The sequence below is a fragment of the Mya arenaria genome, chromosome 1 (genome assembly GCF_026914265.1).
Source record: "Mya arenaria isolate MELC-2E11 chromosome 1, ASM2691426v1".
In the NCBI taxonomy this organism is placed as follows: Eukaryota; Metazoa; Mollusca; class Bivalvia; order Myida; family Myidae; genus Mya; species Mya arenaria.
The window spans coordinates 48,447,504-48,512,974 of NC_069122.1; the positions used below are offsets into that span (position 1 = coordinate 48,447,504).

General features: G+C 34.4%; 2 protein-coding genes and 1 long non-coding RNA gene across 9 annotated transcripts; 2 read left to right on the plus strand and 1 right to left on the minus strand.

Annotated features, from left to right (window-relative positions):
* Positions 1–8,569: 8,569 nt before the first annotated feature.
* On the minus strand, positions 8,570–31,519 carry LOC128231691 (uncharacterized). 7 transcript variants are annotated; one of them, XR_008260424.1, is made up of 7 exons: positions 24,677–25,204; positions 16,658–16,752; positions 15,770–15,905; positions 15,420–15,522; positions 14,307–14,384; positions 13,303–13,409; positions 8,570–11,982 (listed from the first exon to the last, which is right to left on the minus strand). XR_008260424.1 is itself a non-coding variant. In XM_052944774.1 (6 exons), the coding sequence occupies exon 1, from the start codon at positions 31,319–31,321 to the stop codon at positions 29,915–29,917; it is 1,407 nt and encodes a 468-aa protein (XP_052800734.1). In that variant the 5' UTR covers positions 31,322–31,519; the 3' UTR covers positions 8,570–11,982; positions 13,303–13,409; positions 14,307–14,384; positions 15,420–15,522; positions 15,770–15,905; positions 29,495–29,914. The 7 variants fall into 7 exon arrangements, 1 of the variants encoding a protein (XP_052800734.1); XR_008260425.1 differs by lacking the exon at positions 24,677–25,204 and adding an exon at positions 24,438–24,622; XR_008260426.1 differs by lacking the exon at positions 24,677–25,204 and adding an exon at positions 24,438–24,622 and having other exon boundaries at positions 16,658–16,764.
* Positions 31,520–49,059: 17,540 nt separating this feature from the next.
* Positions 49,060–50,990, plus strand: LOC128216576 (uncharacterized). The gene is made up of 3 exons (XR_008258149.1): positions 49,060–49,104; positions 50,144–50,291; positions 50,831–50,990. It is a non-coding gene; the product is annotated as an uncharacterized LOC128216576 (long non-coding RNA).
* A 6,907-nt stretch (positions 50,991–57,897) lies between these two features.
* On the plus strand, positions 57,898–60,455 carry LOC128243331 (uncharacterized). The gene is made up of 4 exons (XM_052961078.1): positions 57,898–57,956; positions 58,611–58,703; positions 59,714–59,861; positions 60,293–60,455. The coding sequence occupies exons 2-4, from the start codon at positions 58,619–58,621 to the stop codon at positions 60,393–60,395; spliced, it is 336 nt and encodes a 111-aa protein (XP_052817038.1). The 5' UTR covers positions 57,898–57,956; positions 58,611–58,618; the 3' UTR covers positions 60,396–60,455.
* The last annotated feature ends 5,016 nt before the right edge of the window (positions 60,456–65,471 follow it).

Below are 65,471 nucleotides of genomic sequence, written 5' to 3' on the forward strand. Positions count from 1 at the left end.
ATCGAATGATTTCCCAAATCAGTACATAACCCGATACTTGTAATTTCCTCGAGGAAAATGTAAAACTTATATAAACTACAGTACCCTACAAAATCTACCTCACAACCGAATTTTACATTATCAATTCCGATAATAAATACATGTATACGCTTGTATAGTGAGTCTGTACATGTAAACGCTTGTATAGTGAGTCTGTACATGTAAACGCTTGTATAGTGCGTCTGTACATGTATACTATTGTATAGTAAGCCTGTACGTGTATACGCTTGTATAGAGAGTTTGTGCATGTGTACGCTTGTACAATGAGCCTGTACGTGTATTTGCTTATATAGGGAGCCTGTACGTTGATACGCTTGTATAGAGAGATTCTACGTGTATACGTTTGTATAGAGAGCTTGTACATGTGTACGCTTGAACTGTGAGCCTGTACGTGTATACTCTTCTATTGTGAGCCTGTACGTGTATAAGCTTGTATAGTGGTCATGTACATGAATACGCTTGTATAATGAGCCTGTACGTGTATATGATTGTATAATGAGCCTGTACGTGTATACGCTTGTACAGTGAGCCTGTACGTGTATATGATTGTATATTGAGCCTCTACGTGTATACGCTTGTATAGTGGGCATGTACGTGTATATGCTTGTATAGTGGGCATTTACGTGTACATGCTTTTAGGTGGACATATACGTGTTCACGCTTGTATAGTAAGCCTGTATGTGTATACTCTTCTATAGCGAGCCTTAACGTGTATACGCGTGTATAGTGGGAATGTACGTGTACACGCTTCTATAGTGAGTCTGCACGTTTTTAGCGCTTTTAAACTTAGCCTGTACTTGTATACGCATCTATAATGAGCCTTTACGTGTATACGCTTGTATAGTGAGTCTGTACGTTTATAGGCCCGTAGAGAAAGCTTGTCCGTATTTACGCTTGTTTAATGAGCCTGTACATGTGTACGCTTCTATAGCGAGCCTTTACGTGTATACGCTTGTATGGTGGGCATGTACGTGTACACGCTTCTATAGTAAGTCTGTACGTTTATTGGCCCGTATAGTAAGCTTGTCCGTATCAACGCTTGTTTAGTGAGCCTGTACATGTGTACGCTTGTAAATTGAGTATGTATATGTTTAGTCTTGTATAGTTAGCCTGTACGTGTTGACGCTTGTATAGCGAACATACTCGTGCATACGCTTGTTTAGTGAGCCTGTACATGTGTTCGCTTGTAAAGTAAGTATGTACTTGTACACTTGTTTAGTCTTGTATATTGAGCCTGTACGTGTTAACGCTTGTATAGCGAAAATGCTCGTGCATACGTTTGTGTAGTGAGCCTGTTCATATATACGATTTTTTTGCGATTCTGTACGTGTACACTATTTTTAAATTAATAACTTCCTTTTATGGCTACACTAATATCGAACCGGGAAATGACCTTTTTTGGTATTTTCTATCTTTTAAATCATGGTTATGCTATTCTTAATCATTTGAACATGTTCTGTTCTTTTACTAAAAAGTTGTTGTTTTATACTAAGAGGGATACAGCTTTACTCGTGAGGTCAGTCTATGTTCTTCCTTTCAGCTCAAAATCGTCGTGGAGACTATCAAATGTGCTTCAATTAAGGGTAATTTAAGCAAAAGGAGAAATATCTAGAGTAAACATCAGTTCACATAATTAACTTAAGTGCATATTATAAACAGACCGACAGAAAAGGCTTGTTCATAGAAGATCATCAATATAATATATAATTTACAAACAACAAATCATACCTTCACATTATATTACTTGCATAAATATTTGTATATGTGTTTGTTGCCATATTCATTCATGTACTAAGACATTTATGTGTAAGGTCAAAAGAAAGCAATTCGAACATGAGATGTATTATTTTAATTTTATAACGAAACCTTTGTTGGACAAATAGTCGTCAGTTATTTGAAATTGTTTTATTTAGGAGATTTGTTATTCAAGTTTCAAGTTTCAAGTTTTATTTTCAAACAAATCAGTTCATGTAACATGACCGCATGAGCATGTGAAAAAGAAATACATAATAACAACGAGGCTGTTGTTAAAATAAAACATTCATCATACAAAGGTACAAAGCAAATAAAACGGGAGAGACATATGTTATACAATGCTTTATATGAATATGTCGAGAGTTATAGAGTATCGGATACATGTGTTATTGTACAATTATATTAACATTTTAGAACAGTTTTACTATTTCCTTTACAAATTGACACAACTTTTTATATTTCGACATTTGAGTGTTACACATACACATTAGGGATTTAAATTTGATGACATTTGGATTGACATAGTATTTTTATCAATAAATCGCTTACTGCTTTTGTTTAAAGCTATACATTCAAGTAAATAGTGATATTCGTCTCCAATGCTACTGTTTCCTTGACACAAAGGACACTTCCTTGATGACATATCAAGTCCAATCCAGCTTCCTGTCTGTTATTCAAAATAGATGTTCATAATTGATTTTATATCAATATTTGTTCTGCCACTAAAGTAAGGAAATATACGACTATTACATATCTACTAAATGGATGCTAGAATCATTCAAATGTTCATATTCTTGCAATAATTAACTGAATTTGTTAAAATGTATTTAATATTTAAAATAAGTATACAAACCTTTTTTCAATTGTTTTCGAGTCCTGAGTGAAGATTTATGTGGGACTGCACGGAAGCGGAAAACATAAACGAAAACTGATAAGACTATACTGCTTTTTCACGGCGTTCATGGAATGCTATTTAGATAATGCGGTTACTTTGTTAAGTCATTATCTGATTAATATTTATGCGAAAAGCTACAGAAACAAGCTCAGTAGCAAAAAGTTTAAACATAAACCCGGTTTAATGGCACTGGGTAAACGCCAAAGACATAGAACATAAAATCACAAACAAGAAACATGGAAGAACAGCACTAAACTACACAAGCAGCACATTGCATACATACTATATATAAAAAAACTAGGTATGTTTATTAAGAATTGTTAGGTTCCGCCTTGGAACGGTCAGTAAAATGTAAATTATAAACCAAATAATGGAATGTTTAAATGGGATACAATATCCATCAACAATGCATTTCTTTTTTAACGAGAAGTATCTTTAAAATGGATACTCCGCCGTGGTAAACCTGCGGGATGACTAATGTCCAAATGGTTTTAATGTTCGACATGCAATAGAGTTTGTTTTTGGTTTAATTGTGATTAAACTGATTAGACATGATAAGACTAATTTATTTATTTTGAAATACCAAGAGCCTAACTTTAACATAGACGTGTTTAAACTTATTGACATGTATGAAAGCTTATTTATAATCGCACTCGGGCCTTGCCCATTCAGCGAGTGCTCCGTTAAGATTGTTCGTCATTTTAGTGTTGTTGTTTTTTAGCATAGTGCACAGACAGAATGTAACCCTGGTTATAGCTACCCTGGTTCTTTAACGTGCACCAGTGTATACAGGACAGTCACACAGGACCCCGTTTAACGCCCCTCCAGGAAGACGATTAGTTTTTTTTAGTGATGCGACGGGGAATCTAACCTGCGACCCCTGGATTGATAGTCAAGGGTGTTATCACTAGACCACGGATCCGCCACACTAATTGCCACCAGTGATTGGTCTGTTTTATAGCCGGGCTTTATATATATATCTACTTAGGGCATTAAGGTGACCGTATATTTTTTACGGCATTAAGGAGACAATTTGTATATTTTTTGTTTTATACTTTATTTTGCTTTTTTGTTGATAATTTAGTATTGAAATGATCATTTATTATGAGTACAAAATTTAGGTTTCTTAAATTAATTAACAAAAAATATACGTAATTTGCGGTCTCCTTAATAATTTGTAAGTATGTTGCAGGTTTTAAGGGGACAGGTATATATGTAGAAGGGTTTATGGAGACCAGTGTATATATAATATTATTTTTGAGGCATTAAGGGGACCATCCATATTTTATGGCATTAGGGGGACAAATTATATATATTTAACTTTTGACAGTATAGGCTCCCGTAACCTTAAGAGACAACTTGGTAATAGTATTTTTTATAATTGTGTATAATAAATCCACAAACAATGACCAGTCGAAACGGGAGGACTGCAAATTTCATAGGATATTCATCAGAACTCTTTTACAGACCATCTCATTCATTAAATGCAAGTCAGATTCAGTCACTTGGTCTCTGTACCGTTTGATAAACAAAATATATAATGACCAGGGGCGGATCCAGGAATTCTCGTTAGAAGGGGGCGTTACTTAGGGGCGTTTGCAGGAGGATTGAGGGTTACTCAATCAAGTAATTTTTAACAATTTGTAGTCGGAAATGATGCATTATGTGTATATTTTATTATTTTCTTCTCATATATTGACACAAAAAGTAAACTTGGATGATTTTAGAGGGAGCGCACGCCAACTGCACCCCTTCTCAATCCGCTAGTGAATGGTGACTTAATATTTGATATATTATGGTTAAATAGAACTTTCAGTTGAATTATATAGAAACTGTAAATGCTAAATACAAGTTCTGTGCTTGTAAAAACAATAAAAGTTTCGTCTGCACACGAATGTGTCTGTTAACGCTTGAACAGTTATATAGCTCATGATTAAAGAACATTGTTCATTGGGTTCATTGTGACCCATGGAAGTTTTTTTTATTAAATTCCAACTTCCCCTTAAATTTTACTTGCCTAAAAGTTTAACCTAAGTCAATCAGGGGCCATAACTTGTATTAAGGATATGGAGTTATGTAACCTCATTGGCTTATGGTCCTGAACAATTGTGTGAAGTATTAAGTCAATTTAATGAAGGGTATAGAACGCCTTAACCAATAGGCTACGGAGACGGTTTTAATGCATGTACTCAATTGCAGATTCAGGGGGCGGGTTGGGGGTGGGGGGAATCGGTCCCAGCGCGCGCGCCGTCCCCCACCCCTTTGAATCGTCCGTTTATAATATGTTCTCAGTCAATATCGGGAAAAATACAATATTAAGATAAAAATGCACTATTTCGGACTATAAATTGGGGGAGTCTAACCCCCACCCCGGTCCAACATTTCAAGCCATTCAATTTCTGTTCTGAGGGAGGGACGGATGTGGAAAGATTAAGCCCATGAGTTTCACGTACCCCTTCTTAAGTCAATTCCAGAATCTGCCACTGATATCTGTAATCAGATTTGTTGTTTCATAATGTTATTGTTCCTTTAAACAGTTTAAACCTTTTATGTCATCAACATAAACAGACGCATGTTCAGTAAAAAAATACTCTGTATACAACGTTCTCGTACTCCAGAGCGATGATGCTATGCATTATATTTATCACCATCTGACTGACTGAGTAACTGCCAAAACTTTTCCGTTAAAGAGACTCTCTCATGTTTTGGCACCAAACATATTTTTTCTCGTAATGCATCTGAAAACACTTATATGTATATTTATTTTACTCCTTGGTACTGAAATTGCAGAAATAATAGTAACCAGGTTGATTTTCTTACTTCAATTGCATTTTAAAAAAACGATTGAAGTATTAAAAATTAATCTTGTTCAAGTTGGGAGCAAGCACATAGGGGTGCAGATAACACATAGAATAAAAAACGGATCGCTTATCCACTCGCCCACAGGGACTCATACTAAGGTGTTGAATATTTTAACCTTAATGGAAGTTATTGGTTTATCACGTGATTATGTCAATCAACTGATTGTGCAACAGCCTTTTGTTGAATCGGGTTAGTAACGCATTTCCAAATATTGGACTTCAAAGACTATATGTTAGCACATATCAACATTTATTGAAGGGTTTCAGCCATCAATAGCTTAGCTTTAACACTTCGTTTGATACGCCATACTTTATTTCGTAATAACAATCTATAAAATCCAAGTAAAAGATGCATTTTTAAAACCCTTAACGCTTCATAATCATATCCTCTTTAGCGGCTGAGGAAGCCGGTCCAAACCATTCACATACTTTCTTAAGTTTCTTAATACGAGGGTATAGCCAGAAGTTCGTGGAATTCCTTAATACAATCAACACATTTTAATATTTTTCAACGCTCGCTATAAAATCTATTTCAGCTGTAAATGACATAGAAAACTTCAAACTGATACATAAAATATAAAGGAAACTACAGCTTTTTCATTAACATGAGATCAGTATAGCCCGCGCAGTTCAAACGTCAGAATCTGACGTCAACGTCATAACTTATCAAAGTAAGAGCCGTTCGCCGCAATACAACGTCGAAGTCTCGCTACCCACTGCCGCTAAATGTCACTGAACCACTCTGACTTGTAAAAATACAGGCGTGTCTGAGCTTCACTCTGTAGTGCCTGAAAGTCATTGAAGCGTTTACCTTTAGTTCACATTTAAGTTTCGGAAATAAGGCAAAATCGCATGGTGGTAGGTCTGGCGAATAAAGGGGGTGGGGAAGGATCTCCGCTTCAAGCTGGATTGTCGCGGTAGTCGGTGCCTCCTCCGATCTATGTGCTGATGCATTTTCCTGGTGAAGAATCCACCCATCATGCAACGCCAGTGGTCTCTTAAATGCCATCGCCCTCTACAAGTCACGCCTCAAAACCTTAAATGGAGAACATAACTGAGGCTTATAACATTTGTCGCGTTTTGCGTACTTCATCAAATATAATTAAAACTAACACTTATTCAATCCCATATTTTTAATCATACACTTTTTAAAACATTGTTTTATGCAGATTTTATCAAGTCCTAAATATTGATAAAAATGAATTTTGTTATATATCACTTTACCTTTTAGTAGGAAGCACCCGTCACAGATTGGCTCTGCGGAACTGCATGGAGTAGGATAACACCGTGCACATCAAAGAAGAAAATGAACATATACTTTCCTATCGAGCAGGATGGTCGTGCCTTCTTCGGAGGCGGGGAACTGGTAGTCTTCCATTGACTGCTTTGCTGTTTTGTCTCAGGGTCGAAATAAAACAGTCAGGTTTCATCGCAAGTGACTATCTTCTCAAGAAAACGGTTTCCTTCCTTTTAGTACCGAGCTAAGGATCGGCGTGATTCCCGTACTCTTTTGCTCATCTCATCTTCTGTCAGCAGCCGTGGAACCCAACGCGCACTCACTCGACTCATTTTCAAACTGTCTTTCATTATCCTCCGTACCGACCCATAACTCATGTCCAACATCTTGCATATTTCATAAAGAGTGACTCGACGATCAGCGTCAACGATGTTTTTTACGGCCTCGACGTCACACACTGTAGTTTGTGAAACCGGTCGCCCAGACCTCACGTCGTCACAAATGCTTTCCCGCCCCTCACTGAACCGCTTGTGCCACTTGTAAACGAGCATTCGCTTCACTTGAGTTTCACTCGATGCTTCATTCATCAGTTTAAGTGTTTGCGATGGAGTTTTCCCTAGGTTTACACAGAACTGTATCACTGCCCGTTTTATCAATCTGTCTTCTGGCGTCATTTTAAACAAAATTTAACTATTCCGTTCAAGCTAAAATGTTTCCTTTGAAATAAACAAACAAACGCACTGACTTAAAACTTCACTTCATCACACGTTATTAACGTCACGTCAAATGTGCAAACCTTCGCGCCGTTTTATTGGTTTCAATGTGAGTGGTCAACAAAACAAGATATTGTCATGGGTTATTTTAGCAACTGCGGAGGAATGCGCGACCACCTGTTTCCATAGTGATCACTACGTTGTCGTTATAACATGCTTTACGATGAATCTCGCATTCTTAATTTCAAATTACCTGATTATTATTGTATGAAAGTTTAAAAGATATGCTGCATATTGTTTTCATTTTATCAAGCTTTTCCACGAACTTCTGGCTATGCCCTTGTATATAAATCTCTTATAAATTTGCCAAATAAAATTCAACATGGGTAAACAATTATAAAAAAATAACGTATTTTATGTATTGTAACATATTTATAAAAAATAGTCACTTGAATCAAATGAACATTTTCAATGTACTTTCTTTCTCGCGGAAAGTGGACATTTCATCTTACTCCAACAAGTGTGGGGTATGGTTGATTCTCTTCGTGACTGAAATCAACTTTTTTAAACACTTGGTGCATTTCAAATGTAGTCCATATGAACATCCCCTTCAGATTCTTTGACGATTGCATTTCCATGGGAGATCACTGCGTAGGATAAACATACAAGTGTTGTTTAGCCACACTGTGGTTTCAATTATGTCAGGGGCGTAGCTACCCCTCTATTCATGAGGATTCATAAATGTGCTGGGGGTTCGGGGCAAACTTGAAAATTTTGAAAACCATGGTGCAATCTAGTGCATTCTGGGCGTTCCGATGTGCATTATTTAGTACTGGAAAATAACCAGTTTTAGATTCATCTAGTTAAGTTCGCATACTGCAACTTTGGTTAATTTTTTTGTCAGAATCATGTGGATTCAGCCGCGTATTCACGTATAGGCGGCTACACGCCTGTATGTTGTGCATATGGATGTATAATTTGGTTTAAATGATGCATCCTTAATATAACACCTCCTTGCTGCTACACCAATAGAAACTTCATGGGATGTTAATAGTAAAAGAACTAGCACTGACGTTCCCATTTTTGTCTGGGTCATTTAAATAATAGAAAACAATTTACAAGATAAACAAATTTGTTTTGACTTCTTTAATGAATTATATAAAAAACATTGTACAAAGATATCATGACACTTTTAAACAATAAGTATGGTTGTTAATTAAACAGTATGCTAGCTTTAAAGATTTAGGCAAACCATTGGAATTTTACAGCGGTCTTAAAAGGTGTATTTAAAGCTGCAATCTCACCGATTGATCGTTTTGACTACCGGTACTATTTTATTGTTTGTCTATAAATGGACAATTTTTTTGCATAAATGTCTAGACCCAATTTTAAGTGATATAAGAATGCTGAAAAAAGATCAGATAGCAGTTTATCATATTTATGTTAAAACAAGAGGCACATCAGTGCCTGTGCTCCACTGGCCAAAAGGTTCAAGCAAAGACCACCTAACGAACATTTTCGTCAAGTTTCATAGAAATACAATCATCAATTTTTGAGGAGAAGTTATTTAAAAAAATTTTTTACTTTAATAGCTCTGGCTGCCATGTTGTGCAGTGGACCGAAATGATTTGGGCAATTTGAGTAAAGGAGCACCAAACAAACATTTCTGTCAAGTTTTATCGAAAAAAGGTCATCGGTTTCGACGACAAGTCGTATAAAGTTTTTTTTATTTTTTAGCTCTGGCAGCCATGGTGTGCAGTGGACTGGAACCATTTAACAAATTTTGGTTAATGACCATCCAAGGAACATTTCTGTCAAGTTTCATCAAAATCTGATCATCGGTTTCTGAGAAGATGTAGTTTAACGTTTTTTTTCTATTCTTAGCTCTGGTGCCCATGTTGTGCAGCAGACCAGAACTGTTTGGGCTATTTTGGTTAAGGACTACCCAAGTAACATTTCTGTCAAGTTTCATTGCAATACGATCATCGGTTTCTGAGGAGAAGTCGTTTAAAGGTTTTTCTATTTTTACCTCTGGGGGCCATCTTGTGCAGTGGACCGAAACCATTGAAGCAAATTTGATAAAGGACCATCCAAGGAACATTTCTGTTAAGTTTCATCAAAATCTGATCATCAGTTTCTGAGAAGATGTTCTTTAAAGGTTTTTTTTGCCCTGGCAGCCATGTTGTGCAGCGGACCGGAACCATTTGAGCGATTTTGGTTAAGGACCACCCAAGGAACAATTCTGTCAAGTTTCATCAAAATCTGCCTATCCGTTTCAGAGGAGATGTCGTTTAAAGATTTTGCTATTTTTAGCTGTGGCGGCCATATTGTGCAATGGACCAGAACCATTTGAGCAATTTTAATAAAGGACCACCCAAGGAACATTACTGTCAAGTTTCATCAAAATCTGCCGAACCGTTTCAGAGGAGATGTCGTTTAAAGATTTTGCTATTTTTAGCTCTGGCGGCCATATTGTGCAATGGACCGGAACCATTTGAGCAATTTTGGTAAAGGACCACCAAAGGAACATTCCTGTGAAGTTTTGTCAAAATCCGCTTATCAGTTTCAGAGGAGATGTCGTTTATAGTAAAAGTTTACGCACGCACGCACGCACGCAAGCACGAACTCACGACGGACAATCTGTGACGACATAAGCTCCATGGCCTTCGGCCAGTGGAGCTAAAAATGATGTTTTATGGCTAAAAGCATTACGAACAATTTAATGTAAATGAAATTTTCGGCACTTTTACATTTCTGATGGGTTCTATTGTGAATTATCTAATATGACTGAATTAAAGGAATGATAACCAAATCAGCAGATTTTGAGACAATTTTGTGTCTTAACTGACAATCTGTAAGAGTGAAGCTTTAAGTGTTGATCTAAAGCTTCATATACACATTGTTATATTGTCAATAACTGTTTAAAAGGTCTCATGTACTAAATAAGATAATAATTTTCATACAATATCTAAAATTGATCAAAATAAATAAAGTACCATTATACCTATTTCTTAAAAGTGCCTTTTCTCATCTGACAATACCATTCAAAGCCATCATTTCAACTATGAATTTATTTTTAACTTTCAACTTTTCTATAGCATATGCAACAAAATATACCAAAAATACAAGCCATGAACAATATGATTGTTCAACTTGCATTATCTTTGGCCTTTTGAAACGACCATTTTCCAGTTTTGTCTATTTGTAAGTTATGCCCTGAGGAATAAAGTATGACTGTATGAATCATAAAAAGCAATAAAAACACTAAAAATATGCCCCAACCCCTGTAATTTCTAATACAGTAGTAAAATCAAGAAATTAAACATTTAGAGCTGCACTCCCACAGATATACCGTTTTCACAACTTTTTTTGTTTTTGAATGAGCAATTTTTTGCGTAATTATCTGCAAACCAATGATAAAAGATTGCTGACAAAAGATCAGATCACAGATTTCATATTTCCGTTCAAAAATTAATGTTACTAACGGTTTAAGAAAAGTGCATAAAACATCAATGTTTTAACTTAAAAAGAAAAATCTGCCATTTAATTTTTCGCAAAAATTGGATGGTTCCAATCCAAGACCTAAAATGAGAAAAGTTGTCAAAACGTCCAAAATGTGAGAGTGCAGCTTTAACGTTTGAAAGTAACTCTGTTTGCCTCGTGCCCCTGAACAGGGTTTAATTATATTATATGCCCAGTGGGTTTGTCCCTGTATATTTGATTGTATGATTGCAGTAATGGATAATGGTCTAATTATCTTCTGACAATTTTTCACCAATTTTAAAGAAACAGAAAACACATATTAAGCTCATATAACGCTGTACAATTTAATCTCATTCATTAGGATGAGAAAAATTCCCTAAAAATATTAATTGTGGAAACATATCTCATTTAAATACATACAGGAAATGGCGACATCATTTACACATTAGTATGAAAAATGCAGTTTCCTGATATTTGAATAGCGGTTCTTTATTTAAGCATCTCAATTCATTCAACATACACATAGTATGTATCAAGTTTCAAAGGAAACCAAATCATCGTAAAGATGGTTTTCAAAGCAAATATTCACACTCTTGACAAACTTCTTTTCCTAGTTTCAACTTTTGAGACTTTTTGATGAGCCTGCACCTTCCCCCTCTTATGCTGTGGCTTCAAGCAATAAAGCTACCAGCTCAAGTTGCACAACTGGTGAACAAGACTGCTGATAGTCGACAAACTGCACACCTGATGCCATGATAAATCATGTCCATCGACTTCCAGAATGAAGAAATGACGCAGCACAGAATTGATTTCAATTGGACCTCTCTGTACTTTCATCCCCTTGTTGTAGTCAAAGACTATATCTAAGTGTGCAGTGCGGGATCTTGAGAAGCTTTCTGCTCCTCTGATGAAGTATGTTTGGCAGAGTGTGAAACTCCTGTCTACTCATATGCCTGGACACATGTGATCTATGTCTTCTTGTGTGTGCCCAACCATCACCTGAAATTGTTTTAGAGGAAGTTAGTGCTTGATTACAAGTCAATGTGACAAAACAAGGTCTTTCATTTATGCCACCAAGAACAAGTATTCCAAGTTTCATAACTCGTATGTTAACTCAAAGCAATTGAGCAGAAACTGTTTGGTAATTAATTTTAAGTCACTGCTTCCACTTATACTATCAGTAATATTGAACGTGAACCGACTGACCCAAATGCTATTCTAAATAATTTTTATGTGCAGAAACCTTAATCCTATTGACACAAAAGTAATCCAATAGTATGTCTTCACAAACCATTCTACAACAATATTTTGTCAATTTAACTCAAAGATTGATTATTGTTTTTTTGTCAGACAAACACAGAGATGGCCCTATATCGCTCACCTGATTTGAGAAAGGATTCTAACTTAGTTATTGTTTGGACACTAACTGGACACTTTTGGTCTGACTTTATAATGCTGCTGGTGAAAATATTAAAAGTCCCTAAATAATGGGCTTACAAAAACATGAAATAAAATGTATTTGTTTAAAAATTACAAAGGGCCATAACTCTTACAATATTTAAGTTTGTATTGAGCAGAATAAAAGGCTTTGCCTAAAATACAAACTTAAAACTATATTTACAAGTAAAACAAAACAAGAGCACCGCGAAATGGAGCATTATACGCCCGAAGAAGATTCGGCTCGAGGTCCTTTTAATGTAGTGATGATTTGTATAAAGTTATTTGAAAATCGCTTTATTAGTTACCAAGTTATGGCCCGGACACGGAATTGCTAACGGACGAGTAACAAAGATGTGGCCCGGACACAGAATTGCTAACACCCCCCCATGGTGATTCTAGTCTTTCAGGTATGGACCTGGAAATTGCGCGCGACACATCCTTTTAATGTAGTGATGATTTGTATAAAGTTATTTGAAAATTGCTTTATTAGTTACCATGTTATGGCCCGGACACGGAATTGCTAACGGACGGACAGACGGACGGACAGACAGACAGACGGACAGACGATGGAGGCCATAACATAATACGACCCTTCGGGAGTATAAAAATCTACAAATATGTTTTTTGTATCTGGTTTTTGAGAGAGAATGATCGGAAGAAAACATCACACATTTACAATCATATTAAAAAATAATTCAGTTTTTTTTTTAAATTATATTCTATTTCAAAAACACTGCAAAAGTCAAGACACTTACGTTTCAATTTCTTGATTTCAATTTCTTGATTTAATACATTGATGATTATCAATTCTTATGAAGCGAGATGGATCTTACACTCTGACCAGTGCAACGTGCATGTTCTTAGTTGCTCAGTTATTACCTTTCTTAAAATTCTCCTCTTGATCTGAGCCACGCCAAAATGATGGGAGATGCTTTTGTTGTATTTTCCATCGGAATGTATAGCACCTCTGTGTTTCTGTTTGTCTCCTGAAATAGTAAAAGTTTATTAATAATAATCACAATAATAATAATCAGTGACTTTTACTGAAATTATTTTCACCGATTGTGCCTTGCACATTGGGGAACAAAGTTGACTTCTGAGGAGAAGATTTTTCCATATAGACATATAACAAAAAGTAGCTCCGCACCCTGGAGCAATGATTTTTATGAATCAATATCCGGTGAAGAAAATTCATACAGGGTATTGAAACATTTTTTTGCTTCAAATGAAGACTTTTAAAAAAGATAACTTAACTAGCTCTTCATCATATTAAATAAAAATTAGCAGTCTATGCCGCACACGGAGCCCCGCATTTGATCTTTTACCATAGTTTGATTGAGAGTTAAGTTTCACATCGACAAGTCTTTACAGGTCTATTAAAGCTGCACTCTCACAGATTGAATGTTTTGAAAAAGGTTATAATTTTTATCTTGGAATGAACCAATGTATGCAAAATGCATGGAAACCTGTGATATAAGACGGCTGACAAAAAATGTCTTTGAATTCCCATCAAACATGTCCGAACCAAATTCAAACTTTGGATAATCACTGTGATTCACGATGAAATTCAGCACTTCTTGCCCAGTATATATACGTTTACTTTAAGCGGAAGGCAAATTTAAACAAACACATTTGTCCGAAAATTAATCAAGCTTTAAATGGTAGTAGAATTGTCATTTGTTCATGTAATTTTCAAGAATCAGGAAAGGAAATAAATGTTCTCATGTTGCCAATTTAGTCTCGATCATCTAGACGCTTGTATCCAGATCTATATCGTTCATAGACTCTAATTAGAGCGGCTTCATGATTGAGACTAGCCGGTTCTTTGATAATTGTTACGATCGAACAGTGGTTGAAAATGTAAAGTGAGACCAGTTTTTTACCTGTTATTGAACAAACTGTTATGTTGGCAGGACTGTCCTCCTCAGCAATGCAAAGAACAGCAATGACTGGCTGGCACTCTGTAAAATGGCGATTAAAACATTATGTCCAATTAAAACTGTCCCATTCTAAACAATCCATCAGCAATATATATAAATGAGCTGCGCCATGTGGAAATGTGTCTTGGGAAGTTGACATCATTCCATGTAATGATGTCATAAAGATGAGCAGAAGACATTACTTACTATGCAGTAAAAGTTCTTACTTTAACAGTAAAGATATCTTTTTTTGAGGAAATTAATCAAAGTGAGCTCTTTTATGTCATGTTTCTACAGTACCGTAGGTCTTGTACACATCTATGTTACATATATAAATAATAAACAGGAATAAAATGAGGAGTTGTGTACACACTAATTCCTCCTTATGTACTGTGTAACTCAAGAAAAACAATTCATAATTCTAGTAAAAACAATCCATAATTCTAGTAAATCTCTAGAATTCCCTTACTTTTCTCGCTGTACAAAAATGAATGAGGAGTTGCAAACAAGCAGGGCCATAAAACTTTTGCCATTTAAACTGTACCACAACAGCAATTTAAAGACAGTGATACTCATTGATGGAATAGGCACTTAGACAGCTACATTTTCTGAGAAATGGAGATCAGACTAAATTCTCCAGAGATAATTTATAGCTTTATTTGAAATAAAGAACATGTTACAGTGTTTATGTTAAACTTGTTACTTATCCCTGATAACACAATCATTACCTTCAAAATGGTGATAAAATAAAAACAAATATACCTTATTAAACACTGTTTACTATCACATCTGTACCCCCCCCCTCCCCCCTTCTTACATACCTAAGCGGCTCTTACCAAAGTAAAGAATGAAAGGTCCACAAGGCCAATTATAAACCATGAACCATGAGAATCCTGTTTACTAATTTGATTTTAAATCACCCAAAAGGCTTTCTACACATAATGGTTCCTTAATTTAAATCTAGCCTCCAAAGTTGTGATTTCATTGAAAGACTTGAGATACCTTATTTAAAAAAAAGCTTAAACGCAGAAGTCTGGACCGGTATACGAGCCTGGAAATAAATACACAAAAGCTCACCATGCTGCTAAGGATTCTTATATAATTCCCGGCCCAAGTTCAGCTGGAGATGTTGATTCCACACGGCTGGATAACCGCCCAGTGCACCCAAGCTTGGCAGTATCTGCAAGAGGAGGGTGTATATCTGGGAAAACGCATTTATAATCAATTTGCGAAAGTTCTTATCCTGCCATAAGTAGTGAACATGTATGTGGCTTATAGATTATCTGAAATGAAGTTTAATAAAGGAGACAAGGTTCGGTCTGGGATCTAAACCTGGATTTTGATGCTGAAATTGTAAGTTTTGTTCAAATGAAGTATAAACTTAAAGTGAGTACAGAGATATCTTGAAGCCCAGATTTATCACTTACCTGAAGTTTGTAGGGCTACAATTTGCTGTAAACTGCAGGAACTGTCCCCATGAGCCTTTTGTCTGTTAGGGGAATGGTGGCTTAGGTAATTGGTGGTACCACTCTGCATTTCTTATCCACACACAACACAGTGTATCTGAAAATGACAGAGAATGGCCATGCACTTATGAAAGCTATGCTAGAAATACGCCGTTATGAGTGTATCAGATGACATTTCCACACAGAAATTGTGAGGCCACCAATACAGCAGTACTGACATCAATGACGAAAACATATATATCTGTCATGGAGCTGTGCTGGTTCTGTGGCGTCAAAACCACTGCAACTTGGCAATTCACTAGAAACATCTTTTCAGAAAAAAGAAACAACCAATACTGGGTAGCCTTTGTCACCCAGTGAACACCCTAGAGCATCTTGTTACTTTGAGCATCTATTTACTTAGAAGTACAATGTAGCGTCATTAAGATCTCAAATTAACAAAAAAGTGTATCCGAAAGCTTTAAATACTGAACGAAGTGTAACTTTGAGGCGGGCTGCGAGCAAATACTTTCAAGGGCAGAAATCTCCCAGAAGTTTGAAAAAGATTATGCAAAGCTCTAGCTTGATGATTTTGGCCCAATTTCAAATTGTTACTCAGTAACACGACGGCGTAAATTTAATCAAACATCAATATAGTTACACAGGAAAATAAGAAATAGCTTTAAACTCTCTCACATTCATGGCAGAGTGTCTGGTGACGGTTAAACATTCAGCCTGGTGGCTGGGGTAACATATCTAAATCCCTAAATGGATGATCTGATCCCAGCCAACAGATCAGCGAAACACAAATTGTATTGCGTGTCCAGGAAGGGGGGGGGGGGGTCCCAAGGATATCTTGACACAACTTACCATAGCCGCCTTGCGTTTTTGTTCACAAAGCCGGCACACACAGTTCATTCTCAGTTTGCATGTTGTGTACTGAAAAGTTCCAGCTTTCCATGACACTCGCAATAAACCTATCCATGAATTAAAACAAATTAACAAATAACTACCAGGTAATTATGGAAATATAAATGTCATTTTTTACTTAAATTATTGATAAATACAACTTATATTGCAGTCAAACTGGATAAAATATCAGGAAAATGTGTCCTGTTCCAAAAAGTGTGTTTTGAAGTTGCAGACAATAGACCAAAGACCAAGAATTTAAGTGTTCAGACAGGGGCAGGCAAATCTTAAAAAAAATATCAAAATTTTAAAACTTAAATAAAACTAAAATTATACAAACCTTATATAAATCATGTGTTAACTTGAAAATACATACAAGAATACAATGTACACATAATCAAATGCTACCTCAGAGAATCATTTTTTTCAAGAACTACTTAAAGGGGTACTGCAACCCGCAAGCCTTTCGTTGTGGGCCGACACCTTTAAACCTCTTTCCCGCACATTAATTAAACACGTCTTATGTTTTGTCAGTGCCGGTTTTGATGACCAGTATAAATCCAAAAGCAGTTTTTCTGCCAAAATTTACCCAAATGATTTGGATGAATGCTTAACAAGAAAGTGCAGTGTACACAATCAAATAAAGTATTTAGTGTTCCAGCAATAATGAGCAATCTGAAATCTGACCCCTTACAATCCTTAAATATTCACAAAGTGTTAAGTTCATGTGTTTGTTATCTTTTTATGATTCAAATGGTAAAAAAATGGTGCAAATGTAAGAAGCCCTGAAGAGGAAAACTGATATTTTAATAGAAATAGTGATGAAATCACTGACATTATGTTTACTTAGCAACTAAAGCAACAGACCAACCAGACCTACCAGTATGCTAATCTATATTTAACTGCTAAATTTTAAAAACCCAAAACATACAGATAAGATCTGTGGCGCAGTTGTTTACATTGTGTGATTTAAATGCATATATTTTTGTTGGTGATTAGTTTAAATCCAACTGAAGCAATCTCTTATCAATATAAACCTTAGTTCATCCAACAAATTAAATATTTGAATGTTAGAGGATTTGTTTTCAGAAGATCAGCAATAATGTTTTTTCTTTAATTGTCTCAATGACAAATGTAATGTTCAAGTTTATAGGCGCTGTTTTATCTGAGAATTTCCCTGGGTGTGAACCGCTTACTGTGTCCAAGTTATCCAAGCTGGATCTAAGACATTACTACAATATGGGCAATTTGCTCTGCCATTTTTATAGATAATACCCGGTAGTGTATTCCAAAGGTATTCTTTTGGTACATTGAACTCACAACAATATTTGAACTCCTGACGTCCAGCACCGCTGTCAGATTATCTAATCCAACCACTATGCCATTGCATGCTCTTTACTGAACGAAAGATAAATGAATACTCACAATTTTGAACAGTATTTTTTTGGTCACAGATAGCAACCTTTTAATCCCACTTAATCCTGTCTTCCCTATTTGGCAAACGGAGAATTTTTAGAAAATTTGTTATCTGATGATCCTGTAAATTTTGTGTGGATTGACTAAATACTGTTCGAATTTAGCAAATCAAAACTAACATTTTGGGTTTATTCAGTGTAGACCCTAAAATATCAATTTTGATCTATAAGTATGTAGGTTTGTTTAAAAGCTCAGTACAGTTTACTTTACTTGTTAAGTTATCCAATTTCTGTAAAAAAATATTACTAAACTTAACTATAAAATGCTGTAGGGGGGCATGTCGTAAAGTTAAGAAAAAATCCAAATAATGCAACAGTCAATTGCAGCATGGGCCCCCAAGGTCCTGCTAATAGCGGGGACTTTGACTTTCGGTCCAGCCAATCCCAGGTAAAATTCCCGCTCTGCACAGACAAACAGCTGGTAAAAGCCCTGTCAAATGAATTATGATCATTTCGTAACCGCTCATTGTTGGTCATTTCGTAACCATTGTGTTAGTCAATTCGTAACCGTTAAGAAATCGAATGGTCATATCTTAACCGTTGACTCCTATAATTATGAGGAATTAATTTAATACCATTTGAATTTACAAAATAAGTTTACTGTAAGTATAAAACATAAAAATAACAACATAAACAAAGTTAAATCTAGTAGTTGTATTCCTTCTTTATTCCTAATAGTGTAGTGTGATTTGCCAATAAACTCTGAAACTATGACAAATAGAAACATTCACACTAGCTATTTTTTTATGTTGCGAAGGAAATATTATAAGCAGGCTGAATATTAAATGTAATAATTTTTTAATTCATAGATGTTCTACCATTGAGAGGAATTGTGACCTTAAGCCAATATTTTTTAAATATATAGACCATATTACTTTAGAATTTCTTTTTTATTAAATTGCATAGAAGTATTGTAAAATGTAGTGAGTTTGACGAATGAGATTATGCGCTTTTTATATGCTTATTGTATTAAAAATGTGCCGATATGTTTAATTTTGTATCTTGTTATTGGAAATTAATACCATAAGGCCAAATAAAAAATAGGTGTGTTTCAGGTAACACTGCTAAAAAAAATAGGGTAGGTAGGTCTGAATATTTTTTTTATTTTTTTATTTTTTTTTTTATTTTTTTTGATATATTGATTTCAGTAACTGTTGACTCAGAAAGTAACAAAAATAAAAGTCATCAATTTTCAGGTTTATCAGTAGTTTTTAAACATGTTACATGCTTCAAAGGAAACATTCTTTATTTGTCTGGTTAAATACTTTTGACAATGATGGTTGGATTTCAACTAAGTTATGGTACACCACTCTGCTATTATTTGAGACTTTCCAGGAACGGTTTTACTTTTCTTTATGCACCCGTTTGCTTTCAATCACCCTCTGTAGAATACTAACCTCCCTGAAACATAATTACATAAAGAGTGGGACGGCAAATTTACCATATAAGCCATTAGCCAAGGAAACCTCAATGCTGTCAAGAGGACCTGGGGGTTCAGGTTTGAAGAACTTGAGTAACATGCAGGTTTTATTGCCAAAATTGCACACTTAAGTCTGACATATCAATCCGAAAGTCAGTATCTGACACATTTGTATCTGACAAGAAAATATAGTTCAAGAATTGAAACATACCTGCCACACAAGCACAAACTTAATTCACCTTAAGAGCTCGGACATTCTATAAATTCGGACATCCATTATTATTTTCAAAAATAATTTATTTTAGGTACCTAATTTTCGGACACCCAAAGGACATCGACTGAACTTTTACAGTTACTAAGTCTCACAGACAAAAATTATTGATCTTTATCGTTACAATGCCTGGCTAGATTACCTAACCGTATACATCACTGTGATAAGTTAGTTGGTTACTACCCATCCTAAACGATTTATTGCCTGGTGAAAAGGATGTGTGATATATTCAATGGAGGATTAAAGAAACAACAAGGGCAATGCAGAGATTAAGAAAACACAGACATGACATGTTTGTAAAACGATCCGCCAATTAACTTTGAAACTTGTATCACACTTTTAATATAGACTTTATGAAGCAATAATCGTACAGTAATACTCATTGAAACATCAATCATGCCAAGAAATACCAGCCAATTTTTCCACTTTTCATTTCTACACAAGAGCCAATTTCAGCTACACATTAACCCCTAATTGACCGAGAATCTGACCATGTGTTTAATCATGTTTTCATATCTAGGGAGTTGCTGTAGTTTGGGTCAAGATTTGGAAGAATGTATTTAATTTTGCCCAGAAAGACGTGAAGAAGTATCAAGTGTTAACTACAATTCATTAAAATTACAGAGTACTTAATTTAGTAAAACTTATTATTTACTTATTCTTAAACAAAAATATGATGTTTTTAATGAGTAACATTATCGTTTTAGACATACATGTGTATGACAGATGTTAATGAAAATGGTATGCTTAACCAACCGTTTTATTTGGAATGAAAATGTAACCTATATTACATTATATATGAATCTGGCCGTCTCGTAGGTCGAATTATATTTAAGGGTATGCTTTACTAAGCGTATGGATATTGATTTTAAAATGTCAGATTTATTGGGTTCACATTTTTTAACAAAAACAACACACACTCTTATTGTTCATTTTTAAAGCTTTGTTGTTTTTATTTCACTGTAAAAAATATTGAGTTCGTAAGTATACGTATACACCATGGAAAATGGGAAATACAAACGAAACTTGAAAAAATATATCACATTGGCTAAACTGAATCTCCGAATGTTAAATTTACTTCAATTTTGTTCATATTATCATGAACACATGAGGCGGTTAAAATGCATTTTCGTATAACTGATTGGGATTTGTTTTTGCAATGTTTAAATCTAAAAAATTGCTTAGTTTTGTGTTCATCTGGCATTGTCTTCATACCGTGACCTGTGAAAGAACATGTTTTGACCGACATAAACTCACAACAATGGTCCCTGTCCTTGAGTGACTCCTTTTCTGTAAAATACTGACCCACCCCCACCCCAAATAATAACATGACTCAGAACGTTACTGTAAATAGGTATTTAACCCCACCGAACAGAACCGACTATGTTGGTCATTTAATATGTGTGCTCTTAAGTCTTAGTAATACAGGTGGTAATGCTGCAGCTATTGTTGTTGATACTGCCACTACTACTTCTGCTATTGCCAATGTCAACACCACCGCCACAACACCACCGTCAGCACCACCGCAACCACCACCACCACCACCACCACCACCACCGATGATGATGATGATGATGATGATGATAATGATGATGATAATGATGATGATGATACCCCTAAACTACTGCCGCTCCTGCTGAATTGTTGTTGTTGTTGTTGCCACTTCTACAACAACAGCTACTACTATTCCTTCTACTAACTATCATATAACTTCTACTGATGCTGCTAATCTTGCGTTAATCAATTATATGTTGCTGTGAATGAAGGAACTAAGCTTTTTGTATCAATGAGAAGACCCTTCATTTATCTATTTATAATGAGCGCAAAGTACAATGAACCCTTAAAGGGACTGTACACCAGATTCGCACCAAAAAAGTTTTCTTCTGTAACGAATCTCAGGACAATTATCTAATGGACTGTGTTACCCTTTATCATAATTGTAAAAAAAAGTACCAAAATGTAAAAAAAAAACTGTGTCGGAGACCGGGTTCTTCAGTTAGTAAGTTTCAATGCATTGTACACATCGATGCCAAGTTTATGTCAGTTTTCGAAAATTTTCTGTTTTTTTCCGCTATTTTATCATACGGAGTATAGCCCCTTTAAGCAGATTTTCGACATCCACAGATAAACAACTCCCCGGTATCATTTTATTAAATATACATGAGTCATAACATTTTGAGCCGGAAGTTGATAAGTTTGACTGAAAGTGAAAGTTTGTGATTCTATTTGTTTCAAAAAACTTCCTCACGCCGGCCAAATCCTAAGAGCCTCTTATAGAACAATATCGTACTCAAGTTGTTAAATTAAACGACTTGATTACGGTATTGTTCTATAAGAGGCTATTAGGATTTGGCCGGCGTGAGGAAAATATTTAGCTGTCGGGGAACTAAGAAATATAATAAGTTAGTACATTTGTACTTGATGTTTACAATCTTTAAACATAATTAAACATAATAACAAGAGTGTGGTTTAGATAGTTAAATATTGTTATCAAGGAGATTGTTCATAAACAATATCAAAGATGTAATGCTTAGCTTAGTTAATTAATAATTATACTTTTTATAGTTAAGAAAATCATGTCAATACTTAATAATAAACTATTATTGAATTTTTATTTTTATTTTTGACAAGTGTCATAATCAACAAAATAAGATGAAGCGTTAAATCTAAGAACCATGCACTATAGAAAGATTTTTCCGAAAAATGACCAAAATTATTGCTCCCCTGAATTTCATGCTGGTCGTAATGGCCATTAAATGAAATGAATTAGCTGTACAGCAGATAACTGATAAAAAATTCATGGAGAACCAAGTCAGTCCTTTAACCCTTAGCACAAAACCACTGAATGGAACATAATGCATATGCTGCTAAAATCCAGGTATATGCTGGCATACAGGGGTTTCCTTCTTAATTGAAAATTGGATAGGATTTTCTGCATGAAAACAATAAAGTCAACACATTCAATGATACAGGTAACTATTAAATGTGATGAATTAAAGTTATAAATGCAATACTCAAGTTACAATAAAAAAACACCAGACACATTAATCCTGCATAACAATATCCATGCTCTCCATGAGATCCTCGTGGGTATAACTGAGTTATGTGACGTCACACAATGGGACTGTTTGATCTGAAGCCGATAAAAGGTGTTTATTCATTTCAATGCATGTATAAAATGGTGTTGAATGGGATTTTAACCATCTTGATGAAGGAGCTACAGTGACTTATAGGCGTAATAACCATTGATAACTACGGATAAATTAATAAGTGGTAAAATGCAGACATGAAGAAAAAAGGCAGGTTTACCATACATGTAAATAAAATGTAAAAATGGTTATTTTCTATGAATTCGTAGAGCGAAAAATTAATTATTTTAAGGTGTCGGAACTCTAAGGTGAAGTACGGTAAATACATTAAAAAAATCCAACTCTAATATTGTCAACTTTACGTACATACATTTCGTAACAAATGCTTTTCGTACCCAAATCACATTTTTTTCAGGGAAAAATAGGTTAGGGTCGGCGGGAAAAAATAGGGTCGATCGGGTAACCTGAAACAGACCTATTTTTTATTTGGCCTAACAAATAATTTAAGGTTGTTTTTTGTCGGTTTCGGATATAAAGTATGCAGAATATGAATCAATTGAGTAAAAAACAGAACAAAATTTTGTTCGTTTTAAACAATTCAAACAAATATAGTCAATGAAATAGGTCAAGAATGATCATTTATGTAAACGTAATTTTACTCAAAAATACATCGCGATCAGTCTTTAATTATTGTTTATAAGTAAGCAAAATGTAAGAAAATAATTAACATATTTTGGTAGTATAACAAATCATTTCTACTTTAGCATGATATATATATATCTAATAACTATTGAGTAACATAAATTATTGGCTTGTTACTAGTGAGAATTCGAGTAATGTCTCCCAATTGGTGTCTTGGTTGCTGTGCCATATACATCCAGGTTCAAACAATACACTTAACAAGGTGCTAAGTGTACTATTTATCACCTTGTTAAATGGTGGTTATTATATGAGCAATTGATTACTTGACGGTTACGAATTGACTAACAGAATGGTTACGAAATAACCAAGATCAGCAGTTACGAAATGGTAAGGTTACAAAATGACCAGATCCCCATCAAATGCCCCTGGGGACATCCTAGGTTAGGCCCAATCCCTGTTATCAGCGCAAAAACAATAACACCACATTCACTCAGCACTGCCGGTCCACCTGGAAGGTAAAAACATGGCCCATTTCCCCTGCTATCCCCGGTATAAACAAGACCTGGGCGCCATTGTTACAATTGACTGGTGCAGAACTGTGGCAGAATAAGGGAAATATTTTATTGTTGCATTTATTATCAAATATGAGAATTTAAGACACATGCAAAAAGCCACAATACGAATTGGTGATAGTGTTCGTTCTGTTCTGCTATTCAAAGGTGATGAGAATGACTAATGACATGACATTGACAAACAAAATGTAAGGCATTTGTATCCCTTCGTCTTTTATTTATTAAAATCTGAGATGTTATGGGAGCAAATCACTTTTTAGATTGGAACATACCAAATAATAATAAGCGACGATGTACAGTAGTGGTAAACCAAGTTTGCTAGAAATCAATCGAGTTTCTCCAAAATACAAGCAAAAATTACACCGGATGTTGATACTAGTGATTTAGTTTCGGATGAACAAAATCCGGATAAATCATTTGCTTTTCATCCAAAGGGTGGACGATTTATACAACTGTACAAAAGTCATAAAAATAAACGAAAAAACGTTGAATATGTTTTTTAAACACTTACCAAGTTACCATTCTCTTTCTGTAAGAGATGAACGCCATACTGCATAATTGCACGGAGATGGTACCACGGAGATACCCGAAAATTTCCGTTATATTCCGGAAAGTTAAATTTCTGTATACTGGGCAGTTGCCTAATTCCGGATCAATTTTGAAGTTCTTGAAAATTTGGATGCTGATGGTACACGAAATATCGAATTTCCTCATTTCTGTTTTTTATGGAATGAAACTTCGGGATAATATACAATAAGCTTTAAATAAAGTAAAACAAATAAAAAATGCTTAGTATATAGCTATTTTTGACCAAAATTATGATTTTTTCCCTGGTCGCCTTAATAGCTATTTTTATGGATACACAAATATACTAACACAAAAGTTTAAGAATATTTTTTTTAATATTAAAAGAGAATAATATTTAAAACAATGAAATGATCTCGTAAATAAACATTCAAGCTTATCAACTTACTGTCAATGGACATTTTTATTGACATTTGATACATCAAATCTGGACTGAAAATATTAAGGAGACCAATTTTTGTCGCCTTAATCCAGCGGTCCCCATAATGCCTAGATTAATATATATATGGTCACCTTAATATCTGTAGTATATATATATATATATATATATATATATATATATATATATATATATATATATATATATATATATATATATATATATATATATTTCTTCTAAAATGTTTATTAGTCATCGGAAACTTACAAGCGGTCATATATATAGGTCAAGGTCAATGGTCAAATACGTAGTTTTTTTCAGTGATACAATTTAATATTTTCCAATAAATAACGAGAGGATTTCAGTGTATTTTCGTAAAAAATGACTAGTAAATGTATTTCTGGGGAGGATCGAGGTGTTTTGGAATACAGTGAGGAAGAGGGTGACGAGGAATTGGTTTTTGATTACATTGTATCTACCGAGAACAGGTATGAGCAAAGGCAAGATGGCGGACGCGGGGGGTTTGAAAAGGTAAACAGAAAAAGGAAGAAGAAAAGTAGTGGATCTGTAGATGCATTTGTTAGTATGACACTGGCTGACAAGCTGGTGTGTATTTATGAACAAATTAACCGGAAATATGACAAAATAAGCGGTATTGAAGCCAAACAGGCAGCTTGCAGTGCCGACATGCAAATGGTAAACAAAAGTTACCTGGCTGGATTTGCGAATAAAACGTATGGAGGAACTTTGTAAAACACAGATCTGGAGTTCAAAGGTATTGGCATACAAATCAATTGACGCGGAAGCACGAAGTATGAGGAATAACTTAGTGGTGTATGGGTTGACAGAAAGGCTCCGTGGTGACTGTAAACATCTGGCGCGTCATTTCATGGAAAATAAACTAGAAATCGACATGGATGACATGTACATAGAGCGAGCACACAGGATGGGTATAGGAATGCGGACAGGGGCGAACACGCACAGAAGGGACCCGAAAAGACCCGTGGTGGTGAGATTCAGAGACTATGTAGACACAGAAATAGTTATGGCGAAAGTCTACAAACTGAAAGGAACGCCCTTTGGGATAGACAGGCAGTACCCTAGAAAAATTTCGAAGGCCAGGTCAGAATTATAGTGTATATACATGACAGATTGTCAACGCATGTAGAATTAGTGAAAAGTACAGATGACTGTTGAATCTGGCTGAAATTAAACGGAGCTTTATTTAATTTTGAAAGTGACATTTTACTGTGTTTGTTGTATAATGTACCACAAGGGAGTAGTAGAGAGATGTATTTAGAGCAAAATATTTTCAATTTATTAATGAATGATATGCTTTATTTACAAAATATTTATGGTGAGGAATGTGAGTATCTATTATGTGGAGATTTTATTGCACGTGTAGGGGAGAGGCCAGACTATGTAGAAAATGAATCTAAACATTTGTATGACATTTTACCCGATGATTATATTCCTGATGAATGCATACCCAGGAAAAGTTATGATAAAATTGTAAATGAATATGGTAAACATTTGTTGGAATTTTGTAAATCTACAGGTTTGCGGATTGTTAATTGTAGATGTGGAAAAGATAATGCTGTGGGTAAATTTACATGTGTTAATAGTCAGGGCTGTAGTGTAGTTGATTATGTTTTATGTAAAAACAGTTTTATTAAAAACATTTCATCTTTTGAGGTCATGGAACCTAATATTATATCTGATCACTGTGTTGTTAACTTTAGGTTACACCAAACTATACAAGGTGCTGAAAATATTGATAATGATACTGACTCATTTTCAATTCCCTTTATGTATAGATGGAACAATGATAAGAAAGATTTATTTATTGAAGCATTGCTATGTGAAGAAACTGTTGAGGAATTAGATAGATTATGTAATAATATAAACATGTCAACTTGTCAGGCAGATTTAGATGAAAATTTATAACATTTTTCAAATGTAGTGGATGGTGTTTGTAAACCATTGTTTAAAAAGAATATCCCAAACAGATACAATAAGCTGGATTTTAAAGATAATAAAGATAGTGAATATTTTGATGATGAATGTTATAGGTATAAACAACAGTATTATAGATGTTTAAATGTATACAGAAACTATCCATGTGACCAAACAAAAATTGATATAGTACATGCGAGAAGGGATTATGAAAATACTATCAGGAACTAAGAAAGCAATACCTGAAAACATATTATTATACTGCACCGAATATACCTAAATTTATTAAATTATTTTAATCGCAAAATGTAACTGTAAACAGAAACCTTGCCATTTATGTGTATGAGGCAATGGAACTAAGAGAAAGATATTTATTGTATTACGGGTAATTTTATTTGTTAACATTAACTACTTCACGCTTAAAATAATGTAAGTTTATTGATGATATATCATTTGGTCGCATGATTTGATGTATTTATAATGTTGATCAGTTGCTTATATGAATGTATTGGACCTTGACTATGTTTAGAAATATGTTTCGTAATTATATTATGTATACGCATGGGCATTTTTGTCTAGATGTATTTGGAAATAAACTGTATATACAGTGAATGTGAGGTTTTGTGTTCGAGTGCCACGTTTATTGTAATTTTTCGGGATGTTTTAGTCTCCATGCATCGCTTATGTTAGAGGAGCTTTACATTTCAAATATTGTTTTCTCTGCACTTTTCTATGAGTTCCAGGTTGCCATTTTGCTTGTCTAGGTTTTCATTTGAAACTTATTAAAGTCTCCCCCGCTGATAAATGTTTTGTTATTGTTGTTTAGTATAAAATTTTCAAGTTGTAAGAACAAAGGTGGTTCATCTTTGTTTGGCCCATATATGTTAATCAATGAAAGTTCTTAACCATTTATTGTTATGTCAACAATGCAAACTCAACCTACAATCAATTCTGTTTCCTGTTTTATTACATGCTTGTGTTTCGGTTGAATAGAAATGCAACATCCTCACTACTTAATTTGTTTCCGCAGAATATACAATCAGCCCTCATTCTGTTTTCCATTTTTAAATCAATTCATTTTTAGTGTACCACGTGAAGCATACACAATCATAATTATTTAATATAAGCCATTCAAGCATCTGATTTCGTTGCTGAAAATTGCCTAGACCGCGAACATTAAGTGTTGCTTTTTTTCCATTAGCGAACGAATATTAAGTTCAAAATCATTGCCCTAAGAAACCATAACGCATTATAAAACATGTAGTTTGTATGCATCAGTGTTTTTTTTAAGACCATTAGATCATTTAATAGTGTTTGTAAGTTGCTGTAAAAATTGATGTGTTAGCGATGTTAGCTGTTTATATTAGAGCTAAAGGTGTGATTAATTGATTTCTATTTAGAGTTTACATTTGCATGAAGAAGAAGAAAGTTTATTTAAAGAAATATAACACACATTATATATTTGAAAACGCCAACATGAACCGTGATCAAATTCATCAAATATAATGACTTACGTGTACAAATACTAACAGCGAACAAGTAAACTATAAACAAGTATAATTGTATCAGGTTAATAGCAATTGTACCTAAAGAGTTTGATATACATATCATAAATAAATTAACTAAACTATAAAATAGTACATTTGTATCATAGTATTACAGTGTCACAGTGGTTATATTCATTTAAAAAGAAGTATGATAGGGGTTTTCAGAAAAGGTAAATTAACTTGCACGATGTTATGTTTTAAAATAGTTTGAACAATAGTATCAAATTGATATCGGATTGATACATTTGATATCTTCCTTTTAAATTTGTAAACGTATATAATATGTATTTGATTTTGTATTTGTATATATCTATATGATCTTTCTTTTATTATATTGTTGTAATAGATATCACAAAATCGATTGAATTATGTTATTAGCATTGCACAGAATACTATTAAAATTAAATGCGTTAGCAGTATTAAGTCAGCTTATTTCTAGATGGAAATGCTATGTTTACCTTTTCAATTAGTAGGAACATGTATTTATATTCAACAATTATATATGATCCATGATGTCGGCCATTCACTTGCCGCACGCAAAAACAGCAAAATTGAACTCTCAATCCAAAGGACTAATCAATACGTTTGTTTTACTGCTACACATACAAGAGTATGACTTCTAATGCTCTACTCAGTATTTCTGATGTTTTTTGCCGATCTAAAACATACTTGATGCATTGTGTATAATAACTTAATCATATTAGGCATTTAAATAAACAAAATGGCACAAAACATAAACACACACAGTTATTATAAGTAATAATGCGAGGTAGGTTTTGGGTATACCCCTTGTAAAAATAAGCGAATTTAAATTGTTTTACAAATACATGACTATACTCTCAAAGCGTAGCAGGCCACAAACCTTTCAACGCTTAAAGCGCTTTAAGTTACTGCGCAGATATAAAAGGGAGCCTGTTGACCATGACCTTTGACCTGTTTTTATTAATATTTTCAAAGACACGTCAGCTGAAACCCTATCCTTTACTCAACCAATATACGGCATGTATAGGTAAAGTTAAACCCACCAGTAGTGTTTCCTCGGTCAAACTGTTCTCGAGTTCATTAACCGACAAACATGTTCTACCGATGGACCGACCGACCGGCTGACAGATCGAACTCACAAACTAATGTTGTCCCTCTTCAGACGGCGCATACAAAGCGGTGACTAGCGCTGCTTGTGGGTAATTATTTCTGCATTGGAGCAAATATCAACCGTAGGCTCTGGTCACCAGTTTATTATTCAATGAATTACACAGGGTTTATCTCCATTTATTTTTGTATTTTATTTATTTATCTTACATATAATTTCTTTTATTTTCTCACAATAAGACACAATTACATCGCCTGGTATCTTTGTATAATAATTTGGAAACTCGTTACTTTTATCAAAGTTCTGCCAGCCGAAGTATGTCAAATTTCTCCAGTGTGAGAACGTTTCAAAATAATTTAGCGTTGCCATCGTTCCATAATATTCAGGAAATAACTCCAAAACCACAGCGTGTGGGGGCAAAAATAGCACATGGGTCAGACCCGCCCCATGCATTCCAATGAGTATGTCAGTATTTGACATATTTTCTAACTGTGCTTTCATAGACATTTGTTCTAAAATCACACCCGTTAAATTAGCGTTTGGGAACTGTTTCTGCACTGTTGCGAAAATTTCTTCTTCATTTTGAAACTTTCTATGGATTTTTCCATTCATTTGAATCCTTTCAGGATGGGTCATATAGTCTCTACGACATATTATTGTAATAGAAAGGCTGTCACAATTTGGAGCTAAATTCTTTAACTGAACATTGAACGCATCTAAGAAGAATATCCGAAATTCGTCTACATACTTAAACTCACGCTGTAAATATTTTGGGTCTATGCCGGCTGGGCTATGATACCCGATCGTGGTCCAAATCAGTGTGTCAAACACAACGTTCCCCTCAAATATCTTATACCGTATTACATTGTTAAATAAAGTATCCCATGATTCATCAAGTACATTGCTTGGTCGATCATCGGTTAATAAAACATCAACATTTCGGGGATCAAAACCAAACAGTCTTGATAAAATGTATATATTAATCCATTCACATGCCGTATGGTACAAATTATGGGCTTCAATTCTCTTGAATACAAAAGCTGGCGTTCTCCATACATTCACACCAGACTGTTTGAGCTCAGCATTTTGTAAGTTCCTGATCCACATTGGATGTGGTGCTTCGTTTTTCATATTGAAACTGTAGGCTGGCATAGAAGAATTATTACATGGAATCGAAAATTGGTCTCTGTTAATGAACATAGCAGACCTTAAGACAGCAAACTCATTCCTGAAACCAAGGAAGTGACCGTTACAAGCGTTGTAAGGCTTTTCTATCCATTCGTTATAAGGTAAATTCTTTGATGAAGTAGTTGGAATGATTATCCCACCTTTGCCTCTTCTCTCGTCATGAGTGCCTTCGGACGATTTCCATTGAACCTTGAATTCACTAATTTCACTTTCCAATGCTTTTCTGGTAGACTCTCTAATCGCTTTATTCCCTATCGCCCTTCCTTGTACATCTAACGTTTTTTCTGCAGTAGCTTCCAGATGTGAAAAGTTTAAGTTCGAATGCAATGGATTATACAGGACAGCCATCAACACAATAAGCAAAGATAATGCACTTAACAGCAGTAGTAATACAATAAGTTTCTTGTTCATTTTCAAACCTGTCCTATTACTACAAAATATGCCGTTCAATATCAATAGAGTGTTAAAGATGCTTAATAAACTGCGCTGATTTCTATATTCCTATAATATCAATTTCCCCCTGCACGTAACGCAAAACACCAAGAAATGTATAACATCCATAAATATAAATAATAATTGAAGTGAAACGAGCAAACCCGGATCCAGATATATTACCATGAATTGACATGTTAATGCAGTTCGGAAAAACAGTTTCAACCTCAAGTAGATCTCTACTGAGATATCTACAATGTGTACAAGTTATTAGTACGTTATTCCGGTTTTAAAGTGAACGCACTTAAAGTTGAAATACTTGCTTCTTACTGTGAAATATATGATGATTATGTTAAATATGTAGCGACAAAATTCGTCCGTTTACATTTTTCGAGTTTATTGTGAAATAATTTCATAACACTGCCGGATAAAATGTACAATACAACTAAATTCGCCGAATTGTTTTATCTAGCAACAACAATTGTGACAAAAACAAGGGTAGGTCGGATAAAACGGAAACCAGAATTAGTACTGATTATGGGTTTCGTTATTATTCAATACCTAATAAATAACACCACTTTTAACGTTTCGTGTTGATGTCAAGATATTGTATATAAAATCATATCGTTGAACATGTGGTATCGACACACTGGTTTATTGCTTTTATCAAAGTAATGTTAACTTATAGGGCGAGCCGTGTAGCTAAAACAAAATGAAATCAATATAATGTATTATATTATTTTAAAATAATAAAGCAATTAATGTCTTACTATTGAATCTTAGGTATTATCTGTTAAAACTTGAAGTCGTCCAGCACACTTGTGTTGTAGTTCCTCAATTGAGTCAGTAATTAATTGATACTCACCAACATTATTAATATGTTAACAAAGTGCTTCACCAATATGCAATGTACACGAGTTTCCACTCTCTTGCGTACTGAATAATACCACGGGGGGGGGGGCATCCCCATGCGTTAGTATAATATATGGCTTAAAACATACATTTTATACATATGCACATCGTCTAAACACATAAATTTGTTTTGTCTTTTTTATGTCGAGTGTATGTACATCGTAAGTGCGAAAATAAATAAGCAACCATATTGAATTACATTTAAAAGGTATGAAGTACAGTATTGTTGTTAAAGGTATTAATATATGGGTGTTTAAAACACAATAATGTCGCCTTATTGGAAACCGTATGGAAATATCAATATTAAGAAGAATTATTAAGAATAGCATTAGTTTACAAGTTTACAAGTTTATTGGTACACTAACCAGGCTGTGAGTTGTTACTATCAGAAGGAAGAAATAATGTGGAAAAGTGGTTACACATTTATCAAAAGGAAAACATGCTTCTATGATTATCTAACGTTTTGTGTGTTTGGAATGCCGGGTGGGTTTTTAAAATGATTTAATATATTAGCCACCAATTTGCCTAATTGACGAAGTGTTTGTTCATTGTTTTCATTCATAAGAGATTCGAAACTAAGACAATTTGTGTTTCTTTGGAATCGCTCTAGAATTTTTTTTTTCGTAATTGATTAAAAAAACTACATTTGAATAAGTAATGAAATTCGTCTCCGACCTCTCCAGAATTACAAACATTGCAAATTCTATCGTTACGTTGGACATTAGCCCATCTTATTTTTTTAATAGGAAGACGATTGTTACACATTCTAAATTAACTAATTGTTGTACAATGTATGGTTACAATTTATCAAAATACTGTTCATATTTATGTTAGTGTTTGTACATACGGTAATTAAGGCATTTACTGGAATCAAAGACATTGCTATGCCATATTTGTGAGTACAGATTTTGAAGACTTAATTCTATTTTCTTTAACAACATTTCTCTAGAACCATCAAACATTTGGTTTATCCATACATAGCTTAAACCACATTCATCTAGAACAGACTTCACAAATGTTAACCAGTTATACATTTTAGAATTATGAATATATTCTGAGTACATCAATTTATAAAACAACGAAGAAAGTTTATCAGTATTTGGTATCATATTATACCAAAAGCCAATAATTCGTTTCTTGATAACAAAAGAAATGGGATATCACCCAAGGGTTCAATATAGCATAATATGAGGAGTAATACGTTTAACATGTAATATATTTTTCATAAAGTCTGTATGCACTTTTTTTAACAGATTAACGTCTGAGTACCCCAAACTTCGCATCCATAAGTAAGAATTGGAAGAAAAGTTGAATCGAACAATTTAAGTTGGCACTCAATAGATAAATCTAGATTTCTTATTTTTCTGTATAGACTAAATAAGCCTTTCCTTACCTGTTCAGCTATATGCTTTTTAGCAGATGTAAACAGTTTTTAGAGAAATGAATTCCAAGATATTTAAATGTATCTACCACCTCGATTTGGTGGTTATTTATGATAAAGCTTCTTTTTCTACGGAAACGATCTCCAAATACCATTATCTTATTTTTTCAAAATTTATATCTAATTTCCGTTGTGTCAAATATTCGTTAAAAGTATTAAGCACTGACGTGAGATCCTCCTTTGTGTTTGCAAAAACTACAATGTCATCAGAATATAATATAACAATCAGTTTTTATATATATGTCGAAATTGTCGGCAGCTAAGACTAAACTTATGTCATTTTTTGTCAATAAGTAATTCTCTAGATCATTTAAAAACAGAGAAAAATTACTGGTGAAAGATTTTCACCTTGGCGTACACCTCTAGCACAGGGAAAATGGTTTGATATCTTATTATTAACGGAAATACAAGATTGATACCACTATACATATTTTTATAATAGTTAACATTATTCCATTTATGTTATAACACATTAATTTATTCCAAAGACCGGTTCTTCATACAGAGTCAAAAGCTTTCTGGAAATCAAAAAAAGAACAGAACAACTTTTTATTTTTACGTTTACAAATTTCCGCTAATGTATGTAGTACAAAAATGTGGTCTACTGAAGAGTGATTTTTTTCTAAAGCCCGCTTGATTTTCATTTAGAAGATAATAGCATTCTAAGTATTTAGTTAGTCTATTGTTTAACACAGCAGTAAATACTTTCCAACACAGCTTAAAATTGTGATAGAGAGGTCTATAGTTTTGGGGATCATCTTTATCTCCTTTATTTTTATAAATTTGTCTAATGGAGCCAATTAGCCAAGATTCAGGTATACAACCTGTGTTAAAGACTATGTTAAATAACTTATAATACAGAGTCATTAAAAGATCATAATATGCTTTAATATATTCATTTGATTCCCTATCAAGACCAGTAGCCTTGCCAGACTTAAATGTATTTATACAAACACTAATTTCATCAATTGTTATTTCATTGTTAAGATTATGGTCTATGCTCACATTTGGAAATTCAGCTTCATCATGCTCATTTGCATCAACGTAATTATGCTTCCCTTCGAAGAAGAGGGGTATATTGCTTTGCACATGTCGGTCGGTCGGTCGGTCTGTCGGTCGGTCCGTTTGTATACCAAAGCTTGTCTGGGTGATAACTCAACAATTCCTGGACGTATGGTCATCAAACTTGACATGAAGATTGGGCCTGACCAGTAGATGACCCCTATTGATTTAAATGCTCATCGGGTCAAAGGTCAAGGTCACAGTGACCTTAAATGGTAAAATAATTTTAAAGCTTGTCCGAGTGATAACTCAACAATGCCTAGACCTATGGTCATCAAACTTGATATGGAAGTTGGGCCTGACCAGTAGATGACCCCTTGTTTTGGGGGGTCATAGGGCCAAAGGTCATGGTCACAGTGACCTTGAATTGTAAAAAGTTGTCCGTGTGATAACTAGACAATGCCTGCACCCATGGCCCTCAAACTAGACTTGGAGGTTTGACCTGACAAGTAGCTGACCCCTATTGTTTTTGGGGCTCATCGGGTCAAAGATCAAGGTCACAGTGACCTTGAATGGTAAAAGGTTGTTCGAGTGATAACTCGACAATGCCTGCACCCATGACCCTCAAACTTGATTTGGAGGTTTGGCCTGACCAGTATATGACCCCTAATGATTTAATGACCCCGCATGTCTCTTTAATGTGCTACTACAGATTTTCTAATGATAGCCTTGTATGTTTTCGATGACTGGACTAGATCATGTTTTGTATTAGTGTCCATTCTATGACTATATCTACTTTTACATGCATGGAACTTATTTCTAGATGATCTACATTCATTATAATACCATACTTTATTATTTTTACTAGTATTCTTACTTTTATGAGGGTAAGTTTTATTCACCCCGAATGTGGTTCTGGCAGACTCTACTAAGGCACTTACAACAGAATTTATTAGTTCACCTAGTTTAGTTTTATGTAGATTGCCATCATTTTAAGATAGATTCTCCGTAGCATCGTCTATAGTATGCATATTGATATTAATAATAAATTCTTGCTTTTGTCACCATCCCATTTACGATTTTCTTCTCCATTTGCATCGTTATCAGATGAGTTTAATGTTTCTGTGACTAGTTTAAAAATGAGACAACAGTGAACATCAGAGAGAAGGGGGCAATATTCACTTACACTAAAATCTTGAAAAAACAAAAGCGAATCGCACAATGCGATTACATAGTCAATAACCGATATATCTTTGCATGTATAATGACCACTTTTGTCATTGAAAGCTCTGCCATGGATAATAACAAGGTCGTTAGTTCGACAAAAGTCAATTAGCTGTCTTACCTAGACGATTTACAGTGTCATCTTTAGAACAACGTTCAAAAATTCATATTGTTGGTTCAAAGCTTTTCTCTCAAATTACTATCAAAAAAGTCCGACGTGTCAATATTACATTATTAAAAATGTGCTGATCTACATCTGCAATATCCATTAAATTAGAAGTTCTACCATTAAAATCGCCCAACATTATCACACAAATTATATGTTATTACAATTAAACTGTTCTAATTCAGTATAACAATATAATTATATTGTTTGTGAAAATATTTTGAACTATCCTGTGGTACATACACTGCACAAAATTTAACATCTTCATCAGATGTGAAAACTGATTTCGAAAGCTAAACCATTGTATATACTCACAAGCTGTTTTAATGAGAAACGATTCGAAATATCTTTTTTTAATAAAGGTAGCTATTCCACCAGACTTTTTCAGTGTTTTTTGGGAACGATTCTTAAAAAAAAATCATAGTCCTCAATGTTGATTAAATCAAACTCGTCACAATGGGTTTCGAAACAAGAAAATATATCGACGGACTTAATATGATTAATAAATTCAGGGATATTTAGTTTTGAAGTTAAACCACAAACATTTAGACAAGAAAATGAAAGTCCACCACGGCACCCCTACAGATGCGTGGATTCTGTGTCATATCCGGCGCCGATCGGTCGTCCGCGTGCGGGATTGTTAGCTTGTCCTCTTAGGGGCTGTGTATAATTCCTACGTTGGTGTTCGTAACGTGCGCCTCCACGGCCACGGATGCCACTTCCGGTCGGCGGTCCGTGGTTTCCGCTTCGGTCCTGCGATGTTTCGATTTCCCCGGCTCTAACTTCCCTACCGTCGACAAACAGTATGTCACGCACAAGTACAGTATGCTTTTTCTGGGCCCTGAAGTGCCTCACAAGGAGATATAGTTAGCGGCGCTTCATCTCAATCCCCTTGGGAATTGTTCACTTATACCAAAGTTAGGAATGCTAATGATTTTTAACATAATTGCAGAGCTTAATCAGCTTTCGCTGATTAACAATACTATATGGTCAGTGGTATTTAAAAACAGGGGCATACATAATAACCTGATATAAATTTCTGCCTTATGACTATATAACATGAACATATATACACAAAATGGAACTCATCTTCAATATCAATTTGTTAACAACAATTACAATAACGTTCATCACGTGGTATATTATTTCTAGTATATTGGTCATTTTGAATTATTAATGGATGTATCTACATCTGTACAAGCGGTATTTCCTTGGTAAAAAAATCAAATATCTTCATACTGCAATGCATTTTCAAAACTCGTATACATATCAATAACGTAGCTTTTACTTAATGATCCATGTAAATCATGTTTGAATGTATCTATATGTTTGAATGTATACACTAAAATTCTTGAGCAAAATCATTTACATTATATATTGAGTATCATCAAATACGTATGCCAAAACATAGTAATTTAGGAGTTTTCTAACTATAGAATATCCCTTGTTTCTATCGGGTAGTTTTTGTAAATATATAGGATAAGGCTGACTGTGTGTATTAAGAAGCTTAAGTATAAAATTATGACGTATCATTTGGATCGAAAGTCGACTAAAGCCAGAAAACATCTATCTAAATACAGAGGCGCACCTCTTAACAAAGAGGTGCAGTTGTACATATTAAAATAGACGTGACAACTAGTTTAATGACTCTTTTCTACTTTTCAAATATTCCTAAATATGTTTTAAAAACGGTACTTTTAACCTACTTGAAGCAAAAGAGGATACCGAGCCAAGCGATATCAAGCCAACTACTTTCGACTGTAGTGTTTTCGACCTATGGATTCGTTGGACGTATGTGACTAAAATGTGAAATTAGCTGTGGATATGGTTTCTTTTGCCCTATCGGAATAGTATTTGTTTCAAAATGTCAAATGTCAACGACGAAAAGCTTTACAAGCACTGGGAGTTACGACACAAATATTTAAAAATGACTGTTAGTCATTTTTCAGCCTGATATATTTTCTCTTTGCAAATAAATATACAAAAAATAATCTGCTCAACAAGCCAAGGAATTCGTCCTAATAGAATCCATTCAACCTGTTATGGCGCAGATAGCTAGTAACCATACAGTACTAAAAATACCTTGAGAAGCGTGTTAGCGAAAATGCCGGAGCTTGTAGGGGCAAAACAGTCAATTGGTAAGCCCCGCACCATGCATTCCAATGAGTATGCCAGTATTTGACATAGTTTCTAGCTGTGCTTTCATAGACATTTGTTCTTAAACCACACCCGTTAAAGTAGAGTTGGGAAACTGTTTCTGCAAAGTTCATAACAATTCTTCTTCATATTGAAACTTTCTATGAATATTTCATTCATTCGAAAAGTTTCAGGGTTGGTCATTTAGTTCCACGCATTATTTATACACTGAGGACATACATAATTAAAGTTCTGATTTTTTAGTATACTCATTTGTGTTTTAATACTCGTTTCCCGGCGTGCATATAATCATTGAACTGCACAAAGTGAAGACACATTTTTTTTTAAAGTACGTTGTATCTTGCTTATCATATTCGGGATATTATTATAATAGAACGACTAAACGAATAAAAATAATTAAAACTGAAGTATTTAATTGTGTTCCGCTGAAACTCAGTTTCGGTCGGAGATTTAAATAAGGATAGGTCGTTATACGTATTCCAACTCATTGATAATTCACACTGTAAAAACTAAATGTATTTTTTTTATTTTCATAATGACAGGATCAGTGATGTGTTTTCGAGGATTTCAACCCGATTTCAGGAAATCGAGATAAAGCTATTTTGGATGACGTTTGTGATAACCATCGCATCGGATACAATCGATACCAGAAATAAACCCGAAGTTAAGAAGTTGATATAGGTTGATATCTGGATATTTACGTTCAATGTATGACGATGAAATTATGTGTTTGTTTTGTGCGTACAATACATCGCTTGTTTACATTTTATGTACTACCGTAGGTCGTGGCCGCGGTCACATGGCCTTTCGTCTGGTGTGGCCCGGTCATGTTGTACAAGTGTATTGCCCAGGGAGACTTCGCCAATGGATTTACAGCATATTTTCAGGGAGCAAAAGAACCGTCGAGCGTCGTGCTGGGTTGTAGTGCTGTTTTGGTGATAATGCTTCTTTTAGAGAATATATGTATAAGGTGTTGGTTCTTTAGAGTAAAGACTTTATGTAAAAGACGGAAGAGGTTTACACCCCTTGGTACGAATACACTAACAAGAGACATCCTTGTAGTAAGATTGCTATGAGACAACTCATGTTAGCTGTATGACATTACTATCTACTGTTATCTCCCGTGTATTTATTTTTGTTAAGCTGTAGGCCGCTAGGCCTGTATAATTTTACCTACCATTGGCAGATCGACAATATATTTTAAACATTTGACGAAATAATGCACACACGTGCGTATCGACCATTGCACTGTTAACGTTAGAACTGCGTAGGCCAACGACCTAATTTACATTACCAATATGCTCTTATAGCAACGGCAATGCGTTCTGCATGAGAAGTTTGCTAAAAGAAGCACTGTAATGAGTATGCATAATATGTTGTGCGGTTAATATAGTGCGAATAAGCTGCGTTTTGCCTAATGACGCAATTAAAAATGTATTAAATGCAACTATTTTAATATCGATGAATTACAAAAGGCAATACAAGAAGCAGAATGAGCAAAACGTTACAAAATGATCGCGTATTGAATCCAAAAAAATATATCTGTGGTAATGTTTTGGCCGCGGCCTGGGATACTTTTGGTTTTAATAGAATCTGGTTCATATGATTTCAGTTTATGCCCCGGAAATTTACCCGGAAAACTCAGTTAATACCGAAAAAAATCATGGATCGTATTGAAGATGCTCATTTTCGCTTAAGATATCAATCTTTTAAATGAATAATACTATGTCATTTTATCTAATGATCATTATTTTGGTGATTGTGATTCATTTATTAATATAGTTTCTATGTATAAAAAGTCTTAAATCGGCTCTTAACTGAAAATTCGTTTTAAATTTGATAATAATATATTAAAGACACATGATAATGTGAATGTGTCGCATCAAACTGATCATTCGTGTTAGTAGATACAGACAAGGGTTTACCATATCCAAAAGCATTTTATACACTTTTAACAGTTAAAACCAAAGCAAAAAAAAAAAAAAGAATTTACGTGAGTGTGGTGGATTAAGACAATTTTTGTGCATCAGACTTAGTGTGATGCACATTTGATATACATGTATATAGTTTTCACGATTCGCATCGATAATTCATCCGGATACTAGCGTTGTGTACTGATTTAGTGACGAAAAATGGTGTTGCGACTTCTCGATTGACATACCAAAACTGGACTATTTTGCCCATGTTGGGTGACGAATGCGGATACATGCTTTAACAAATGTTTAAGGTAAATGTTTTTTGGAAGAGACATTTGTTGGCTATGTTATAATGATTAGTTTTATTAATTTATCGTAATGTGTTCTTAAAAAAATAGCTTTAATTCATGTGGAAAACATGCATTTTAAGAGTTGGAACCCTTGTCTATATATAAAGGGGATCACATGTTTTATGAGTCTGAACCTAGTTTTGGTCACAACTGACCCTTATATAGAGTCCTGGCACCGTGACAACCCCATTTGTACCTAGTTATCTTTTTAATGGAAAAATACGGAAAAAAAAACGCGAAAAAATAAAGTAATTGAAAACTATGTGGTACTTCAGTAAGTAAGTTTAAATGCATTGTACACATCGATACCAAGTTTATGACAGTTTTCTACAATTGTCTTTTGTTTCGCTATTTCATCATACGGAGTACAGCCCCTTTTATGAGATGGAAATAGTGTTGTTATCGATTACATTCATACCTTTTCATTTCCTGTTCAGTCTGTTGCGTGAAAAACATTCGTTAAAATAAGGTATTCATAGTTAATCATCAGTGATTTTGAATTTAGATTTAGACTAAAGGTTTAGTTAAGTGTATCATTTTAATAATAATAACGTATTAATTAGGAAAACAATCAAGTTACTTGTACTTCGCTATTACTTTCCAGTATGAAGACCTTTAATATAACATCTCGCGCAAAGCAGAGAAATAACCAGTGAAAAAGACCCTTTCGTGTTATTTGGCTTCAATAGCCTGCGTTAGGGTCCTAAATTATGTTGATACATATTATCCCGCCAATCCCAAGCCGAATATAATGTCCATGCCGAATATAGGCCTTTCTATGGTTGTTCATTGTTATCACTACAGAGATAACAGTTTACTTGCAATTTAGTTTTGGCTCTATAAGTAGTTTAACTATTTTTTCGTGTTGTTCATAGTACATGTATAAATAATATATTCCTTAGGTTTTGTATTTGGTGCACAAAAAGAGCTCTTAATTTTGACGAATATAGAAGAAGATAATTTGATACATTTCAAGCCCATCCCAACCCTTTATTATTGTTCAGTCTGTTAAAGACGAATGTAGGTATTTTAACATCGTTTACATCCTTATATAAATACGCATTGGCAGTTCAATCTCGGCTAGGTGCTGGTTATTTATTCATATTTGTTGTCGTCAGATATGCTCTCGGATCAGATAATTATTTCATTTTTAAGGAATATGAAAGGGTCTATCTAGTTTCGTTACAGCTTTTTCGGCAACGCTTTTGCTGGTACTTCTTAGTTTTTCCAAACGATGATATGCATCTCTTGATCGATACCATCACCGGTGACGGTAATATGGTCCACGATGGAACCGGGAATCATACATTGTCTTCGCCGCTTCCTACGAGGTTACCACAAAGAACCTCAGATGTTTTCCATTTTTTCTATTGAAATGGTCCACCGAATTCAGAGTCCATATCCTAAATTGTCAATGTTATTTTGTTTTCTGAGATGAGCGAAGATGTGTTTTGACTCACGAACTTATTGAGATAGGATTATCATTTCACATTATCACTACGCGTGAAAATAAATGAAATTTGTCGGTTAATATCAATTTAAATTGCAAACCAAAGTAACTTAAACAATGTTTGATTCGTCAAATTGTATTAGGATCAATTGAATATAACAATGTTTTTTGTTCCTAAACATTATACTATAAAATACCAATACAACCTTTCCCGAAACGTTCAACAAATCATAACACAACTATAAGGGAACCTTGTGAAAGTACTAGTTAATAACGAATATTAGAATATTCAGCCTTTTCAGTGCCTTTGCTGTGAAACAAACACAGATACGCAACTCTGATGTATAAATTTCCTTAATTAGCAACCTTTGTCCGTACGAACCACATGATTAATATTCAAATTAATGCTTTGATCATAATCAAAAGCCCATTACCATGAATAACAAAGAACACGAAAACATTTCCGGTGCCCGTATTTATACTACTTAACTACTACTAATTGGACATAATTGCAGCTTTTAGGAGTGGGATTTGGTGTAGGCATACTCAGTGTTTTGATATCGTTTTTTTAACAGCTATATTCTGAGTGTTCAGTACCATTTTGTGTGTATATATATATATATGAAGTCACAGTCGAATTTTAGCTGAATCAAAAAGAATACAATTTACGACGCATATTACCTACAATATGTTTAAATTGTGGCATGTCCTGATGTTGGCCGTTGTGGGTGCACCAATTGTGAGCGGTTGGTGGACAAGGGGGGAAAGCGGTATGCTTCGCAATTCTGCAAATTTCAATGATAGGAGATCGGGGGAGCAGAAAAGTAACCATGTCAAGTATGGGGCACTGGACGAACCAAGTGAAGATGCGTTGGCTGAATTTGGCGGAGAGGATCAAGACGGGAACTTCTTTAAATTTCATACCCGGGAGTCGGGCGGTCGAATAAGGAACAGTGTTTTGCTGAAAACTAATAAGCCGCCTGAGAGCGTGGATCAAAAGCAACCGTGACCACAGGGTTTACAATACTCCGCTCCTTTTGAAGTTTGATTTTGTAAGTAGTGTTTCTTTTCGAATATTTCACCAGGTTCCATAACTAGTTTGAGATGTAACGTTGTTTTTATTAATACAATGTGTATATAAATTGAACAAAATTCCATAATGAACTTGTGAATTGGCAGCTTATCTGAATTGCTATTACTGTTTTTCTTTTATTTTTAAGTTAATACTTGATAACACGTGTGTCCGAATTGTGTTCAGTCCTTTATAATTATGTAAAGAAATAAAGTGGATTGCTATGATGAGGCTAAACAACCCGTTTTCAAACTCGGTATTTGAAGGCTTTTTAAGGATAATTTGGGACACAAAAGAGTGACCAAAGCGATACGCCGAGACTTAAAAATGTAATTATGAACGGGTTTGAACAAAATTGAAAAATAATTTTGTTACAATATGTCGGAATGCTTGGTGTGCGATGGGTTCGTTACATCATCAGTTCTTCTCCATTAGTACAGTTGAGCATGGGCATATTTTTGCTGTCGACAGTAGAACGATTATTTTTATTAAAGTTGTTTTTCTCTTTCAATGTTTGGTATAAAGATTGAATATGACGCACGACACCCGTGCTGCATCCGATGATGGCGACAGTGGCGTGCAAACGTCGGGCTTAACGTCGATGTAAACGGATGTCATAACTGCAAAGAGTTTGTAGTTAATTCGGTGATTGTCGTGGACTTTGTTGAGGTCCATAATTTAATTATGTAAAGGATCTTTGAAAAATACATCATCAACGAGTTGGTGCACAATGTTTCAATGGCCGTTAGCGCTATTTTAAATGACCGCTAAGTGCAATGTCCGTTGAGTTAATGCTGTTTCTTTTGTCTTACAGGAGTCATTGTTAGTGGTGCCATTATCATGGGAGAGATCACAGCTGTCGACGATGATAACAAATTGAAGCACGTAGACCATTGATCTGACCTAATAGATATACCTGCTTGGCTACAATGTTTCCATCTCAATGTACTAGACTTTCAGCATAAATCGGAACAAGCAATTATAATTTTGAAGTACAAATGTTATGTTTTCTAAGTATTTATTTGGACTCATTTCATTTGAATTGCTAAAAAGTAAATGCTGTTAAAGCTTGTAAGTCTTGAAAACTATACAATATATAATTTCACGATTAATGAAAGTTCCCTCCTTACTCATTATTCCTTAGGCCTTTTTCGAATAAGGAATAAGGAACAAGTTCCGTATTCCTTATTCAAAATGTATTATTACAAATAGGCATACAATCATTTACTAATAATGTGTTATGGCTGGCTTTTCACACGAATAAAGAATAAAGTATCTTTGTGAAATGAAATAATGCACGAAAATAGGTACTTGTGAATATGAAATGCGGAAATAGTTCCTTATTCCTTGTTCAACCACCTTATAACATGCTTATTACCTTAATTATTTTCATCCGTTCAATACAAAAAAGCATCTTGGGATACATAAGTAGTTTCCTATAGTTTATGACATGCAACCAGAGACATAAAAGGAATCCACGATAAGAGAACATAGAACTTAATCCGTATTCTGTATTCAAACTCTAATAAATTAAAAATTAATAAATGCAGGATTAAGAAAATAGAAAATTGCTCAAACATCTGGCTAAATAATTTTGTGAGCCTATATTTTATGTGAGGTTATGGCCATACAAACTAGTAGACTCGTGTTCCAGTGAACTCATTTCTCCTTCGGCATATCCCATTTCGTCTAGGTGCCCCAAACTAGACGCTTAATAACGACATGTCGAGCCCGTCGAAAAAGCCTTTGTCACGGACCTAATACTCTTCAATGCAACTGAACCACATACTAACATGGAGTTGAGCAATATGTGGATAAGCGTCTTCACGGTGGACCTCCATGGCAAGAGTCTTGAAATTCCTATAATATATGGCAATGATACAATTCTGACAAGGTTCAGCCCAGACCAGTCTTATCAACAGTACTCATTTCAACTTTAGACCTATAGATTTAAGCGCCGCCATGTCATGCTTTATCAACATGGCAAGTATTTGGAAATCCTTAAATGCATGGTAAAGATAAAGTTCGAACAAGGTTCAAATCAGTTCTTTTAACCGTACTCATTCAACATTTGACCTCAAAATCCGACACTGACCTTTGATGTGCAGACCAGCGTCTTGTGTATGACACGGCGCATCACCATTGTGAACCTTGTATTGAAAATCCTATAATGCAGTGTTTGGATAAGACTCGGACAAGGTTCAGTCCGACGAACGCACGCACGTACATACGTTGGAAAGTCATTGTGATAGCAATGTCGAACTAAACGCAAGCGGGATCGACATAAATCATCCATCATAGTGATATTGAAGAGTGTATGACCAATAAATATAAAAAGCTTTGATCGGGTACATACGATACACTTCTACGCTATTATATATGAAGTGTATCGGAGAATGTGCCGATTGTCTACCGACGATGAAGAAACATTAAAGTCAATTCAATTATACATGCATTGTTAGCACTAAAATAGCATTATACAAATTTATTATATACTATAAAAATCATAAATGCTCCCAATGTTTTTAATTGCAAGAATCAAGAAACATGTAGACGAATGATACTAACAGGTTGCATAAATACGGGAGAAACCATTCCGAAGTACATAACTGAAAACTGCCAGGATTAAAAAGTATGTAAAACACACCAAGAATACACAACTATAGTTCAATATTTTAAACAAAGTATTACAGCTCTTTTCAAAAACTCATGTCACAAGTAGAACATTGAAATCATTGCTTTGATCACCGATCACCAATCTGTTGAACAATATGAATAAAACATTTTCTCAGCACTTTTTTTAAGCATTTTTCAATGCCACTGATAATTACTTGCATAAAAACTGTAGGATCAAATTATATTTTGATTATTACATCCACCAATTTCAGAGAAAAGTATCGAAGACAATGGATGTTACTGCAATGACGGATCAATATATTTTGTGATCAGACAAAGATGTATACCAACCATACCATACATTCAAAATACTATTTACATTGAGTTACACATATATGAACCTAATACAGTAACTTTGTGTGTATTGTTACGACTTATTAATCATTTACATAACCATAACTTACATTTACAATCAGTGGCCAAATTTAAAAGATTATAAAAAATATGAGAAAACGTGATATCATTTTTCATCTTTTGATATCCCCAAATTGTAGAGAGTATATTTGACAATGGAAACTTGAATGTCATATACACACATACTAGGGGTCCAATATGTGATCTTCAAATCATCACAATAATGTAAATGTAGAACACACAATACATAATGGTGATAATGGTTTCTTTTGCAGAAAGTTCTAATTCCGTTTTGAAACAATTTTCCTCGAAAAGTTCATTGTTATGCATGAAACGTGTTGTTTACTGCTTGTGCCTCTGTGGGTGTCATAAGAGTATTGATATCATAAAGAAAGTTTTAATCTAGTTAAGACCTATTAATTCAGTAGTAAAACTTAATTTTAATATTATCAGATATAATGCTTTTGATAAACATATCATTCTTAAAGACAAAAGGAAAGAATGCAGGTTACTTTTACACAGGTATTTGTCATGGGTTGTTTAAAATATAGTTCATAACATCGTTACCGGAATGATTTGGTCGTTATCAACACAGAGTTTGCTGATGTTAATTCCTAGATAGAAAAGGCCATTTGATACATCTGTCGTTGCTAGAATAATAAACCATTACATACACACATTGTATACGAGTTATATAACCGTTATGTTGGAATAAATACCTAACATGTGGGCATCATGTTATTTAACAAAACTGTTATAATAAAACTAATTTAACAAAATGAACAAAATACATGAAGTGTTTCCATCCAGTTGTTGAATGTTGTAAAAGTAAATAGATTATCTTTCTAAAATGATTTACTTTTCCGTAAAGGGAAGCAAGCGCTGCTTAAGTTAGGAATCTAAAATGAGACGTGAAATAAACTTTCGTCTGCTCGACACTACTTCGGTCGCATTGTTCATCGTAATTATAACGACACACTGCTTTGATGATTATTTTGGGATTGCCATAAATTACATCCTTTGCTTGAATAAATAATACAAAACCTGATCAATGTTGATCCCAGCATTACCAATAATAGTATGTTAGTACTACTTTGATCTAGAAATAAGAATGTTAAGTAAGATTTACTTTTTTTAGAATTCAAACAAACATGCTTCTTTGTAAAAATGAAAAAAAAAAGATAGTTCCAACTGTACTTGGTTTTACAAACAGTCTTAATTTAGCATGTATCATTTATAATGATACAAATTTACCAGACACAAATAAGTGCAATTGGACAATTGTAAGACATTTTCTGTTGTAACTACATATCCAGTATTTATATATTATTATTTTTTTTCAAAACCTTATCATTATGAAGTTGATATACTTGCAGGTTTCTTGTTTTGTCTTATATTTTACCTTTTTTCAAATTTGTAAAAAAATGAAATTCAAGGATATTCTAGCAAAATTATAAATACATATCATATTCATATAATGTATCTTGATTGATATTATTGTATGTTATACATGTATAATGTTTAATTTTATGATTTTCATTGTATACTATATATTGGTCAATCAATGAAATATCCAGAAAAAAGTATTGCAGCTCTTTGGACACAGAAAAGACCGGCAAATAATTTGTTTTGTTTCAAACAGAAATCATCTTTTACACTGGTTGTGTAAAAGCTAAACAATGTAATGCTTACGAATAACATAGATAGCAATATATGCAAATTATTCAAACAGTTGCCAATAGTAACAATATATTAAGGTTGTTTAGTTGTCTTTACGGAGTTGCACCTAAAAAGAACAATAATTAATATTATAGCCTTATTGCTTAGTATTGTTGTCAAAAACATCTCGTTTTGCATTTCAGTTTATCCAGGTTGTTTGCGTTAAACGTGAGTTGTCAATTTAAAGTGGTTTGAATTTCGGTTTAGGAGCGAATTAACACTATTTTCGCACACCAGCTAAATGAAAGGAGAATAAAAGTTTTGTTTTGTTTTAATCTCAAAACTAACCACACAAATGAAAAGAAGCTAGAAAGACTGTGCGGAAATACATGTAATTCTGTTATAAATGTCAATATCACTTTTGTGTTGATTTTTTGAGTAAAACAAATAAGGCATTGACTCGTATCATGGTCCTGTGAATACAAACTTTAAATAAACACAAACATAACGAAGAAGGGCCTCACGAATAAAACAGGCACCTTTAACACATGCTCCGATATTATCTTGAGTTAAATTAAGTGCATACTTATGGACATAGACACTAACGAAAAGTCCACAACGCACACACACAAGTGAAAGCGTGATTGCGCCATATGGCATTGTCCTAATATGTAATCAAAGATAACAAGTGGGTCGGTCCCTGTTTTAGCCCGTTTTGAAGAGCGGCCTGCATAACGCTTCTAGACACCGTGAATAAAGGTAGGGATTTTGTTTTGATGTGTTCATCTATTCTTTAATAATTAAGTAAATCATTTGTGTGTTGACTCTGTATTTATAAGTATAGCAAATCGTCAAATAAGATTACACATAAACATTGAACGTTTGAACAGCTTCGAAATAAATGAGATTTTAGCAGAAATAGTTTAGCAAAGTGGCATAAATTATATTAAAAGGAAAACGTTTTTTTATGATAAAAGAACAGAAACAGATATTTATAGTGTGTTCACAACGATGTTAGCCTCGACTAAAATATTCATGAAATAAAACGATAATAAATAAGATAAGATCTTTTCTACTGTTAATTACTGCTTGTTAATCTCTTCGGTAAACACGCAATAAAAGTTATCAAACTCATACTCTAGATTGACTTTAACTTTTGTGCCTTTTAAATTACTAACTTGTTCAATAAATAAAAAAGTGAGGCCAAATTTGAGCCCTGTCTATGTTATTTAGACGGTCTGGTCGCCACAAACAAACAGTTTATAATAATGGCCTAATCTACTATTTTAGACGCCAGAATGAGGTACCTATTTCTCTGCCTGCTGCCTCTGGTTTTGGGAGCCCCCAAAACACGATTCGTTTTGGATTCGTTAGGTAGTATATGTAAGTACAGTTAGATTTTTTTTATCACAATATGGCTTGGGGATGTGTGAATAAAGATATTTGACTCGTGAATTATAATTATTTAAGTGCCCTTGTTTCATTATTTTGCTACATCTTTATGTGAATTAAACTTTTGCAAAAACTGAAAATGTACATGAACAAAATCAATGTATTGTCATTCTTGATCTTTATACTGATCTCAGATAATTGAGTTACGACATTTTTAAACGCCCCTGGAACCTTTAGTAGAGCGAATTACATACACAGTTCGACATACTCACGGCTTTATTCACAGCAATGGTAGGTATAATACTGTCAACCCAACCCATTACCGCCTAGTTTCAGAATTCAAAGTTTTCAATGGGTTCTAAACACACCATCATTTAGGTTACAGTACAAGGGTGTAATTTATGTAATGTTATTGACTATGCTACGCCTTGGTATTGCTTGTGCACACATATACAAAAATAAGGTATCAATGACATGCACACCGTTTGTATTCGTACATTCAGTTGAATGTCAATGTTACGAAACCAGTTCGTAAACGTACCTATACAATGATACTAATGTCATAATGATATGAAAGAGATGCGTGAATTTTGTGAAGTGGCAGACAAACAAACCCGATTTTGATTAGTTTGCCATTGGGATGCCGAAAGAAATGTGTAATTAGTAGCTTACCTAAAACATTATGCTGCCTCATTCGAACAATAATAAAGGTATGATAAAAGGAGTCTAAGATGTGTCTCACGAGGTCAAATGAAATGACACGCCTTAAACATAACGTCAATTTGTTAAATGATTTAAAGGAATCTGTTCATTGGTGTATAAGTAAATTCTTTTTAAAATAAAAGAGAAAATTGCTGTGATTTTTATTTCCAATGCTTGATGTTTCTATATATTCAACGCTTTTAACAAAGCTTAAACTTGTTTAAGTGATTCTGTAGTTAAACAAAGAAACCTTAGCTCTATTGGGGGTTATTGTTGTTACAGTACGTTGATGTTAAAATGTAAGCTGAACTTTATTTTTCAAATTTAGTTGACCAACAGATCCTGAAATGTGATGTACAGCTTATAATTGATGTGGTTGGTTCGCATCCCACGGAACAAGCATGTGAGGCAGAATGTCACAAGATCATCGCAGATGGACACTTCTTGAATTATGGCTGCCCACTCGTTTGCCTAGGGTACGAAGAAGGCATATAACAACTAGAGTATAACGCTCTAACGTTTTTATGACAAATTGCATCACGACTTGTTGGGGGTTTATACACTGAATGCGAATGCTTTGCGGTCTTCACGGATTCATGTTTACGCAACAAACTTGAGATATACAGGAATTAAGAAACACGTCCAATTATAATATTCTCTATTTATAACTTCAATGGATAAAAATGATGTATTATTATTCGTATAACAATTACCTAAAGCATATGCGTAAATGTTCATAGCATGGTTATGATTTTAAATAGTAAAACAGACCCTAGATTAAAAGTTTACAGCGGCAAGTTTGCAACGTCGACACATTTTTTCAAATACTTATTTTGTTCAAATGTGTTGTATCATCAACGAAGGTAATCATTTTGTCTTGGTTTTTCGTATATAGGTTTATTTAGGATTAAAACGACGTGTTTCTTTCACATAGTAATTTAGTTTAATCACCAGGTTTTCAAAACAAAACTTAGTTTCAAAATATATAACCTTTGCTTGTACTTTAATTCCTAAGGTTGGAGAGCTTCGCCCACACTTTACATTTGGTGCCTGACCCCGTCGACGCAAATGACCCTTGTGGCAGACCTCCCCCGAGTCTGGCCACTACAACTGCTTCAGAAGGTCGCTGAAATCGAATGTGGCTTGCTGTAATAAATGGATATTTAAAATGAAAACTTATGTCTATGATTATGTATTCTCGCTTATGATGTTATTATCTTTATTGTTAGGTTTGAAGAAAAACGACAGCAGTCTGCAAATGCACGAAGTTAGTATCAAAGACAAAGAGAACTTCACTCATGTCGAAAAAGCATTCATTCATTCACGAAGCAAATATGGCTATAATAGTTTTAAAGTGCTACCACAAATAAAATGTTAAAATTGTATGAAACTACGATTAAACCTCATAAGCAAATATATTTAGGGCTACAGCTATCCGTAGCCTGATTTATCGCGGCATCAAATATTTGCCTCAAGCCACATTTAGTTGAATGCAGCCTAAAAGCATTTTCCGGAATAATTATGACGTCACTTCCTTTTCCGTTTATGATTTTTTAACGTTGGTCAACACAAGGGAAGCTCAAATTCTAAACATACACTTGCAATTTAAAATTACAGATTTGCAAAATTAAGAAGTTAGCAAATTGCTTAAACATCTGTTTGAATATGATTTTGTGAGATTACGGCCATACAATCTGGTCTTAGGAACCACTAGACTTGTGTTCAAATGAACATTTTTCTCCTTCGGAACATTGCCCTTCTGACTATTGCCTTCAGACAAATAAATTTAAATTAGACACTAAGATGCAACATGTCGAGCCCGTTAAGGGAGCCTTTGTCACAGAAATAATACTCTCAAATGCCATTGAAACACAGAAAAACATGGAGTTGATCAATACGCGGAACCTGCGACACTACGCATCCTCATGGTGGACCTCCATTGTGAGTTTATTTTTAAATCCTAAACATGGTAAAGATACAGCTCTGACAAGATTCAGCCAAGACCAGTGTTATCAACAATAATCATTTCAATTTTTGACCTCTAATTTTGACCTTTGAGGTACAGACATTGGTCTTGTGCGCAACATACCGCCATGTAATGGTGAATCTTCATGGCAAGTGTTTGGAAATCCTTAAATTACATGGTTAAGATATAGTCCGTTCAAGGTTCAGTCCAGACAAGTACTTTTAAAACTCATCATTTCAACATTTGCCCTCTAAATGTAACCTTGACCTTTGATGTGCAGACTTGTGTCTTGTGTGCGACACGCCACCTAATCATGATTAACCTTCATGGCCATACTCCTGTAATGCATGGTCAATATAAACCCGGACAAGGTTAAATGAGAACAGATGTACGCACGGGACCGTCGTTCTGACAGCTATGTCGAGCTCACCGCAAGCGGGTTCGAAAAAAATAAGTATGTCTTTAGGATTCGGTAACTGTACTAATTGGAACCAAGATGATTCGGCCCAGTCAATTCGGCACCAAAATATTCGACAGTTTGTCTACTCGGGACCATAAAGCTGAGTACATTCGGCACACAATTCAAATTATCTTGATGCGGTCATGATTATTAGAATATATTGATCATTAAGGTAAAGTAAACAATTAAAACTCATATTTTCGCACAGACAGTCGTTATAATATGATTCGTTTCTTTCAACACAACTACCTTTAACATTTGATTTGATCATCTAAAAAAGGTAACATTAATAGCAAATTGCTCAAGAGTACTAACATATCTACATCTGATCCTTTTTGTCTAAACAAGCTGTTTATTTATTCTAAACATTATCTGCACACCTAAATTCATTTCAGCAGTTCTGATTTTACCACAAATTGGCTTATGCAAATATGCATTTGTTCATTTGAAGATTTTTGATTCGTCATATCTAATCTTAAATTCATGTCAGTGAAACGTTTACGCTGTGGATTTAGTTATGATTACAAGACATGTTCATTATAACTTCTTTGTTTAACTAGACTTTGTAGAGCAATCCACAATAAGTCATTGATAGTCATTTGCAAACCCCATTTTTCATCTAGCAATTGATTAAACATGAACAATTGTAAATATTGGATCTTGAGTTGATCATCTCTCGAGGCATGAGTTTTATCGTGTAGTTGGAATCTAACACCAAATGATGTTCCTTAAATGAAAGAGTATAGAACATTAAACAATGTTAAAATTATTCTCTCCATTTAATTTTTTTTCATTGATTCGGAATTTTGTCAGAAAATAAGAACAGAAGTAAGCCAATAAATGGCAGTTAAAGACTAAAGAGGTATACTGAAATGGTAATTTCGATTATTCAAAATGAATGCATATTTTCTTATTTAAAACAAATGATGTAATATATAAATTTTTTCATGAAAACCCCCCAAAAATGATAAAACATGTAACATTAAATTTTATAACTTCAATTTCCATTGTTTCATTTTTTGTGACAATTATAATGTAAACTGATTTGTATTAGTACATAAAAAGTCATACTCCGCTGCTCTTTTTTCAAATGGGTCGATACATTGCCCCAATTGACATCAGAAAGGCTGAATAACTAATTTCCCAGTCGATAACCGACGTCCACAGGCCTTGGAGCTTCACGTGTAAATCCCTTTATTCTGTCCGTTTATGGCGAGACAATATGTTCTAAAACACAAGCTGTATTTGGCGTCCGACCGTCTCGGCATCACGTTTCAGCAATGGCACAAGAACGTAGAACTGCTAATTGCTGTGATCCGCTTTACCGTTGATCCGTTAATGAAAAATTGGTCGACCATATTTATCGCTTTTATTTGTATATGTTTGCCGTTACTTTGCATACAAAGTCATCACACCAGTTTTATATTGAAACATAAAATAACGTTAGTTCATGTAATTGATGCTGGCTACGTCATTTAACCGGACCTCACGAATGCATGAACGGCAAACAACTGCTGGCAGGGCTCCTTCATTACTTTGAACGTCCCATCAAATACCATGCCGTACACGCATGAGAACGTCGAGCTGGTCACGTGTAGCAAATATCAGGTGCCACTTGGAGTCGTGGCTTATGTCCCCTACCAGGAAGCTTACGTCAATGAATTCTTTGTCTATCTACAATACATATTTCAGCCATTGCTTGGTTCTGCAACCAGCGATGTCTACCAATTTAATTCGAATGTTAATGCATATTTTCTTATAGTTGAACTATATTTTTCCACTGTAAGTTCATACTCTAAAGAAAAGAGTAACTGTTCAAATATTATGCAACACAACTTGCGCTGAAAACATCATTATAATTGTAGTAACTTCTGTAATTCCACACGCCGGAACAATAGTCAACAACAACAAAATAATAGAAACGCTAATTTAAACTAAAACTCATTTCCAAACAAATGGGTTCGCCAACAATATCGTCGGCACATAAATCCCTTTCCGCGGTATTATCTTCGCATGACCCGCCCACAAACGAAACTGTCTTAGCTCCATCTGTAGTTAGAGGCAGATAAACCATAAATACTATACAAAATGCTATTTTATCATATATTTGCATGCAGAAAAGAAAACGCATTACTTCAAGTACGTAGCTTAAAACACACGCGTGTTATATTAAGGAAATAATTACACGTTGACCAGAGTGATGATGCTATGCGTACCAATTTATCATTATCGAACGAATTGATGAATAAAAACATTTTAAAATACCAATCGGAAGTTTTATGAAACAATATGATACGTAAACAACCCAACTATCTTTCATTTTATGTATAAAAAGAAATATTTCACCGGCAAGGCTTCTGTTCATGTTGTTTTGTCCACATGATAAACGGGTTCTTCCCTTTTGCCTAGGCCTCACAAGACGGCGACCCTTTATACATAAATCGTCGATATTAGTTTTATCCAGTTCTGCTTATTACAACTGATCGGATCTTTAAACAGTATGATAGAACAAATCTAAATGTTAATAAAAAAATATGAGAAACTATAACTAAAACCGTTACTAAAAATCATTCTGACTGTATATATACGGGCAAAAATATAGTCATTCAGAATGTTGCCACGCGGCAAGTGTACTCAATTAACCCATATATTTATCAATAAACATTGGTATTAGTATTACTAATTTTTACACCAGGGGGTTGAACGGCTAGGGTTGATTAACGTAACACATGCCTTACTTTAACATGTGTTCCATGGACAATAATCTCATCCAACAACATTTCAAGTAAATTTGACCTCAAATTTAACCCGTCTGTTTATTTTAATTACGCTTTTTCTAGTTTATAAAGACAATCTATTGAAGTATTATGCATACAGACTTAGAAAACAATTTGTGAATAAAAGATTTAACTTTTTATTATAATCATATTTCTTTCCATTTAGATAGATTTACGTTTAAAATTAGCTTAAACGAGTTCATCATGACTAAGAATAAACATTAAAATAAGTATTATACCAAGAAACTGTATTTAAACTTTGTAAAATACTTATCATTATGCCATTATTTTAACCACCAAAGTTTCAGTGTAAGGTTTTAATGTGAACATTTTTATAATGTCACGTATATCGTTTGTTATCTCGAACCTTGCTGTTAAATTCAGTATTATAATAAAAACTTAAAAAAATAATAAATAATTTAAGTGTTTTCAAAATCCTCGTACCAGGGGTTAGAACTTATAATTTAACAATTACAAAAACAAAACAAACAAACGGCAACAACACAACAACAACATTAGCAATTAAAAAAAGTAATTCTATTAATATTTCTGGAAATATTGACTTTTATTGACCAAAACTTTTACCGTCAATGCCACCGTTATAAGAGTATTGATATCATAAAGAACTTTTTATCTAGTATAGCCCTATTTAGACAGTAGTAAAACTTAATTTCAGCATTATCATATATCATGTTAATGATGATCATATCATTCTTCACGCAAAATGGAACAAATGCAAGTTATTTTTAGCGCAACTTTTTGTCATGGGTTGGACTTATTTCTTTCTTGAACATAAATGTTGTCATTACTTTTAAAAACGAACACTTTATGCATATATTCTAAAACAGATGCATTTTCAACAATCGGCAGAGGACTTATTGTGAAATATGAACGCTCCAGGGCCTAGCCCGACGCCCTCCGGTGTGTTGAATCCAAGAATGTCTGCGGAACAGTCGATTGAGAAGTGTCCCTTAGTGCCACACTTGAAAAAGATGACCAGTCCACAATAGACGAAGCAGCATTATGAATTTGCGACCACAGCATCCGCGAAATCAGCAATATGAGGAAAACTACCTCCACTACCCATTCAGTCTCTGATTCATATTCCTAATCTGTTGTCAAGTTTAATCGACAAAAAATCATTGTCGATCCTTTACAAAAGTTGAATACAAATGGTATGTTTAACATTTGGCATAATGAAAAATATCTTCTTGTCCCAAATATAAAACCGCAGGCTAACGCACGTATATAATTTGAGAGTTTCAAAAAATAGAACTGAAATAAATGCAAAATATGGAATCATTGCCAGCTTTGGAGCTTATCTTTATCGATTTCTCCTCTCAGTGCAATAGTAGCGTAGACATACACTAGTTTATCAATTATAAATCTACTGGAGGCATGGCTAGGTTAAGGCAGATAAAAAATACAGAATTTATGGGGGTCAAAACGTTGACCAGACTTTGTAATTATTTCCATTTTTGATGGAAAATTTGGTTTTAAACGATTTAAGTTGAAGCCATGATAATTGAGTAGAGCTGTTGTGCAGAGGAAACGGTGGTTGAATGACTTGCTAATGTATTGAAATCTCAAAACATATCTAATTAATTTACTAGTTTTACATCTTATAATCCATGTCTCTTTGAAGTCAATAATTGGTCATTTACAAAGTTATGTTATTTAAGCCATTTTTTCACATAATAAAACTAAGTTAAATTTCATATATGCTGAAACAACGTAAAAACGTTTACTACAAAAAATAATAAAGAAAAATATCTTCCATTTGACAATCCGAAAACAGCCAATGTTTGTTTGGGTGCAAAAGAAAGATAGACCCTTGTTACTTTTGTTTAATAGCCCATGTATATTGCCAATTTTGCCAATTAAACATAAACAGTTTAAAAGAATAAATCAATTGAAAATTTTAAATAAACTATTTATTTGTGAACTTTTAAACGTATGAACAGCTTATACGCAATAACACCTGATACACAAAAATACATTTTAACTTTCTCACATCGAGTATCATTATCAAAATTCATTAATGATAATGGTATAAGGAGAAAAGCATAAATCACAAATTATTTTCAGATCCAACAAAGAAGCGAAACAGAAAAAAATGTGTTACTATAAATGACAAAATTCGTTTCACATGCCATACCCGGCCCGTCTAGTGACGTAAAATAAGTAATGTCCAATATATACTTCGCAAAACACGAGAAAATAATTTTATTACTGCATGATACCGCCATAAGCCATATAACTTGCAAACTTTTATCATTACATTTATTACAATAAACCAAATGGAGCTTATATTTTTAGAATGTATTTCAATTTAACATTTTTTTCAACTATTATATCTTTACTTTTCAAAATTAGTTTCGCTTAGATAAATAGTTAATGATAAATAAAAAATGAAGTGTCCTAAACGCCATACATTGTTTAATGACGACAAGTCGTTTAGCGACAAAAGAAGTGTTTTAAACACTGAGGTGGGTTCGACGAATGGGTCTGATCCGATGGCAAAAGTATACAAACTCACATCCTCCATTGAGATTATTCATTGCAGCAATGTGCGGTACAAAACTGTAACCGAAACCTATTGTTAATACATAGGCAACATTCGTATCATAGTCCCGTGAATAATATCTTTCAATAAACACAAACATAACGAAGAAGGGCCTCACGAGTACAGTGAATTTAGCAGACATGCTTAGATATAATCTTGACATGCTTACGAAGATTGAGTCAACTTAAGTGCATACTTATGGACATAGACACTAACAAAAAGTCCACAACGCACAAGCACAAATGAAAAAGCGTGATTGCGCCATATGGCATTGTCCAAATATGTAATCACAGATAACAAGTGTGACGGTCCCTAGCTCAAGATCGTTTAGACGAGCGGCCTGCATAGCGTCTCGAGACACCGTGAATAAAGGTAGGGATTTTTGTTTGGATGTTTTTATGTTTTCATCTACTCTTTATTTATAATTTCTCTTCTTTGTTGACTGTGTATTAATAAGTTTTGCAAGTCTTTAAATAAGATTCAGACCAAAACATTTAAACAGCTTCGACATAAATGTGATTTTAACAGAAAATAATCCAGCAAAGCGGCCTAAATAAAATTAAAAGGAAAACGTTTGTTTATGATTAAATGACAGAAACTGATAATTATAGTTTGTTCAGAACGGTGTTAGCCTCGACACAAACACGTTAAAGAAACACAACGACAATATATTAGATAAGAGCTACTCCACCGTTAATTACTGTCTGTTTAACTCTTCAGTAAACACTCAAAAATGTAAGCATACACGTACACTAGAATGACATAACCTAATGTGTCTTGTAAAACACTAAATGCTTCAATACATAATACAAAGCCAAAATCGATCAAAAATAATTGTGCTAGGTTACCATTTAAACAGTTTTGGGTGTGGTTAAGTATGTAGGCAGGGATGTGTTTCCCTGCAATGAGCACCTTTTGGCTATTAACGCCCATCTGTAGGAACAAAACACTGACACTGCAGACGGCCAAAAATTGTTGAAGCCACAGACAAACATTTTGTTATAATGGTCTAATGTACTATTTTAGACACCAGAATGAGGTACCTTTTTCTTTGCCTGTTGCCTCTGGTCCTGGGAGCACCCAAAACACGATTCGTTTTGGATTCTCTCGGTAGTATATGTAAGTACACTTAGAAATAAAATAATTGTTTTAATAAAATATGACTTGGGGCCGTATAAATAAAGATATTTGAGTAGTAAATTGAAACTATCTAAGTGTCATTGTTTCAATATTTTGCTACATCTTTATCTGATTTAAACTTTCGCCAAAATTAAAAAATGAACATGAATAAAATCGACGTATTGCCATTCCTGATCTTTAAACTGATCCTAAATAATTGACATTTTTTAAACGCACCTGGAACCTTAATTAGAGCTAAATACGTACATAGTACCACATACTCACGGCTTTATTCACAGCAATGGTAGGTACAACACTGTTTACGCAACACATTATCGCATCATGTGGTATTCTATTTTCAGGATTCAAAGGTTTCGATGGGTAAAAAACATAAGATATTTAGGTTACAGTATAAGGGTGTAAATTATGTAATGTTACTGACTTTGCTATGCCTTGGTATTGCTTGTGCACACTGATACAAAAATAAGGTATCAATGACATGGACACCGAAACACTTTGAATTCATACATTCATTTGAATGTCAATGATACGAAATCAGTTCGTAAACGTACATATACAATGATAATATTGTCCTAATGATATGAAAGAAAGGCATGAACTCATGTCAAGTGGCAGACAAACAAACACTATTTGATTAGTATGCCATTGAGATGCCGAAAGAAATGTGTAATTAGTAACTTACCTAAAACATTGTTCTGTTTCATCCGTATCACGAGGTCAAATAAAATGACACCCCTTAAACATGTCATGAATGTGTTTAAATGATTTAAAGGATTATGTTTCTTGTTTTATACGTAAATTACATATAAGAGATTCCTGCTGTTCCATTTCTACGCTTGAGTTGTCCATATGTTCAACGCTTTTAACAAGGCGTATTTTTTTAAAAATAATTTTGTTGTTAAACATAGAAACCTTAGTTCCATTGAAAGATGTTATTGGCCAGTAAGTTGATATTAAAATGTAGCTTGATCTTTATCTATAAATTTCAGTTGACCTAACGGTCCTTAAATGTGATGTACAGCTTATATTGGATGTGGTTGGGTCGCATCCCACGGAACAAGCATGTGAGGCAGAATGTTACAAGGTCATCCAAGAAGGACACTTCTTGAATTACGGCTGCCCCCTCGTTTGTTTAGGGTACGAACAAGCATATAGCAACACGAAAAACTCTATTTTGACAAATTGCATGACCACTTCTGAAAGCTTCGCGGTCTTGACGGATGCGTGTTACGCAACAAACTTGACATATACAGGAATTCAGAAAAACGTCAAATTACAATATTCTACATATATAACTATGATTGGGAATTACGATGCATTATTACACGAATAACAAATAATCACAGCATTTCCGTAATTGTTTATGTGATGAATAGTAAAAAAACACCATTGGGAAAAGTTTGCAATGTCGACATACTTTTCAAATAGTTTGTCTTTCTTTACCTCGATACTAATATTTTATATCGAAACAACGTGTTTCTGTCAAACAGTAGTAAAATTTAACCACCTCTTTCCAAAAAAGCTTAATTTTAAAATATTTAACCTTTGAATGTTCTTAAATTTCTAAGGTTGGAGAGCTTCGCCCACAACTATCATTTGGTGCCTGACCCCGTTGACGCAAATGACCCATGTGGCAGACCTCCCCCGAGTGTGGCCACAACAACGGCTTGATAAGGTCGCTCAAATCGATGAAGATTGTTGTAATGAATAGACATTAAAAATGGAAGCATATGTCTTGGTTTATGTATGGTAGCTTACGATGTTATTATAAATTGTGTTTTGTTTCAAGAAAAAAAAACATTCTGCAAATGCACGTAGGTAATATCGAAAAAGCATTCATTCAGGAAGCCAAAATGGCTGAAATTACCTGGGAGCACCCAAAACAGGATTCGACACGAAAGTGCTACCAGAAATAAATTGTTATAATTTGATGAAATTACGATTAAACCTCTTAAGCAGATATGTTAAGGGTTGCTGCTGTCTGTTGTCTGATTTATCGCGGCACCAAATATTTGACCCAAGCCAACTTGTTGGTGAATGTAGCTACATGAAGTTTCCGTCACTTCCTTTTTCTTTATGGCTTTCTACTGAAGGGTAGCACATCTTTTATTATCCATACAATAATCTCTTCCTTTTTTGTATTAACAGATAGGATCTTAGCAGTTCAACTTATCACAATAATAACAGCAGAAATTCTCATAAACCTTTATAATTATTCACAATCTAGGCCTGCAGTCTGCAATGGACATGAAACAACACGCTAGTGGTGATTAAAATGTTAAATAAAATGGTATGTGTTAATATCAATCAACGTCTTAGAGACCAATTACCAATTGTCTTATTTTTATTTGAGAAACCTCGATACAGTATGTCGGTAATCTTGAGGCAATAACTACTACACCATCAGGCAAAGTATTATGGCTGCCCAGTCGCCAAGGATGCCACGGACGGCTTCATCTAGTAACCTGACTTCGTCCCTGTATCAGCACGTCCAACGGCCTATCTGGCCAGTCCCATCTAAGGCTTTGTTGAAGCTAAAACAATAACGGCTTAATAATACTATTTAATACTTAGTAAAAATGACAAGTTTACAGAACACACTGATGTGGAAAGTAAGTCAGATATTTTAAGACAATACTGCAGATCACAAAAGTGTAACCGTGAACTGTCCAGAGCAATAGTTTTAAAAGTTAACAACGAGTAAGTTAACAACATTATTAACTTTAACAATGTTCTGAAAAATCGGCCTATCGTTTCATCAAAAATGGCTAATCAATGTATTGAGGATCAATGTATTAAAAGTTAATGTCATTTTTTTACCTGTGAGAATGCTGTACGTATGGCCCCAGAGTTTTTGGATAGGGGTTGGATAGGACAAAACTGGACATTTTTCTAAAAGGAAAAAAATCAAGCTTAAATTTTAACAGCAGATCATTCATATGAAAACAAAAAGTATTTTTACTTTATACAGTAGGGCCCTTTAATAGGTGTTTTGCTCTTTGGAGATGTCTTTGAAATCATTCAATTTTCCTCTCAATTTTGATATTATCTTCCTTATTTGCAACAGTTGAATATCACGCATTTACTTTTCACCAAAAAGAAAGCCTTGTAGTGAAAAATGCACTCTGCACTTTGATTAGCTGTTCGTGGTAAAAAAAATGGCCAAGTTATTTCCATTCCTTCCATTTACTGTCGATTTTAAGACTTATGAAACAGATATAATAAAATGGCTAGGATTTTCTGACTGACGTTAAGTGTGACCTTGAATGTATGATTTTGGGAGTTAACGGGCTTAGTAGGTACAATAATGAGCAATAAGGGATACTTCTTTTATCATTTTGACATTTCTTATGTATCCCTGTGTCTCGAGTCTATCAAAGTAAAACAGATCATCTAAGACCCATTGACAGCCATTTAGATGAACTACCGGGCGTAGTAGAAAAATGGCTTTGATAACCCTTGGCCTCAATTTGCGAACTTAAAAGATGACTTTAAAGTAAACTCTGCACGTCAGCTTATTGTGGTGAAAATTTCTGCAAAGTTTCGTAAACATTTTTTCATTGACTGAAGTGTTGTGGAGCATGATGGATGGACAGACACACAGACTGTATATGTAGAATAGAAGACATTTCCAGTGCAAAGTAAGCTCCTTTGAGCGCTCAAATGTGTGACCTATAGCTATGGCAGAGAAACTAATAAAGTATGGAGTTGAATCTCCCTTGCGGTTCATGCAAAAAAAGTCAATCCAACAGTCAATGTTCATGTATAAACCACAGACAGTGAGTGAGTGACACCAGGATGTATAACGCAGAGTAACAATTTTTGGGCTGTTGATCACTTTATGGGACATAATGCAACAACATATCATGATTCCACACAATATTTCCACATACTTACTAGCAAAGTTGATTTCCTCTAGGGTTATAAGAAACCAAACAACAAGTATCATAGCATTTAACAGTTATATAGTTGAGATTATATTTAAGGTAAGATAAACTGAGAAATAGGTTATTGGGGGTACACAGTAGAAAACATTTTGCACATTGCCTATTTATACAAGTCATTTAGCCCAATGCATTCAGTATACAGTGTTGATTTTGACAAACGACAAGACGGAATTTAGCAGGTGCCCGATTGTAAAATAACGTCATAGATATCTGTGTAGTTGTTTATATACATGGTTTACAACAGTACTACAAGGTGCTGAGCTGTAACATCTTAGAGGATGTTTTCAAAGAAATCAAACTGTCGGAACTGAGAGATAATGTGCAGTATGTGACAGACTCAGGTTCAAAGAACTTTGGACATAACGGTATTGAGCATTTTCTATTAAATATGTGTTAAACTGTTATTTAATTGATGCAAGTTATGCCAAGACTGCACTGTATTTTGCCATGCACCTGGGAACAATATTTATCCATACATCTCTATACTGGTGTTAATTGTTAAGAGTCCCGTCCTAAAGCACTGTAGTTTGACAACTGGTCATATATCACTATACTAGTGTCCATAGTATTGGAACACGTTCTAAAGCACTGTAGTTTGACAACTGGCCATATATCGCTATACTGGTGTCCATAATATTGAGATCCGTTCTAAAGCATTGTAGTTTGACAACTGGCCATATATCTCTAAACTGGTGTCCATATTTATGAGACCTGTTCTAAAGCATTGTAGTTTGACAACTGGCCATATATCTCTATACTGGCGTCCATATTTATGAGACCCGTTCTAAAGCACTGTAGTTTGACAACTGGCCATATACCTCCATACTGGTGTCCATAGATAGGAAACACGTTCTAAAGCACTGTAGTTTGACAACTGGCCATATATTTCTATACTGGTGTCCATAATATTGGGATCCGTTCTAAAGCATTGTAGTTTGACAACTGGCCATATATCTCTATATTGGTGTCCATAGTATTGGGACCCGTTCTAAAGAGCTGTAGTTTAACAACTGGCCATATATCTCTATACTGGTGTCCATAGTATTGGGACCCGTTTTAAAGTACTGTAGTTTGACAACTGGCCATATATCTCTGTACTAGTGTCCATAGTATTGGGACCCGTTCTAAAGCACTGTAGTTTTACAACTGGCCAAATATCTCTAAATTAGCATCCATAGTATTGGGACCCGTTCTAAAGCACTGTAGTTAGACAACTGGCCATATAACTTTATACTGGTGTCCATAGTATTGGGACCCGTTCTAAAGCACTGTAGTTCGACAACTGACCATATAACTCTATACTGGTGTCCATAGTATTGGGACCCGTTCTAAAGCACTGAAGTTTGACAACTGGCCATATATCTCTATATTGGTGTTAATAGTTGAGGGACCCGTTCTCTGTTGTTTGACAACTGGCCATATACCTCTATACTGGTGACCATAGTATTGGGACCCGTTCTGAAGCACTGTAGTTTGACAACTGGCGATATATCTCTGTACTAGTGTCCATAGTATTGGGATTCGTTCTAAAGCGCTGTATTTTGATAACTGGCTATGTATTTCTATACTAGTGTCCATAGTTATGAAACACGTTCTAAAGTACTGTAGTTTGACAACTGGCCATAAATCTCTATACTGGTGTCCATAATATTGGGACCCATTCGAAAGTACTGTAGTTTGACAACTGGCCATATATCTCTTTACTGGTGTCCATAGTATTGGGACCCGTTCTAAAGCACTGTAGTTTGACAACTGGCCAAATATCTCCATATATCTCTATACTGGTGTCCATAGTTTTGGTACCCGTTCTTAAGTACTGTAGTTTGACAACTGGCCATATATCTCTATACTGGTGTCCATAGTTATGAAACACGTTCTTAAGCATTGTAGTCTGACAACTGGCCATATATCTCTTTACTGGTGTCCATAGTATTGGGACCCGTTCTAAAGTACTGTAGTTTGACAACTGGCCATATATCACTATACTAGTGTCCATAGTATTGGGACCCGTTCTAAAGCACTGTAGTTTGACAACTAACCATATACCTCTATACTGATGTCAATAGTATTGGGACCCGTTCTAAAGCACTGTAGTTTGACAACTGGCCATATACCTTTGTACTTATGTTCATAGTATTGGGACCCATTCTAAAGCACTGTAGTTTGACAACTGGCCATATATCTCTATACTGGTGTCTATAGTATTGGGACCCGTTCTAAAGCATTGTAGTTTGACAACTGGCCATATATCTATATACTGGTGTCCATAGTTATGAAACACGTTCTAAAGCACAGTAGATTGACAACTTGCCATATATCTCTATACTGGTGCCCATAGTATTGGGACCCGTTCTAAAGTACTGTATTTTGTCAACTGGCCATTTATCTCTATACAGGTGTGAATAGTATTGGGACCCGTTCTAAACCTTTATAGTTTGACAACTGGCGGTATACCTCTATACTGGTGTCCATATTTAAGGGACCCGTTCTAAAGCACTGTAGTTTGACAACTGGCGATATATCTCTCTACTAATGTTCATAGTATTGGGACCCGTTCTAAAGCACTGTAGTTTTACAACTGGCCATATATCTCTTTACTGGTGCTGAAGGCCCGTTCTAAAGCACTGTAGACTGAAAATTGGCCATATATCTCTATACTGTTGGTCATAGCTGTTGAACATGTTCTAAAGTACTCTAGTTTAACAGGTGTCCATATATCTCTATATTGGTGTTCATAGTTGATGCACATGTTTTAAAGCACTGTTTGACGATTGACCATATATATATATCTTAATACTGT

Bases quoted from the DNA above. Each gene is read 5' to 3' on its own strand.
- LOC128231691 (XM_052944774.1), bottom strand. From the start codon at position 31,321: ATGAACAAGAAACTTATTGTATTACTACTGCTGTTAAGTGCATTATCT.
- LOC128243331 (XM_052961078.1), top strand. From the start codon at position 58,619: ATGAGGTACCTTTTTCTTTGCCTGTTGCCTCTGGTCCTGGGAGCACCC. The intron at 58,704-59,713 runs GTAAGTACACTT...TATAAATTTCAG, and splicing joins GGATTCTCTCGGTAGTATAT to TTGACCTAACGGTCCTTAAA. The intron at 59,862-60,292 runs GTACGAACAAGC...TAAATTTCTAAG, and splicing joins TGCCCCCTCGTTTGTTTAGG to GTTGGAGAGCTTCGCCCACA.